The sequence below is a fragment of the Dermacentor albipictus genome, chromosome 1 (assembly GCF_038994185.2).
Source record: "Dermacentor albipictus isolate Rhodes 1998 colony chromosome 1, USDA_Dalb.pri_finalv2, whole genome shotgun sequence".
NCBI lineage: Eukaryota > Metazoa > Arthropoda > Arachnida > Ixodida > Ixodidae > Dermacentor > Dermacentor albipictus.
In genome coordinates this window covers 421,458,507-421,529,739 of record NC_091821.1, presented here as the reverse complement: position 1 = coordinate 421,529,739, position 71,233 = coordinate 421,458,507, and the positions used below count along the sequence as shown (strand labels likewise).

The following is a 71,233-nucleotide window of genomic DNA, read 5'->3' as shown; positions in this document are numbered from 1 at the left end:
CAATGAAGCCAAGAAAAGCACCGAGGAAGTTAATTGTGGTTGAAATTGGAATGTAGTAAATAACAAAGAAAAGGGAAATGGAAGTGGATGAAAATATAAAGTATATATAAAGTATATAAAAGAAATATAAAGTATATAAATATAACCCAGAACCTCCACATTACGCCTGCGCAATTGCACTACCAATTGTGCTACGACGACCGCTATCAATCCGTCCACTAACTTAGGTATTTATGTTTACTAGGTCTAGCCCTGGGAGTGTTGTCTAGTGCTACTCAAAGTCATGGTGGGCGGATGTGGAACTTTCTTCTCTCTCTTTTTTTTTTTTTTTTTGCTCAATGGCATCACTTGAAACATGAACTTGGCAGAGCAGGCACGTGGCTAACAAACCCTCGTATGCTACCCAATGTCAGCAAGGCTGCCAAATTCGATATATTGTGAGTGAAACACTTGCCTGATTTCAATCTTCAGATCATCAGCTCTTCATATCATCACCCATTGTATATCTTCCTCATCTGTATACATCATCAGCTGCACAGTTCGATCTTCGTGGTGACAGCACGAGCTTGACTGGAATAAAGCAGAATATATATATGTATATAATTAAAGTAGGTGTAAAGTAGAGTTATCTTGGGACATTGCGAAGCAGAACTGCATGATAACGGCGGTATGACACTTGCAAACACCTGCTTAATCATTCTTTTTTTTTTTCTGAAAGATTTTATGCACACGCATTTAACTTCATATGCGGATCAGCCATAGCGTTCCCCGCATTTCTGGTAAACTTCAGCTCGGTGGCATTTGTAGCTATGCCAGGTCGGTCACTAAATTCTACACCACTCGTAAAACACACTTATAATTCACTCTGGAGCGCTTGCATACGTAATTTATTGCAAGGGCTGTAATTAACCCACCCACTTTCAACTTTGCCTGCACATCAAACATTACCTGACCATTCCTTTCACCAAACATAAGTAAGGTGCCTCGTTTAGTTCACCGAGCACATAAGGCGAACCGCGTAAAAAGCATGAAAGTACCGAAAATATGAGGGTTCAATAATTATTTGTAACGCTCTTTATTAACCTTCAAATTTCTTGATACGTTGCAGCTTCGGTGCTTCAGATTTCTATTAAATATAAAATGTCTGCTGCCCAGTGTTCCCTCGGCACACTGGAACACATAGCGCAAGATAGTCATACTATGTATCTGAGCCCTTGCTAAAGGATTCCTTTGCTAAAGCTGTAGATGAGCCACATGCATTTAACTTCGCACACAGGTTGACAATAGCGTCCTCCAATAGCACGCTTTAAAGTAAGCACTTCGAATCTTTGCCTACACTTTACCTATAACGTGGCCGTTATTTTCGCCAAATATTCTCAGGTAACCGAGGAAACCGCTTTGACAAGGTATGTACGAACCTCGTATGCACATGAAATACGAAAAAAAATGAGGGTTCAGTAATTATTTGCTGCTTCTATTTAGGACAGGAATGTAAATGTTTCGTCACCATGTTACACTTAACTTTCCCCCTTTTATCACTGTATGGGAAGTTGCGGAAACATTGCGGATAACGGCAGTATACGACGCTCTGGAACCCTTGGATAAGTAACTTTCTGCAAGTGCTGGAATTGTCCTACACAGAGAGAACATTTATCATTAGTCAGTTGCAACATGCTTTCTACTTCAATGAAACAAACAACGTGCCTCACATAGTTCACCGTGGAGATTGGTAAAAAAAACGCAACTACATGTCGCGTGTAACGCATAAAAATTGGGGGAAGACATATTCAATAATTATTTTCAAAGCACATAATTAGTCTGCACATTTTCAACTTTCGGTTCACGTTACCTGGAAAGTGAGCCTCATTTCCTTTAATTCAGAAATGTTCGCAGTTTTTTTTGGTCCCCCAGGGAAGCGGGGAAATTTTGTAAGCAAATGGGCCGAAAACGAGGGTATAGTAAGTTCTATTTAGTACCTAGCGGGACACACACACACTTCAAAATATATCGCGCATATCAACCCTCACAATCCCCGCATTTCCTAAATAAACAAACTTTTTGTGTGATCTAGTTTTTTTTTTCTAAAACCGTGAAAACTGACATGAAACGTCTTCCTTTTCTTTTTCTTTTTTTCCTTTGTTTTTGAACGGTTTCAGTTGCATTGGCATTGCTGCTGTAACATACTGGCAAGCGAGTCTAGATTTCGTTTCCCAGGAGAAGTACGTCATGATGCAGAGGATGGTCACGTGAGAGGAGCAGAACATCGTGACGTTCGCTTCAGCTCGCTTTGTCGTGTGGTGTACCGCTTCACTGTGCCGTTCAGCGAGCAGCATCCACAATGTGCACTTCCTCCTCCTACTGTATGAAGTACCAGGTGATGAAGTAACCTCCTGCGCTTCTAACAAAAATGGAGAATCATGCTCTGCACCCCCCTCCCGTTTCTAACAGAAGAACCCTGCAGCGCCGATCCTGTCGGTCCAGCTGCCAAACTCCCACTAAGCTGCGAAACGTCGCTGATCTCAGTCGTAGGTCAGGGTCCCGCATTCGGTGCGTTCAACCTGCATACTCTTTGTGGCAATTGTGTGCGATGCGGGGGAAGCGCAGTGCATATACTCAGCATCTTTACCCGAAACTGTATATGCTCACCGTCCTAACAACAGGGTTTTCACCGGTGTTTCGAGCCACACTACCCAAGTCTCCGAATTTACAGGAAAATCGCGGGGCCCCGCAAATGCAGAGGAAGGTAAAAATAGTAAGGTTAGACGCGTCGGAACAAAAGAAGCGTGCGATCTGCCTGCCCGTATATCCGTTGCCTTCACCTCTAGTCTTTCAGGCTTCCACGGCGAAAGCGCACCCTTTCATCAGTATACACAAAAACTGGCCGCTCAAGTTACGCTATTCCACGTAAAACTACCGAACAAGAGCGAGGGAAATGAAGCTCAAACATTCCGGCTGGTGTCGTCGTGTCCCTAATCCAAAGCCAATGGGCCGCAGCCCGGAAGTGCGCGCGTAACCCTATCGTCGTGCAACCCCTTCCTTTTCAAATACCCGGCGTGCGTGCTTATTTGCTCACGCATAACCGCGGGTTTCTCGCGCGCGCGTACGTGAACGGCGGTTGTCGGAACTGTCCTTTCTGCTTCGTTTGTTTGTTTTGGAGAAGCGAGGAAAAAGGGTGCATTGGGGTGGACACGGGGTGGAGGGCTACCGACAGGCTAAGCGCCCTGCCGCACAGGGTAAACGGGATGTGCTCGCATGGCCCACCTTGCAATTGGCGCAGGGACGCTCCCTGTATAGGTCCCATTATAAAGAACTATGCTCCAAAAAAGAAACAAAAATGAAATTGGGGGAATGACGCTGTATGCCCACGGGCACGGTTGTGGTTTCAAGGTCACCTCCTTTATCGATCAGCATGTTGTTCGAGAACGCCTACGAGGTTTTCTCTTCTACAGTTTCTCGGTGGTACTATACGCGTCGGCTCCAATGCGAAGCTGAAAAATAGGCTGGACCTTGATCGGGAATATTCTGCGTAAGACGTTACGCAAAGTAGGTGTGGGTGTACTTACTCTTCCTATATGGGCAACGTGGCTCATATATCCGGGTGAATCCCAAGGCTTACGAAAATAATCAGTCAAGCCTGCTGTGAGTGATTGCAACAATGGATACAAGTGTCCTTTAGTCATAAGTAACTTGCAATCGTTATGACGTGAATTTATTTCGAAGAAGGGAGTGTCAATTTTATTTTATTGCGTTAGCAGTTACACAGACGCTCAATGCGCATGCGCAGCTCGCCCGCGGAGGGCATGGAGGATCACAAGAGTCGAGGAGTGCGTTTGGCTGTGAAAACGAACGAAGTGGACGCACGTACGGTAGCGGCTTGGTCACGTATAGCTTGGTGGCGGAGCTAGGACAAACGTCACTGTAACGGCCTTCTGCCTTTCGCTACTGGCACGAACTTCGTGCACACGCATGTATAAGCACACTAGCGTTCCCGCTGAGTTGCTGTATGTATGCACGGTGGGAGCGGAACGGGCAGCAAAGGTCAAGCTAACGTTGTCGAATAGTTCGAACTGGGCGCTGTCTAACATCCACGGTTTTCCCGTCGGTATCGTCTCGTGCACCATCGACGTGTGGCTCCTGCAACGCTTCTCGTCGCGTGAGCATTTTGAGACGCCTGGTATATTTGCCAGGGCGCTGTTCCTTCTGCGCAGCAGCGGTTGCCTTTCGTGCTGCGTCGCGCCAACGCGTCGCATGCGCATATGGTTAGAACATCGTTCGAGAAGTTCAGCGCAACCGTGCTATCGCTATCAATGCTTCGCCTTTTCGGCGAAACTGCCACTTTTTTTTTTAAATCGTAAGCGCTGTGCCTCCATATTGGCAGAGTGAAGATTTATCGAATTTTCCGCGTTTCTTCTGCCTTGTCGTAGCCTGCTCCTCTATGGTAATCGGGCTCTCTCATGAGAACTACGTATATGCTATATTTTTCCGGCTAATCAAAAGCTTTCTGCTCACATTTAAAATATCACCCTCCCTATTTTTTTTACTCTCCCACCTAGCAAAAGTAAAGTTCATGCACGACACACTTCGTGCGCGGAGGTTTCGGGTAACGATTCCAGATAGCCAACGTCCTGCGACTTATATCAATTATTTAAATCGAGACGGCTTTCGAGGGTAGCTCTGGTTCGTTCCGTCCACTTTCGACTGCAAGTTGTCGCACACTTATGAAGCTACACAGTTGCACAGAGTTTACCGTTAGCCAGCCAGGGGAACTGGAAGGATTGGTGAATTATACATGCTCAGAAAAGTCATTAGGGTGCGTCTAATTCGTCGTCTCGGTTTCCTTTCTTTCTTTCTTTGTTTTTTTTTTGTTTTCTTCGTTATCGCAGCGGGGAGTTCACCATCCCGAAAAGAAAGACGACAGACAAGAAACGGAATGAAAGTAGCTTTTAGAGTGGCAACAGCGGGCGCCCAGCCGGAGCCTAATATACTGTATACACCAAGCCAGGGGTAGAGTTCGTGTACGAGAGTCGTGGCCTCGCTCCCACGCGTCACGCTGAACATCGCACTATGTGCCTAGGTTTCCCTTTCCTTTTCGCGGTGACTCTAACGACTCTACAGCGCAGCAACATGTGGAACAAAGAGTTGCGTGATCAGTTCGATTTTCGGTTGCCCTTTGCTATGCGGACTGCCGACCAAACGTCGAACGCGGTGGCGGACCGCTCCGACAACTTGCTTGCTTGTTTGTCCCATAGTATAATTGCTTATCCCCCTATGGGAGACCGGTCGTGAATCGGGCGGGGTACACCCTCACCAGGGTAGATTAAGAAAAAATAAATACCGAAAATTAGTTGAAAGGAGAATAATAAAAAAAAACTAGAAAAGTTCGCTAGAGTTCGCTTAGAAAACTTTACATTGAGTGGAAAATTTTAGCATGCAGTTCTTGTCTGGCTCAAGAAATTTTAAATGTCATCGTAAACGCTCCTGTGGCTAAAGCCCAGAGAGGGTAGCACCAAAGGGCATGGACCACCCGAAGATTTGATTTCGCTCTAAGCTGTCGGAAGGGGTTTGTCCATTCGTGTAGTCTTCATTTCCTTTCTGTGTGGCGCCAATCCCTTTCGTGGTATGAGTCACATTTCGAGGCGGACAACAACACGATGATGCGCACGCTGTGAGACTGCTGTTGTCGCGAACTCGAAGGAAATGAGTTCAAAGGAAAGAAACCGCTGAACAATGAATATTTATAATGCGATTAGTGTTCTTAGCCTACGTCGCACACTCTGTCGTGCTGCTGCTTCTGTCTGCTGTGTAGCCCCTGAAACGTCCTACTCGCTCGCGAAAAATAAAAATAAACATAAATGTTTGATAAAAGTGAAAACACGCGCTCTTCTAGCTTAAAATAAAAAAAAAGTTGTTTTACACCTGAATAAAGACGCCAATGCAATCGCACCGAATTTCATTCGAAGTAAGATATGCTGAACCCCAATTCAATAAAGTGTTAGCAGGACAGAGCTGGCTATGGTTTGGAAGCTGCGTTTATCGAAGCTTTCTTTGTGGCGTCCAAAGGTGCGAACGCTGTTGTTTGTGGTGGTGCTGTGGCGTTTGAGTGTATTAATGCGATTAGCATTCTTAGCTACTGCGGACTCGACGGGTGACCGCGAGAGGCAGTCGGCGTCGGTGTGCCTCTTCCCTGATCTGTAAATTATGGTCACGTCGAACTTCTGAAGCCTGAGACTCCAGCGCACCAGACGGCCAGATGGATCTTTCAGGTTAGTCAGCTAACAAAGAGAATCATGATCGCTGACAACCTAGAATGAACGGCCGTACAAATACGGGCGAAATTTGATAACCGCCTACACCACGGCGAGGCGTTCCTTCTTGGTAGTCGAGTAGTTTTCCTTCGTACGAGAGAGAGAGTTCGGCTAACGTAGGCGATTACTTTTTCGGAGCCGTCTTGCCACCGCACCAGTTTGACAGCCAGTCCAACATTGCTTGCATCCGTGTGGGGTGCTATGGGAGCATCCTGGTCGAAGTGCGCAAGAACAGGAGGCGTTTGCAGGCGTTGGCGTAGTTCGGTAAATGTTACTTGCTCATTTTTTCCGCCACATAAAGGGAACATCGCCGTGTGTCAGGCGTGTTAACGGCGCAGCAATACATGAAGAGTTCGCAATAAAGCGACGGTAATAGGCGCACAGCCCCAAGAAGCGCCTCACTGCCTTCTTGTAGGAAGGTGTGGGGAACTGGCCCACAGCGTCTATTTTGGCTGGTTAGTTAGTTAGTTAAATGGGGTTTAATGGTGCAAAAGCGGCTAAGGCTATGCTGCGCCATATTTTGGCTGGGTCAGGTCGTACACCCTCGTGACTGACGACGTGGCCGAGGAAGCACAGTTCACTGAAACCAAAATGACATTTTTCGGGCTCTAACGTCAGGCTTTAACGTTTCGGGCTTTAACGTTTCTGGTGAGGATGCCGATGCGAAGAGGAATAAAGATGGGTAAGTAAAACTGGTAGCGGGGCTTTGTATTAATTGGCTGCCTCCGGCCAAGTTCAACAATGATCGCAAAGTGGGCCGGCTGACAGCCTAGGCTGCGGACTTTATCTAGTCATCCAGACAACAAAAAATGAGTTATGGACTTTACCGTCCAGAAACTGCACATCGGGTTATGAGGGACGCCGTCATGGAGGGCTCCGGATTATTTTTGACCACCTTGGGTTTCTTAACCTGACACCAAAAGCACAACGTACTAGCGTTTTTCTGCTTTTCGTACCTAGTCGCCTGCCGCCACCGCGGCCGGGTTGCGAACCCGTGACCTCGTGCTGTGTTCAGCAGCACAGCGCCACAAACACTGAGCCAAGATGGCGGGTATCCAGCCATCCAGAGAGTGTCTGCCAGTGCGTTTTCTGAGCTTCCTTCTCGTGACTTCGAGGCCGCGACATTCCCCACAGCAGGTGGCAGCGTCTTCCTTTTCTTTTCTCCTCTTTGATTTTTTCGTACCCTTTTCCCCATTTCCTGGTACAGGGTAACCACTCTGTAAAGTGCTCTGGTTAACCTCCCTGTATTTCCTTTGCTTTTATCTCTCTCTGTCTCTCTCTGGTTAGAGACTCGGATAAGCTTTCTGGACTAGGTTCGACAGTGAATGGTGGCGAAGGAGGGCGCTTCGATACCGTTAAGGTGGAATTTTCTCAGCGCCGCTTAGCTCTTATGTTCTGGGTGGACCTCCTTCCAAGAGCACTGCCCTCGCCCGAGCTTTGCGGACCAGAATGCCATGGCTACAAGAGAGCCATTTAAGAAGAGGTTGGGTGCTATCTGGTACACTTGCATAACGATCCTAATAACCTATATTCTGCTTTGGTCTGCATCTCGCCTTAGCAGCAGACGTAGTGGTCTTAGCTCTTAAGGCGCTGCTGCGCCTCTGAGGCGTGCAGTGCCTTCAAGAAGTATCTACCTTGGCCTGCATCCGGCGTTCTGTATTCAGAGCGCATGCGTTCTCGCGCGATGGGGAAGTCATCCGGCTGAGTATACGAGCAGCAGTGTGTGCTAGCCCGTTTGCCTATCCTTGAACTATCATCGTTGTCGACACTGCCCGCGTGTGCCGAACACCGGTAACGCGCGCACCTGCATCCCCTACGAGGGCCGAAATCTCATCAGAATTGCTTGATCTCTTTCTTCAAGCTACTAGAACGCAAGTCCGGAACTCGACTTCAAGACCTTCGGCGAGTCGGCAAACGTTGTTACATAGTCTTACCGTTACAATATGCCGTCACTGTTCGCCTCTTTCATTCTCCGTCAGGCAAACAAGATGGCGTGGAGCACTGCAGTTCTATACTTGACGCATCCTCAAGTTGGCGAAATACCGCAACCTCGCGCATGTTGCCACTCGAGAAGGCCATATACACTGCGTCATGTCGCGACACAGGGTATCATGCGGCGTCCGTGCAACACAGCATCTTCTGTCTCCCCCGCTCTTTTGGCGAAAGCCAACCTGTCAGCAGGGTGGTTGTCCCCTCGATGGTGGCAGATCACCGGTTTGGTGTCCCGCAGCTGCACGTCGTCCCACGGTGTGGTTCTTTGGCAGGTACGTGTTGTATACCTGGTATATAAGTCCTGTTACAACAATAACATGATATGCCTGCTATGGCCTCTACCTTAAGTATCAACCACTCAATCAGTCAGACAAGCAATACAATCTGTCAAATAGATCAGTCAATCAAGTGTGTAGAAGCCAATAACTATCCTAATATGAACTGTGAATATAAAATACATTACAAATAACATATTTAGCTTACCAACTTTACCAACTGGTGCAGAACTACAGAATCCACCCCTTTGTATCTATTTCCGTGTTTTCCCTAACCAGAGAAACCATAACCTCAAAACACCTTCAAGCTCGGTTACTTTTTTTTTTTACGATGTCTTCTTACTCGTAGAATGATAGCGACGGAAAAAACAAAAAAAGCTTGTTTAAATAAAAGGGCTAACTGCAAGACTCGCCCACCTGGCTTACTCTTCAGATGGAGCGAACGCCAAATACAGGCGAGCTCAGGCTGATCAAACGCGTCTTTTCAACTCCATAGGGTCACACAAAAAAGACAACGTGACGAGTTTCTCGGGCTCCCATATAGAGCGAGCAATCGCGTCACCACGCTCGGAAATTATTCAAACGGCCCGTTAGGAGCCAGCGGTGATCTTTCTGTTTGACAGCGTCGGTGGAGAAAAAGACGAAAGGGGGCGAAATTCAAGAGAGAGAGAGAGAGACTTTGCGCGCTCAAACGACAAGCTGACAAGTAGCGCAGCTGCGGATAAAGCTTGAGTTAAAGGTTGGACTGCCGCTATGCTGCTGATGCTATTGGGTCATTAAAGAGGAAAGGGGCAGAAAGGACGGTCCGTTAGAAGAAATTAAAACTCTGGAAAGGGCGCTCTAAATAATTTGACAAAAATGCGATTGGCAGCACCGAGCAGCGAGAACAAAGACGAATCTGAGGAGATGGCCGGAAGCTGTTAGAGAGCAAATAAAAAAAACATAAGAGGGAAAAGAAGAAGAAGAAGCGATCAGACTAGAAGACGCACAGAAAAACGTGAGAGCACGGCAAGGGGACTGCAAAGACCGAGGAAAGCGAGACTCGGAAGCGAGGTTGCGGGGCTAGGAAAATAAAGCCTTCCTCGCTTCGCTTCTTGGCACTGCTGGCGAGTGCGATGGATGGAGGCAACCTTCGATGAAAGGAGCAGTTTTTGGCTGCAGCGGTGGCAGTTCGAGCGGAGGGAGAGTGGGACACTTGATGCCTGATGTGTCTGCGCAGCCATTTGGGTGTCGCGTTGCGAACGGCCCGCCGCACTCACTCGCACTCGTGGGACAAAGCCGCTCGCCGCCAGAAAAGCGCGCGCTATCCTTCGGCGGGATAGGAATAATGAATGAAGGCGCGGGCGGGCGTACAGTGTCGATACTGTCCGAGCGGGGTGTCGACAAAATGGCTTTCTCTCGCCTTTATTTTTATTTTTTCGTAGTTTAGTCTTCTCCTTCGTCCGTTCCTGAGGCATGCAGTGACTATCTGCACCTTATGCTGTCGCACCCCGAGTGCTTTCAGCTAGTCGCCCATCGCTTATCCGCTGTCGCCGCGCGACGGAAGTGTGCCCCCGAGCGTCACCTGCATTCCGTATTCCGTCTTGTCTGCGCACTTATGCTCCTTCGCGTTCGCTCACTCTTGCCCAACGTTGGTTCTTGTCGCGGTGGCGATCTGTGACTACGCCGTTCTGCTAGCTAGGAGAGGTAGAGAGTTTGATTCCTGCACGTGATGCGGCCTAATAACATACGTATATTTTAAAGAAGCCCACGTTATCTAAATTCCACGGCTATTCCGCGGCGTCTCTCCTAACCCCAGGTCTACCTCCACAAGACCGGCGCTACCCCTAGGCACTCGAGCGCCCCTTTATAAGGCTCCCATCATCGTCGTCGTCGCCACGACCAGTTTCGCCGTCGGTGGCGTTGTCATCATCATTGTTATTATCTCAATTTCTTCACTGGGGACATGTTCCATGGCGATCAGCACAGGGGATTCAATGACAGACACTGCAAAGAAGAAGAAGACAAAGAAGACTCTTTGATGGCAGTGGAAGGTGGCTCAGAATATTTAAATTGGTGATCTTGAGCACTATAGCGCGTGTTAGAGCGTTCTCTTTCTTTTCTTTACATTTCCATAGCAACATAAGTTCAACCAGTCAGTCCTGCTCTGTTAAAACTAATTCAATGATGATCACAGTCACCTATTTGACAACAAATCGGGACAGCATGCGACTGATCTGCCTTGCCCTGTGCTCAAATCCTTCTCGAATTAAACAATTTCCTGATATGTACGCGTCATTTGCCGTACCGCACACGGAAATAGTGTTTAACAAAGCGTGGGACTGTCACTTCGAAGACTACACGCAAATACCGGACCCTGCAGTGCCCACCCGGCCTTTTAGTTAATGGTTGATACTCCCATAGAAACTCCCTTACCCTCAGACTAACTTCATCGACGCCAAAAACAATATCAGCGTCTAACTTACCATTTAAAATCAGGAGCCGCAGCCATTGTTTCTGAAGAAGCGGCTGTCTTGACATTACCGAATACGTTACAGGTAAGAAAAAGAAAGCAAGAAAAAAGAAGACAGCTCTGTCATCGAGTGCGATAGCAATGTTTAGCGGTGCGCTCAAGTGGCCGGCGTTGCAACGATACTGGGGGCGACATGTTGGCGCGACGCTGGAACCGAGGAAACCGTTGCTGCACAGAAGGAACAGCACCCTAGCAGCTACCAGGCGTCTCGCAACGATGTCGGAGTGACCAGCGCCGCCAGCAGCGTTGTAGACGACACGCATGGATGGTGCACGAGAGAAACTACTGTACGCTCAGACCACTGCATGTGTTATCGTGTGGCATGCACGTAGCCGCAAAACAGGAACGCCAGATTTTGTGCGCTCAACGCTCATGCCAGCAGCGGAATGCAAAACGCTGCTCTCGTTTTTACAGCGAAGCGCACTTCGCGTCTGTGAAGACCTTCTGACCCTCCACTGTCGTGCTGAGCGTGAGCTGTCCACCGAGACAGCACAACGGCGGTGGCGGCGCCGACTGCACGAATGCGTCTGAAGTGTATGTATAATTGCGACGCGCATTACGCTTACTTATTCATGACATACGGCTGGTTTTGTCCTGTAAAGCGTGCTTCGCCACAGCAATGAATATTGTGCGGAGAAGTGTTTTTTGTACCGAAGGATGGGCCCGAAAATTACGCAAACAGATGAACGTATAGTTCCAAGAAGGACAAGAAAATGTAGGAAGATTGAAATAAATAAATAAATAAATAAATAAATAAATAAATAAATAAATAAATAAATAAATAAATAAATAAATAAATAAATGTCGGAGATTGAAGAATAACGATGCATAACAAATAAAGGACGCTGGACGTAGTGAGTCAGTAAGGCCAGGGCCGCTATTTTGTAGCGATGCCTTATGCCTTATTCTATGCTATTCTTATCATCCACCACACACGGCCGTCCGATCCCGTTGATAATGTGGGCAGACCGTCGCTCTGACCACTGGCCAAGCGCGAAAAGAGTGAAAAAGCATAGAATCGGAAAAAGGCATCGCTACAAAATACCGGCCCAGAGCAACTTCGTAAGCATAAATCCTTTCTTTCTTTCTTTCTTTCTTTCTTTCTTTCTTTCTTTCTTTCTTTCTTTCTTTCTTTCTTTCTTTCTTTCTTTCTTTCTTTCTTTCTTTCTTTCTTTCTTTCTTTCTTTCTTTCTTTCTTGCTTTCAAAGTGTGATATACCACACTTTGAATTGGTGTTTACACGGAGATGTAAACACGGACTCGAAGAGGGTGTTTGCAAACATTTGTTGGAGAAGGAATAGGACGGGCTACGTAATTGGAAATACCACTTCTAAGATGGAGAGATAAGATAATTTATTATGGATAATGAAAATATATCAGTGGATGAACGTCAAATTTAGCGGTTACTGGCCTGAATGCTTGACTTTGCTTTCGAAGAGAGCAAACAGCATTTTCTAAGTTAAACATGTGCCTGTTAGAAGTGAATTACATTCTTCTTTTGGCGTTAGATCTTCAGATCTCTGTGCCTAGGGTCTCGCGTGAGCAGGTCGCGCTTTCAGTTATTGTGCGCAGACTGTTTAACATCCCGCGCTTATTTTTATTTTAACGCTTGCTCACGTTTTAGCCCTCCCCTACGCAAATGACGACACGTGTTCTCCACGTTCGCAATCCCTGCTCTCGATCACCGCTCGCCTTTCGCCTTTCAAATCGAAACCCACCCCCTCCGCGATCCTCGTCACGGCCTGAGCGCGCAGCGCGTAATATTAATGAGAACGGGGGAAGAGTCCCGAGTGCTCCTCCTATCGGCGAAGAGGTGAGCCTGACTTCTGACCAATGGAGAGCCGCGACCGGCGACGCAGTCGCCATGGCAACCTCGCCGCGGTTGGCCGGACGGCGCCGTCGCGGGATGCCGCCTGATATCTGCTTCTTGCATCTCGGTCGGCCTCACCCCGTCATCCCGCTGACCATGGGTGAGTACCACGCCGATCACTTGACCGCGCTCGCCCCAGTGGACACCGGCATTACCCGCTTAGTTATTTTTCAGCTTCGAAACTATGTAGCAGACACCCTCGCCAGTTTAATCGACAGCTGCTAAAATAACGGGACTTCCCGCCTTTGACATCTCTGTGACCTAAGTGACTCTTGTTTGTCAACTGCTTCCATATTTTGCCTACGGTTCGTTAGGAAAGTGTCGCAAATGTGGACTCAGTTACGCTTTATTTGGAGTCTTTGTGCGTCTTTTATTTTTACCGGCTGCAATGCTAAAGAACTACTTTCCTTTTTTTTCTTTTTTTGCAGAATGTCGTGCAGCCCTGTATGAAGATGTAAGCGAATAATTAAAGTGCCTGCCGAGAGGCTAAAACCTAAGTTTAGAAATAATTTATAACCATAGAGTTTACGGTATTCACAAGTATTTTTAAATATTTAGATGTCCTTAAACCCCATAAGGATCACGAAGCTTACGCTAGTGCTCGGGTTGCATATTGCCACATGTCATCACATATGACCCTTTTAGGCTTAAATGTACTGGTGTGTTCTAGGCCGGGTGCTGGTAAAAAATTGTACTGCGAGCTGCCCTTTTGCACTTTGCCCGCGACAAAATAATAATGGGAAAGCTTTGACACACCTAACCTCCGCGTTGGGGTCACGTCGCTATTTCCTTTCCTTGCAAATTATGTAATTCAAAACAGTTAAAACTCAAAGAAAGGAAAAAAAATATAGATTTTTGACAGAGCATTGCATCCCGATTTGTGGGACCAGTTGGTGCATGTTATTTTTTGAATGACAAAGAAACTTCGACTCTTCTCATTCACGGACATAACGAAATTAGTTTTTTTCTTTCGTTATTTACAGCCTAAAGGGGTGATGATACTACCGCCAACCCAAATCATGATCCATGACCATTTTTTGTCCTCCTCCTCTCAGCTGGAAAAACATCGTGAAGTAGCTTAGCAGGGACGTGCTCAACACATTGTCATAAATGAACAAGAACGTTAGCTATTGTAAAGAGAGTTGCTGAATTCACGGATCGCAGCTTATGTGAAAGGCAAGTGTTGAGGCTTGAACCACAGAATTATCGGTACCTGGCGTTAACCAGAATAAAATGGCATTATCTTGCTTTACGGCGTCTGTTATTAGCAACGCTATAGTCCTAAATGCATGTGGCAATGTAAGACCTCATCTTCAGTTCCCGATTTAGGCGAGCCTAAGTCATCTCGAGTAAAGGCCGATCCTCATAATTTAGTGACAATCCTCGCAACTTGGTGACATCAAAACACTGTCAAGTCATCACAATCGTCCTGATCCACACGCGTAAGCGATCCTCTGCTAAAGATGTACTTTTGAAAAAACAACTCCATCATCAACAACGAGAAGATTAATTTAATCTTGTACAATTTCGATGTGATCTGTCGTTCCTGCACAAGCTAAACCTCGTACGCGAAATTATTGAAAAGGAAGTAAGATGTTCGCCCTCCTGTACGCTCTACGCATTTAGGTTCTGAGGTCGTCTTTTAACATTTTGGCAGTTTAGTTGTTTTTCCAGAACAATTTTTTTTATTTACACGTTTCATGTCGCTTGCATCTAGAAATAGATTAGTTTGCACAGCAGAGCCGCTGGGCTAGTTCGGAGGCTGCAACACTTCACTGCTAGACAGGAGGTCGCGGGTTGGATTCCTAGCCGCAACGACCATATTCTGACGGCGAGAGATACGCAAAGAGACAGTACGGCATTTAAATTTCGGCGCACACGAAAAAAAAGTGATGAAAAAGAATTCTTAGAACTATGCCCTTACACTTTGACGTCATTAGTTAATCGTATATTTTTTATTCGAATGCGTTTGCTTCACTGCTACAATGGGAAAGGCAGGAGGGGAGGCTGATGGGTCAGTGTTGTTTCATCAACCGGAATTTTGTGGTAGAACAATACTGAAGCCACAGTTGACGTGATACACGAGCATCCGTGCTCTGACACATTTGGTTCGTGCAATAGCTTGTTACATGCAATGGAGAGGCAACCGTTAAAAAAAAGAAAAAGAAAAGCATATGCTACGTCTCCATTGGCCCTAAAGCGGACGAACGCGTCCTTCTAAACCTGAATAGGTCGTGTTCTCTTGTAATACCGAACGTTCTATTATTTTCTTGTCAATGCGAGAGAAACGACAGCTGCTTGTCAGTTGGTTTCTCTTTCAATGAGGCTTACAGACCACGCCTTTGGAAAGAAAGAAAATGACTCAATCTAGGTCCCGCCGGCGGAGCAGTTTTCTGTGTGGTGAAAGCACCAGATAATACGCATGCTTTAATTATAAATACCGTGCGCGCGTGCACTCCTCCTCCTGTGAAAGCATCTGGCATCTCGGGCTCTCCGACTATGCTCCTATGTCAGGCGCGTTCGCGAAGCCAAACGAACGTATTGTCGGTTGCAACAGTTTCCAAGCCAAAGCTCTCAAGGCTCACTGACGGTGCTTTATCTTTTGAGCGTAGAGCCGTGTAGAAGCACATACGAATCCACACTGTTACATCAGCCCATATCTAGTGAACACAACGCTTGCGCGTGGAGTTGGTGCTCCCTCGAGGGCGTTGACTTGGAAACATTTGCTCTAGTACAGTGCAAGTACACCTAATCCGAGGCCTACTATAAACGCTAACATGCGGCTAAGTGTGAATTGGATGTTTATGCTTTCGTGAGAATTAACTTTTGAAGTGCGGTCCCTGGTCATACAGTCGTAGGCGCATGCTTCTGCTTTTATTGCGTTTAGCATTACTGGGAACTAACCGCGTTTTCTAGTGACTGTCTAACCGTTTTCATGGGTCGATCCCGCATGTGATGCAGTCTAAAACCAGCAAGAACAGCTCGGTGGTACGGTTTATAAGAAAAGCGTTCTCACATTCTTCCCTCGTGAAAGTTACCGTTTTGAGACGCTGTCGTTGAGACTCTGGGGCTCTGGTCGAAGACGCTGACGCTTTCGTTGGAGACACCGCGTCACAGAGACAATCGCAGACGCTGCGCGGGTTTCCGAGCTGATCCTTGAGGAAGTAGCGCTTGAAGTACCCGTTTTCTTCCGCGCGTACGGGTAATGCATGGCTCTAAGGGAAGCGCCACCCCATAACACGTAGTGCAGAATAGTGCCGCAAATAACCACCTCCAATTGCATGATAAACGCATTCTTGGATATCAAACAGGACTGACTCTTTATAGTTTTATTTTCTCTCCTCCTCCTTATCTCTCTCCGTCTCCTTAGGGCGCACGCTTCCAGTCCCCGTGCCGTGCAAAGTGTGCGGCGACCGCTCGTACGGCAAGCACTACGGCGTCTACTGCTGCGATGGATGCAGCTGCTTCTTCAAGCGCAGCATACGCCGCGGCATCGTTTACACCTGCATAGGTGGGCATAACGGCCAGCGCTCCTCTGAGCTTGACGCGAGTGTAGATGCTGGGGCTTGTTGGTACGGTGGAGTTAACAGGCTTTCAAGACTAATAGAGAACACCTATAGTACAAAGCGAAATGAAAACGCACGCACACACATACTTCAACAAATGACCTTATTGCGGAATGTTCATAGTTTGTTTTGGTTAGTGTTGTTTTGCTTTGCAGAGAGTTAACATCGAAGTTAGCGATTCTGCGTAGCCGCTCGTTTCATTCGTGCCCTCTAGTGTAATCGAACGTCTTCTTAAAGTGACTTGTATCTGCTCACTAAAAGAAGGCAGAAAACTGTAATGGGAAAAAATGCAGAGGGGTCGGCCGAAGCAACTTTGGCTCTTGCCTGCTGGCCAGAGCGGGTGAGAAGGGGGAAAAGAAAAGGTAAAGGGAGTTTGTCCCCGGTTTAGTGCAGAAAGGCAAGTTCTCTTCAACGTGCTCAATAAAACAACTGGAATGTCGGTACACTATAAGAACAGATGCGTATGGCTCAGCACTCGCAAAGAACGTCTGCGTGTAGGACATTACGAATGCAGTGATTCAGTTGTCACTGAAGTATACAGGTCCACATGATATACGTACTTTGAAAGTTATGCTTGCTACCATGCAGGCGCAAAAAAAGTTCTTTCTCTCCTTTCTCATTTTGTAAGCTTAACCCCCCCCCCCCCCTCCCCGCGTGCAGAGCACTTAATTGCTTATATATATAAGGAAGCTCTCTGCATTCGTGCAACAGATTTCTTTCTTTCTTTCTTTCTTTCTTTCTTTCTTTCTTTCTTTCTTTCTTTCTTTCTTTCTTTCTTTCTTTCTTTCTTTCTTTCTTTCTTTCTTTCTTTCTTTCTTTCTTTCTTTCTTTCTTTCTTTCTTTCTATCTATCTATCTATCTATCTATCTATCTATCTATCTATCTATCTATCTATCTATCTATCTATCTATCTATCTATCTATCTATCTATCTATCTATCTATCTATCTATCTATCTATCTATCTATCTATCTATCTATCTATCTATCTATCTATTTTAACTATTACAGCATCAGAAGCTAAAGCGGTGTAAAAATGTACTGTTGTGTTTTCACAAATTGTTCGCGAGGGCAGCGTCGCAATTAGAACAAAACTGGAAAACACTGACAGCACTGGCATGTTGAGACTTCAAAGGGAGTAGGCCTACGCTAAAAATAAGGAGCAATGATTATTCCACATGTTCCATTCACGTTTCACAAAGTAACTACGTCGTTACGCGTACTGCTTCTTCTGAAGGACAAATAATATCGCCAAAAATTACTGCCACATCAGGGTGAAACTGATTGTGCAAATCGAATCATGGTTCCCATTCGGACTTAGAAGGCTTTATTACAGATTCCTGTGTGTTGGTTCGCGTTTGTCTTTGTGTCATTCGCAGCACACGTTTTTAAAGTTTTTAAACCATTGACTACAAGTAAGATGCTGCCGCACCAACTTGCCCCATTCATCTCCGTTCATTATTAGCCGCGCGCTCACAGCCGAATTTCTTTTTCCGCCTGTTCACTCAACAACCTTTTTTTTTTTTTTCTGAGAGGCTGTGTAGGGTGACCAATTAAACATGTTAGGTGGTAAAAAAATTGTGCAACTTTTCTTCTTACTATTGAGTCCCTCACAGCCTCGTAGCAGTTTCACATAACACGATGAGTACTTGATGAAAGCCAAGGTTCGCCACAAAATGTAATGATAAACAAAAGCGCAGCCTACACGAAGTACTACTTATGCAAGATCGGAAAAGCTAATAGCACAATTTATTTCTATGAATAATCTGATAAAGATATAGAGAACCTTCTCTTACACTGTAACAGATACTCAGCCTGTCGTTAAAAGTTGTGAAGAAGATTGCATATTCTTTATAGACGATCGTTGTCGCTGGAGAAAGTCGTGGGTGCATTGCCAACAGAAAGATCCTAAATTCAGGCAGAACGTGCATTTGTAGAATTTCTTGAGGAAACGAGAATTGCGAGAAATTATTAGAGACTTAAAGTAGTTCGGAGGATGCAGGACTTCTTAGGAGTATAATATTCATTAAATCAGACATGTGCATTGACGTTTGCGATACTTGGGACAACAGAGATCCCAGAGATGTGGCCTTGTATGTTCATTGGTCATTGTCCGTTCTTATATTAGGGTTTACGCCATATTTTCGTTATGTTCTGTTTCTTTTCTTTCTTTTTTTAGTTTCTTCACGCGGACTATACTCAATTGGTGTGCTAGCTTGTGAACTTGTGAACTAGTAGTTTTTGTGTCACGAGTTGTGAACTACACGCGGGAACTCCTGTCTGAGTTAATATTGAGTGCTCATGTTTGTATGGAATGCCAAAATAGAGGAGCAGCCGGCGCCTCTATGAGGCGCCAACATTTTTTTTACACGCATTTAATAATAGTGAGAAAACATAGAAAGGCACAAGAAGCTTTCTTCGAGTTGACAGAAAACAATTGTCACGAACTAATCAAACGCAATACCTGCAGTTACTTAACGCAAGATGTCAACTGTTCATTAAACCATTGACTACAAGTTTTTATTTATTTACTTATTTATCACCGCGCTTCTAAAGGACTGCCACCCAGAGGCAGACATCTTGGTACAGGAGAACGTGCGGATAACCGAACGTGCGTTCGGTTGCCCAACGGTTATCCAACGGTTATCCAAAGGTGCGCATTCGGGCCCTTGCCCAACACTCCGCTAGCGAACTGTCCTCCGGGAGGAGCCCGCGCCTTGCAAATTCCGCCGAACCCTGTGGCAACAAGCGGGGAGTCTGGGTCGCTTGCGGAGGCAGATTTCCATGCGGAATCACATCGCACCTATATAGGGTGCGAACGCCCTCACGTTGGGGAGAAACAAGCTTTTCTCAACGCTGAGGTCCTGTAAAGGCCGAACGGGAACGAACGCGCTTGTGCCTGTGTAAACGGTAGGTGCCCCGTAGCAGCTCTGGTATGTTTTCCACAGCCGCGAAGGATGCTTTGCATCAAGGTGGTCTGTGGTTGGACAAGAAGCGCCTGGAGACCACACGCCTAGACGTCTCGAAGCCCCTTTCGGTACGCGAATCCCCACCAGTAGCCGAGCACCATGCCGGTGAACATCTCTACCCGCTAGAAAAATCGACGAGTTTGACGCGACATTGGGATTCGAACCCAGTACCTCCGCATACAAGGCGGATGCTTTACCACTATTCCACCACATTATTTCGGTTTAATTAAACTGAGTTTGTTTAAGGTAACTCACGATTCGTTAAACACCACCAATTGGGCAACTGCCGCACTTTATTTTGTTTTGAATCGAAATAAATCGAAATGCATAGTGCAGAAATGGCGGCCACATGGCAACGCTGGATATAATGTGTTAATATACAGTCTGTTGTCAAATAACATATGAGAACGAACAGTGGTTCCTCAACTATATTCCCATAACGCACAGTCCCTGGCACACTTCAACAGGGAAAGATGGCTCACGGACTGTATGGAAAGTGCAGTCATGTGTGAAGACAGTGTTAAAACAAGTCCACAAAGTAACTGCACTTTCTGAGTTTTCTCTGCGCCTCATTCCCCTAGTCCTGACATTTACACATCCCCTCCAGACTTAACGAACGAATGAGCATTAAATGTATCTATATATAAATAAAGTAATTCGTCTTATACTCAACCTGACAGTAATTTTGTTTCATTCTACAGCCGGCAACGGTAGCTGCATTATCGACAAGGCCCGAAGGAACTGGTGTCCCTACTGCAGGCTTCAGAAGTGCTTCGCCGTTAGCATGAACAAGAACGGTAAGATATATCAAGTTTCTCGTTTAGTGAATGCTTGTGAACTCCGCGTGGACGAAGTGACCCTGTAATATGTATCGGCGACGTAGCTGTTCCTCAGGTTCTCCTACATCATCTCTTCATTGTAAGCGTGTAGCGTCAGCACCTTCCTCTAGACTTGAGTTTCACGTAATGTGGCATCGCAGAGTAGTTAAATCTGGCATCTGCCAATCAGAGGCGTGATCGTGCTAGTTCACCACGTAACCCTCCACACCGGAGCATCGCCTGCAGCTCGTAATCTAGCGCTATCTCGAGTGCGAAAGCACGTCTAGTATATCTTCTAGCCCCAGCGCTACAGTATTGCAGAGGCAGTACAGGCAGCTTCCTGAGCTGCGCGTCACGTGACTAGGCGGCCTGGGACAACTCATGCCTTTAATACGGTAGCATCGGTTTAGCCTAGGTTACGTCGCGCCACATGATGTACTGGTCCGGAACAATGTGTTGGCTGTTATAAGGTATTTGTGTTGGAAAGCGTTGGCCCCAGTGTGAGGCGCGCTACAAATTCGAGATGCGTCAAGTCAAAGGCAGTACCTGCCATGATGTCTCAGCGGCCATAGCCTTCTGCTGCTGAGCACGAGGTCGTGGGTTCGCTCCCCGCGCGTGGCGATCAGATTCCGATGCGGGCGAAATGCATTGAAAGGTTGCAATGTAAAGAATCCCAGCAGAGGGCGGAAAATGCGTTCTAGGCCTTTGATCTTGTAGCGTTATATCACTGTTGTTATCCACGGTGTTTCAACGAAGCTCACACGAGAACTTCGAATTTGGAGCGCTAGGTTATTAACAGAAGCAACACAATTTGTAAGAGTTGTACGAGAGTACTGTTCGTGTTCAAACGCGCGCAGACAAAAAAAAAGAAAAAGAAAAGTTCTGACAGGCAAACCAGCGTTCAAGAACCTATATAGGGACAGGACGGAGGAAGTAGGCGGAACTGCGAACTAATAGCATTATTTGGGGACTTCACCCAGTTTGCGGTATTGTGTCTGTATCTAACCTCTTTCACGAGAACTAGGGTCACTGGATAGTCCATGGTCTAATGGTCAGAGCACCGCGCTGCTGTGCTGAGGGGACCGGGTTTCAAAGCAATCGTCGGGCCAATTAAGGTCATTTGGTATGTGCTGTGCTGGCTCTTCACTGAACCTCTTTGAAGCCAGCTTGGGCTGCTGGGTAGGTGCCACTGCATGGGCACGTGGTATGCAGCACACAATTAGCACTTTTCACGCCAACTTGACTCACTGGCTACATGCTACTCAATATAATGTGCCGCTCTTCAATGAACCTCTGTTACGGCAACTTGAGTCATCGGGTATGTGCGACGGGGTATGTAGCGCTCATCAAATACAAAAAAAAGAAAGAAAGAAATCCTTATAAATTTCTCCGACACTGAGTGGAATCTAACCCCCGTCATGGATATGTTCAAACAAGCTGGTCTGAATACACATTTGGGCCGCGGTCTTCGCGCCACCCCAGCTACATGGCGAGGAGTGTTCATATAGGGAAGTGCGAAAGAGAAGCCCAGCTACAGTGTACGCCTCGCAGATAATGCGTATCGGTGGCAGAAATGCGGTGTGTCGGTGCATTCCCAGTTGAAAATGACAACAGAGGTTGTGTTCAGTACTACAGAAATTTCTGTTGTACAACAGGATTTTTCTGTAGTAACTACAGATTCCTGATGGAGCGACAGACTTTTCTGATGTACAACAGACATTTGTTGTTGCTACTACAGAAGTACAGTCTGTCGTATGTCTGTTGTTACAACAGAAAGCTGAAGCTCTACAACAGATTTTTGTAGTACTACAGAAATTTCTGTTGTACATCAGGATTTTTCTGTAGTAACTACAGATTCCTGATGGAGCGACAGACTTTTCTGATGTACAACAGACATTTGTTGTTGCTACTACAGAAGTACAGTTTGTCGTATGTCTGTTGTTACAACAGAAAGCTGAAGCTCTACAACAGATTTTTGTAGTACTACAGAAAAAATTGTCATCACTACAGGCACCCTGTTGTCCCAACAGAAATGTTCCTGAAGTAACCCGAAAAACTTCTGTAGTGCTGCAGAGAGCTGTTGAAATACTACAGAAACCTATTGTGGCAACAGGCCCCCAATTGTCACAACAGAACTGTTCCTGAAGTAATGCGACCAACTTCTGTTGTACTACAGAAAAATGTTGTTGTACGACAGAAGCCTATCATTGCAACAGGCCCCCAGTTGTCATAACAGAAGTGTTCCTGAAGTAATGGACAAACTTCTGTAGTACTACAGAGAACTGTTCCACAACGGAAACCTATCGCCGCAACATGTACCCAATGATGACAACAGAAGTGCACTGAAATTGTGTGATGCGACAAGCTTCTGTAGTGCCCGGTTGAAAAAGACAAAAGGAATTCCTGTCGCAACTACAGAAATTCTGTTGTACGACAGAAGTTGTTGACATTTCTTAATTGGGAGACATTTCTGACATTACGACAGAAATTCTGATTTCGCAACAGAAGCATTCTGTCGCGACAACAAGAGTTCTGAAGTCGGAACAACAGCTTTATATCCTGACAGCGACTCCGACGTTACGACACCAATTCTGACGTCGCAGCAGAAACATTCGGTCGCGACGGCCAAGAGTTCCGAAGTGGCAACAGAAGCGCTTTCCGTCGCGGTCCTTTAAAATTGTATGTTTTCGCATCGGTGGTGTACACTGTACTTTTCTCTTGCGCGGTATTCAATCGCGCTTCTCTGAAGCCGGCAATGCTGATGGCACCGACACCGGTAATAAAGTCGACGTAGCGAATAGTTATAATTGTGCCGTGACGACGCGGCACCAGCAACGCCCTACCGGCCTCCTCAAAATCGGCCGCTGATCAAAATCATACCATCTGCGGGAATGGCCGCGTATCCATTTTTTTTTTTTTGGTAAGATGTGGCACACAGGCCTGTGGACTTACATGTGCTGTTACACTGACACATTAGTTAATTTCCCAGGAATATTTCACAAGCTTATGCGAAGCGGTAAAGAAGATTTCGGTTGTTCCACAAAGTTGCGTGAAAAGCTGTCTCGCTCGGGTCTCATTAATCTGGTACAGCGCTGCCGTGAGAAGCCAGTATGCTGTCAGAAAGAACTCTCATCCACGAATGTTTATGTAGCTATTTTGCATTGAACACACGAATTATATGCGCGCTCAAAAGTGTAAAGAATGAGAGACGACTGTCGAAACTAGCAGTAATAACCCTAAAAGTCAACGCGTTGTCTATTTCTGAATTTCTTATTTAATATGGATATCGTACATCGAAATCGATGTTCTAGCACTGCACGATGTACCTGTCGATGGTACGAACACTCTTGCTCTTCTAGAGATGCGGCACTTGACGCGGTAGAGTGATAGCAAATCTTGGCTCTCAAAATGCAAATGTAAACAGCAGCGCATCAGCACGTCGTACTGTTCACATGGCCAAAACGTACACTCGAAAAGCATGTCAGTGGTGGCGCAGAAAGAAGAAGACGGCGTTCCGAACGGTCGCTTTTCTCATGTTCTCCGCTTCAAAGGATTTATCGGCCCCTGGCCGAGGTGCTACTCAGGCTTCAGCCAGCAGCAATGACTACCGTGTTGTGTTACCCCGTCTTCCTACCGGTAAGCTGGTTGTGGACTCCGTTTTCCTGCATGCTGACTTAAGTGGTCGACCGTACCGAGCCCAAGACTTCAGAGACGCCCTTCGGACCGTTATTGACCTGAAGGAAATAAGTTCCATCGGACAATTTCAGATGTCGCACGTGTGGATGGTGACGTGCAAATCAGGGATGACAAAATCAAAGCTAGTCGCATGCGGGGAATTATCCGTAAAAGGTAGACGCTGTGTCGTCATTGATCCTGAGCCCACGGAAGTTAAAATGAAGCTTTTGTGGCTTCCTGAGCGTTTGGAAGACGACTACATTCGAGATGCGCTCCAGGCTTACGGGAAAGTCAAGTCTATTTCAGCAGAAAGCTGGAGAGTATCGGAGATGGAACAAATGCGTACGCTAAATCGGGACGTGGTGTTGACTCTTGCCGATGGAGTGAGCGTGGGGGACGTTCCACATCTACTACCTGTTTGTGGAGTGCAGAGTCTCGTATTAATTCCAGGCCGGCCCCCACTTTGTCTGCGCTGTAACAAGGTGGGGCACATTCGTCGAAACTGCAGAACCCCACGTTGTGAAACCTGCCGGCGCTTTGGTCACACAGCTGAAGAGTGTGTCGTAACATACGCCGATAAGTTACGACACAGAACAAAGCCTCCGGATGAAAGCTTGCAAGAACACATAATGGACATTACGGAGGTTCTTGACGCGACGGGAGACGTTCCCTCTTCCGCGGAGACCCGCTGTGCCACTAAGGCCCCTCTGCCTGTTGAAGACAGTCACAATGCCATCGCCCGTGAATGCCAACTGCCCACTGCCAACTGCCAACAATGCCAACTGCCCGTGAATAAAGAAAGTAGCGAAGAGAAAGATGACCAACCGAAGCAACAACTACCATACCATACCAACCCAAAGGAGCACCCGCTACCACGGAGCCAGCTGCTGCCCAGCAAGCGAATGAGGGAGCCGGAAATGACTCATCTGATGCACCCAAGCAACTCGACACGTGCACTGAGCCGGCAGAGGACAGCCGAAGTAACGCGGATACTTCAGTTCCGAAGCGCCGTGCGACCAACAGATCGGAATCAAGCACAGACAGCGAGACGACCAGTACCACAAGAAAAGCACGTCGCCGCAAAACATCGAAACACTCAGGAAAGTGCCGACGATCACGGTCCAGAAGGCCTGGTGGGGTTTCGGAGGGAGCCTCACCGTTGCCCTCTAGGACCGATCACATAGATCATTAGGTCCAAATACTTGGTAGTCACCATGGCCCTGTCCCAGCAACTTCAATTCGCAACCTTGAACGTACGAGGCCTTAGGTCTTTGCAGAAACAGGCGCAGCTTCGCCGGCTTTTGTCTAGGAAGCGCCTCGACTTCGTCGCCGTGCAGGAGACGAAGATTGAGAGTGACGACGAGACAGAAAGGGCTTTGCGACCTTTTCTGTCTGAGTATAATGTTTGCGTTTCACACGCTCTTGGTTTATCCGCGGGCTGTTTCCTGTTTCTGAAAAAGAGCCTACTTTATTCAGCTTTTAGTTATCATGTCGACACTGAAGGTCGATATATATGTTGTGATTTTGTGTTGCAGGGTGTGCCATGGCGCATAGTCAACGTCTATGCATTTAATGACGCTGCAAAACGAGCTCTTTTATTTGATACTGTGTCTAGTCTATTGGACTGTGATCGCTGCATTGTTTTAATGGGAGATTTCAATTGTGTATGCGATCCGAACGATCGAAGCGGCCATAACACTCAGCGGGACAGGAGTGGTGAAGTTTTGTCTAACATAATAGAAAATGCAGGGCTCGTTGATATAGGAGTGTCGGGACAGGGAGCTCGCTCTTATACAAGAATTCAAGGTCATTCCTACGCCCGCCTTGATCGGATTTATGTTTCTTCATCACTCCTCTCTCGAGGACTATCCTGCATTACTATCCCCGTTTCATTCTCTGATCATTGTATGGTTATTGCAAACATTGGTGAAAAATTTGTAACTAATTTCCGACCACAGTGGGCACTCTGGAAGCTTAACTCTGAGCTCCTAAATGATCAGGAATTTATTAATCGCGTGCGCATGGCTCTAACCAATTCTCTGTCTAGTGACTTGCCATTATTTGCTGCTTGGGAACTCTTTAAACAAGAGGTTCGTACAGTGGCTATAGAAATTGGATCGGTGAAATCATTCTATAGAAAGTATGAAGAAAAAACGCTTCTTAAGAGCCTATGTAGCCTTTATGAGATTGAATGCGAAATGCCAGGCACTTACATTGTTGACATAGAAAACATTAAATGTGAGTTACAAAAGTATGACGCACTGCGTTACAGAGGTGCGCGAATTCGATCTCGAAACATGCGCGCTCTGCAATCTGAGCAACCAACACGTCAAGCTTTACTTGACGAGCGACGTCACGGTATTTCCAGAGTAATTCCGGAAATATACTCCGAGGGTAGTCTTTTAACAAATACTAATGACATCATTTCTCAGTTCGAAATTTTCTACACTATGTTGTTTAGTGCCCCTCCGAATGATCACGATGCAAAAGTTTTAGAGAGTTTTGTATCTCTTGTAAAACCATTACAGGATGATGACTGTGCAGTCATCAGTGGTAGCCTTACGATTCAAGAAATTGAGCTAGCTATTGATCAGCTGCCTCTGTCGAAAACACCCGGCCCCGATGGACTTTCAAGTGAATTTTACAAAGCTTTCAAATCAATTATCAGCCCCATATTATTGGATATTTTTATTACAAGTTTAGAAGTTGGCGCCCTTCCGCAGTCTTTTTGCAAAACCCACACAGTTTTAATTCCCAAAAGTTCAGATAAAGAGAAACTGCGTTCTGTTGAAGGCTATCGACCAATCACATTGTCAAACGTGGATTACAAAATTTTTGCGAAAGTTCTATCTAATAGATTGCAATTTGCGATGTCAATTCTAATTGGTTCCCATCAGACGTGTGGAATCAGGGGCCGATCAATTCAAACCAACATACATATCGCCCGTACCCTTCTTCAATACTGTTATGGTTCCACTGAGCAGCTTGCAATGCTCCAGGTAGACCTTGCTAAAGCTTTTGATCGTGTGAGCCACTCCTATTTATTTTCTCTTTTGGAGCATGTCAATGTTGGCTCCATTGTGCTTAAAGGCGTTAGGCTTTGCTACACCTGTTGTACTACTCGTTTAATTATTAATGGCCAACTCTCCGAACCCATTTCTATTTGCTCATCAGTAAAACAAGGATGCCCGATGTCCCCACTACTATTCGCCCTTTACCTGGAACCGCTATGCTTAAGCGTAATTCAGTCGAGTAACATCCATGGCTTCAATATACTGGGTAATGAAGTTAAAGTCTTAGCTTACGCAGACGATCTAGCGTTCTTCTGCACGGATAAGTCCAGTGTTGAAAAAGTAGTATCGAAAATAGAAGAATTTGGCAGTGTATCAGGAGCGCGAATGAACTCCTCAAAAAGTTTAGGCTTATGGTTTGGCTCATGGTGCTATACACCAGAACAGTTTGCAGGCGTTAAGTGGACTGATGTCCCGCCAAAGTATCTTGGCGTGCCGCTAGACGCATATAAATTAAGCGCACACTATTGGAAAGAACGGGTTTCGGTACTGCAAAGTTACGCCCAGACATTCGTTCCACAACGACTTTCTATTTTTGGGAAAGCCGAAGCCTGCAATAAGTTCTTGGCAACAAAAATTTTCTATGTATTGCAAGTTATCCATTGTGCTAGGCTATACATCCAACGCTTTCACCGTATCTTTGCGACCTTCGTATGGTCTTCAACTTTTGAGCCCATGAGGCGAGACAACATTTTTAGGCCTGTTAGCGAAGGTGGGCTGGGCTTAGTACACCTTTATGTGCGGCAGATAGTGTCTCGTTTCTTCTTTTTTCGCGATACTTCCCATCCTGTAATTCGTTCATACATGCAAGTCACACTTGTTAATGCGTTACCTGATTTAGTTGTTTCTTCAAGTTTTTCTTCGCGCTTATGCTTGTGGGGGTTCATGCAAGAAGTTTACTTGGCGGTTCGTTTCCTGACAGTTCGGTTTTCCACTGAATACTTGTATTCTGTGTCGCGCAAAACGTTGTACAAAGACTTACTATCCATGCTATTCCCGCCTCCACTTTACCGATCAATATACATTAAATTGCCAGGCCACGATGTGCTAAAGCGAGTTCGCAAAATGTATTTATCCCCTTGCTGCAAAACATTCTTTTATAAAGTTCATAGTGAAACCATACCGGTTAAAGCATGGCTACAAAAAAAGGGTATCTTTGTCTCTTCTGTTAACTGTCGCCTTTGTGATGTACCAGAGACAATTGAACATTGTTTTATTAGCTGCACCGACGCCATCCTTTTTTGGGATGTCCTCCAACGGACTTTAAAGAAAGACTTTGAGATTAACGCTCATACTGTGCGATACCTGCTGCCAACCTCTGATAATAGTGCACCTTTCGATATGTTTTTTGTCATGGGAATGCACAGTTTGTGGAAAACGCGAATGATGGACCGCAACGCCGAAACGGTTGTACCTACAAGGGCAAATTTCATCCAAATGACGCTACACCTAAAGCAGGTTTATGATGGACTCGGTGTGCAGCCGGACTGGTACCCTATTTTGGTGAGGTGCTTATCCTTGCCACCCTTCTAAAGTGACACGAACGTTTCTACTCACAGTATGAACGCTGCCTCTTCTGTGTGACTTTCATTGTGCCCTCCATTCTCTGACTATGCAGAACTGGTGAACGTCTAGTTGAATGCAACTATAATAAATACCATGAAAGAAAGAAAAAAAAAAAGTCAGTGGTGGCGCAGTGGTAAGATGCCGGACTCGGAATCGTGAGGTCGCATGTTCGAATCCTAGGCAAAGACGTTTTCTTTTTTTATTTTTTTTACTTTTATGTTTTTCTTTTTTGTACTAACAAATCTACATAACCTTACGGACGTCTCTGTCAATTTTTAATTAAATATTTATCAAGAACTACAGAACTTTCTACTACAGGACGTCACACTACAGACAACAGAACTACAGGCAACAGAACTACAGGCAACAGAACTACAGGCAACAGAACTACAGGCAACAGAACTACAGGCAACAGAACTACAGACAACAGAACTACAGAAACAACGTCCCAAAATACGACAGACTGTTAAAATTTCCTGTTGTGTTTTTCAACTGGGTTGCTTCAATTCTAATCGCATTAATGTCGACTGTCATCCTGAGACACTTTCTGCCGGAATATTTTTTTGACGAGATAAGTCACGGAACGCCCGTCTAGCCTATGCGATACGACAGAATCGTACTTCGAATACACGAAATGTAGGCTGCAAGTAGGTAATGACCGGAACGGAAAAGATGAGAAAGTGCCCATAACTACAACGTTCCAGAAAATTCGACATGTACGTTATTTTCAATATAAACGGACACTGACGGCTTTTGATAATGTGCGTCCATACCAATTACCCTCAGGAAACGTTCCCTCGCAAGTGAGAAAGTGGTCACCTTTTATATCTGTCTAAAGGTGATGCTTTTGAGTGAATGACCTATTGTAGATATTATGATAAGAAAATCGACGTTTCAACTAAATTAAATCTGGTCAATAGAAAAGAGAGCATTGACCAAATCAATAATTTTAAAAGCTGACACTTCCTTTACAAAGCCAGCCTTTGCTTAGATTTACCAGCATTTAGGCATCCGTTATCTCGTTGTCAACTCTTCAAAGATGCATCGAGTAAGCGTCCGGATAGAAGCAACGATGTGTCGCCGCACAGTTCGTGTTGATAACAACAGAGGTAGCGATTGTCGAATTCACTTGCCAGAACTCAGTGGCCTTTCTAAAGTTCGAGAGCAACGTAAAGCTGTCCCGCCAGCCTCCATACCACTCACAGAATTTTTCATCTGAATTGACATCCGCTGAAAAATCAGTCGCGTCTCCATATGGGAGTGCTCCGTGCTTAACAGAACAGTGTTGTCAGATGCCGAGAATTGCTTCCCATGGAGTCTTCATGAATGCCTACTGGCCTTCTATTCCTTGTTTCCTTTTTGTGCCGTTGTTTTCGATTCCATACCATTCCATATGATAATCAACCAACAAGCCCACATTGCCACCCTCGTTGACTTTTATATCAATCAATCAATCAATCAATCAATCAATCAATCAATCAATCAATCAATCAATCAATCAAAATGTTTAGCATAGTACCCAGGATCAGCTACAGAGTTCTCACAGTGGTGCACTTAATACGCTAGACAAAATGTACAGAGAAGAAAAATTTGGTGGACAAAACAATGTGACATAAATAAACAAATCGGGAAACAGGAAAGGAGGAGGCGGGCTTAAAAGAGATTTAATCATACAACATGATTACATGCGGAAAATTAGACTAGACATGATCAAGAAGCTTTTAGAAATGCCGTGGACAACCTTATAGAAGAACAAAAGGTCTGATTTAATAGGTCTTGATTTTAGATGTGTGATTTGAGGTATATCCTAGAGTGCTGCACTATGGTCGCCACATTGGCAGAAGCGGTGCTTGAAAGTGGTATCAGTTTATTCCGGATGCATTTAATGAGGTCAGAATTAGATTTGCACGTTCTGGCCCAAACCACAGAGGCATAGAATGGTTTGGGTGCGAGCTAGTTGCTACGGATCATTCATATTTAAAACAGCGCCAAAGAGAGAGAGAAAGAAGTTTAATGACACGAAATTCCGAGAGGTCGGCCTGAGGTATATTCCTCTAGCTAGCTACTCGGCATTGGGGGAAGGGGAAGTGGGAAAGAAAGAGGGAAGAAAGAGGTGCATGATGGGTGACGATGACGATAGAAGGAAGATGTAGAAAATATGGCAAGCAATTGGGCATGCTCAAAGTCTGCAGTCCAGGCCTGTAATTTTTAAAAAGTTCAGTAATGCCTTGATGGCCTGAAAACTCGACTGAGCGTCTGGCCAAGAGCCTAAAATAATATCCTCCGACAACGGTGCACTGTCGAGACGCGTAAGGTCCTTGACCAACCTATCACGCTCTTCCACGAACTTAGGGCAGTCACAAAGCACATGACCTATAGTTTCAGTCACATTGCACACCTCACAGTGTGGGGACTCGGTGCGTCGCATGAGGTGCACGTATCCGCGCGTAAACGCTACCCCCAGCCTTAGTCTGTGCAGAAGACTGGCATCGCTTCGTTGAATTTTCGGTGGTAGCCTAAAATTCATGGTGGGGTCCAATCTCTGGAGTCGTCTGTGGCGATTATCTGGATTGTCCCAGTGCTTTGCTGTCAATTTGCGGATGACACTGGAGAGGAGACAGTTGGCGTCCGCTCTTGAAAAGGGAATTGAAAGCAGGGACTCTCGTTCTTCGAGTGCTTTCTTCGCTTCGGCGTCGGCCAGTTCGTTGCCCTGTATACCACAGTGACTAGGGATCCACTGAAATGTGATGTGGTGGCCGTTTTCTTGCGCTAAAGTGTAGAGCTCGGCAGTTTGAAGAGCCAACACTCTATAAGCGCTTTCTTTCAACGCCACTCTAAGTAGTTGAAGAGCCGATTTTGCGTCACTGAAAACTGTCCATATTTGAGGAGGCTGTCGCACAATATATTTAACGGCCTCTCTTATTGCCGCTAATTCCGTAGATGTTGAAGTCGTCTTGTTATGCAGACGAAACCGTCGAATGACTTGATGCGCAGGCACGACGAAAGCCGCACCAGACGCATACGACGAGACCGAGCCGTCTGTATACACGCTCACCGCGGAGTCATATTCTTTCGACATATATTCAAGTGAGAAATGTCTGAGGCCGACGGTAGGTATTCGCGATTTTTTAGAGATTCCGGGAATAGATAGACGTACCGGTATTTTGGACATTACCCATGGGGGCATATGTGGAAGGTCAGCCGGGGCAAAGTATGCTGGTATGGCAGATGCTTGGCATTTAACGGCTCTTGAAAAAGTGGAGTCCGGCCGTGTATCGGGTAGTTTCGATAAGGGATGACGTCCGTGACGGCAAAGCAGTCGCAGGAATACTCGAAGAGGTTCGCATCGTAGATAGACAGGTAAAGGGGTGACGCGAGCCTCCTCAATTGTTCCATAGGTTGAGGTGCAACGTGGAACACCGAGACATGTTTTCAGCATCTGCGCCTGGGCACTTTCCAGCGTACGCAAACATGACGGGCTCATACTTGATAAAACTGGCAGGCTATACCGAATGTATCCGACGTAGAGAGCCTGGTACAGCCGGAGTAGCGAATGCTCAGATGGACCCCATTTCATACCGGCCAGAAAGCGAAAAACTTGAGCAAGCCCAGTTAATTTTTTCTTCAACATTGCCACATGTTTCGACCATGAAACACCGCGGTCAATGACAACGCCGAGGTATTTGTGGTGGGTGACATATGGGATGGCATTTCCATTGATCATAATTGGATACGAACACATAAGCTTCCGTGTGAACGCTATCGCAGCGCACTTGTCTGGGGCCAGTTGCAGTCCTTGGCACTGCAGGTACTGAGACGTTAAAGAAACAGCTCGCTGCAATCTGGCACGAATTTGTGGTCGCGTGACTGCGGATGCCCATATGCATATGTCGTCTGCGTAGGTACTGATGCGTACTGTATCAGGAATTATTTCCGCAAGGCCAATAAGGGCAACATTGAAAAGGGTCGGGCTGAGAACTCCTCCTTGAGGCACTCCACAGACCACAGCGTGTCTTGTCGTTTCGCCAGCATTCGTGGACATGAAGACTGTACGACCATCTAGGTAATTTGCAATCCACATGTAGAGACGGCCGCCGATGCCTAGATTACTGAGGGCATCAAGAATGGCTTCGTGCAGTACATTGTCATAAGCTCCTTTTATGTCTTCCTGGCCCTCCTAAAGCCAGGAAAATCGCCTTACGAAATGTCATCTTACCGGCCAGTAGCTTTAGCTAGCTGTGTCGGTAAGGTGATGGAACGGATGGTACTCACTAGACTAGAATGGTTCATGGAAAAGAATGAGCTTTATCCTGAAATGATGACCGGATTTAGACGTGGCCGGTCTGCAATAGATGGGGTCATTGATCTCGTGTCCACGATCGAACAGGAAAAAAAGCGCCACCGACTTGTAGGAGCAGTTTTCTTAGCGCCAAAGTAACACGGACAAGGGAGGACACAGGACGAGCGCTCATCCTGTGTCCTCCCTTGTCCGTGTTTTTTTTTTTTGGTGCTGTTTTATATATGAATGATCACAGAGACATACTCGAGCAGTGGAAGGCACACATTAAGATAGAATTTTAGAAAGGAAGCAGGTGAGTGGAAGTCATACGATATACGATAAACATATAAGAGCGCAAAGGGCACGCTGTTTCGCATATTTAGTGTGTGAAGAGAAGCTTAGCGTTTTGTCAAGGTATACACCAATATTTTTCATTTCATCGACCTTGGGCATTGTAACATTCCAAAGGGTGGATGTAACTTGCACATGGTGTGTTTTCTGCGTATAAATTATTACCACTTTTGCAAGCATTTAAAGGTAACTTAAATTTCTTGCGCCAGTTTGAGAGTGAAAAAAAAAGTCTTTTTGGAGGTCAATGCAGTCGTGAACGCTGTTGACAGTCTTAAATAGCGTTAAGTTGTGAACATATAGAAGAAATGAGTGTTGAATTGCAGATGAAATTGTCATTAATGAATAACAGGAAGAGAAGACGACCAAGAACAGGTCCTTGAGGAACTCCACTTGTGACCTCATAGCTGAAAGAACTCTGTCCATTAATGCCAACAAATCGGGTAATTCGATACTGGGGCAGTGATGGAAGAAGGTATGTCCGCTTGCGTGAGCTTCGTAATAGGGAGCTCATGGCAAGCTAGATCAAATGCTTTACTTAGGTCAAATTGTCCGTTATTATGTACCACAGTGGAAGCATGGGTAATAAATGTGACCAAGTTCGTTGTTGTAGAGTGCCCTGCCACAAGGTGATGCTGTTCGTCTATTAAAATGTTCTTAGCCCTAACAGAAAGCAGGGAATGCAATACAAACACTTTTGACGCATTGCAGAGCATAGATATAGGCAGGCAGTTAGCAAATTCACTTCTAGCACACGCTTTTTGTACGGGCACTACCCGTCCTACCTTTCGAGCGCTAGGAAACGTACTAGACTTTAGGGAACTGTTGAAGATGCTTGCGAGAACAGCGACAAGTACGCTTCCGAACGTCTTAAGCAGTGCGGGAGCGATACCATCAGCGCCACAAGAAATGGAAGATTTGAGGCGCTTCAAAACAAGGTCTTGTTACGACTTTGCACCGCTGCACCACTATTACCACTTTGTGGTGGTCCCGTAGCGCTCGTCACCCGTTTCGTGACAGAGCGTTGTTAGCGAAGACTCCGAGTCAGTCGTCGGTGAGAATAACGAAAGGGACTTTATACACTATATACAGGTCATTATACAGGACAGGATCGGATCGGCACTGGGGCCGAGAGCTCACAACAAACGCGACTGTTCTCGCCCGGCGACGTCCGGCGAAAACGCGTGACACATCTCACTCCAGTCGAGAGCGGCACTCTGCTCCCGGTGGGTCGGTGGATCCGGTTTTCGAGGCGGCCGCGTCCAGCCTTATAATCCCCGAGGAACCATTGTAACTCATACGGCCCAATACAAAGCCAGCACTCGACCGTCGTCCGAGAGGTCCAACCAGCGACCGCGCTGGCCACCCGGTTCAAAGTTCGCGCGCGCGGTGACCTCCAGGCAAAAGGAGGTGCGGCGCCGGGCTGTCTGGCACTTGGTGACACGTTCGAACATGTTGCCTGCCGATGCTTCTCCGCAGGACACTGCTGCCTGACGGCTCAGCATCTTGACCTGTCAAGGGAGAATTTGGGCGCTCGCAGGATAAATTCTGCATCTTGCAGATTCGGAATCCGGGCTTGTGGTAATGGCACAACAGTCTTCATTGAGTGATAGCGTACACACCGTATCAGAGTGAGAAGGTAGGTTAATTGAGGTACACGCATCTTTTATACCAAATTAGCAGAAATGTTCAGCAAGGGCATCATCAGTGTTTGAAACATCCCAATTTTCATCAACAAGACATACATTTACGGCGCTCTTTCTAATGGAGGGAGGGCGCACGCAGCTCCAGATGTATTTCGAATTACATGTCATGCTCGCTTCAACACGCTCAACGTGGTTGTAGTGATCATTGTCATCATCAAATTTGAAAAGACTTCGACGGCGCCTAAATTCAACTTTCCACTTATCTAAGCCTGTATTACCCGCTTTTCTGTGTGCACGGTCTTTCAGTTTTGTTGTCGTTTTTAGTTCATTATAAAACCAATGAGGGAATTTTGACTTTTTGAACGGTTTTGTTGGTAGGAATATGTGCACGCCATCTTCAATGACTTTCGTAAACAAGTTAACCTGTTCAACAGCATCAGCATTCGCATATATGATCGACAAGTCGACGTTCTTAAGATAATGGTACAAGCTAACGTAGCCTCCAAGGAAAAATTTGAAGCTGGGCTTCGTGTTGCTGTCGGAACGGATGCTGCGTTTCTGTGTTAGCAGAGTTAAACAAACAATTAAAAGTAGGATAAAATTTGTCTGGCGCAACCCAATGAACGTTGCCACGCATGCATGGCGGAATAAAGTATCAAGATTCGTAAAAAATAGACCTAGAACGTTACCCTGTACGTTCTGGATCTTAAAAGTTTAGCTGCTGCGTGTAATTAAAGAAGATGAAGGAGTGGAATTTTTGAGAAAAGTAAAAGAAATTAAGATTATTATTCTATGAAATTCCTGGTGCGCTAAAGTCGCCAATAATTAACACTCCGTGGTTCTTATGCGAAATTATAACAGCTTCAGTTGATGCCAGAATAAGACCATGTGCTGCAGGAGCTGCGTCAGGTGCTACCTAGAATGTATCAAGCAAAAGTCGTTCACTCCCTGAACAACCCGCCATGGTTGCTCAGTGGCTATGGTGTTGGGCTGCTGAGAACTAGATCACGGGATCAAATCCCGGCCACGGTGGCCGCATTTCGATAGGGGCGAAATGCGACAACACCCGTGGGACACTTTCTGTCGCGCTATCGACAGCGATGAGGACGCCACCACCTTTCTGCTTCCAGAAGGAGTAATGTCGATCCCTATGAAGTGCGCAGGAAAATAAATTATGGGAGTTTCACGTGCCAAAACCACTTTCTGATTTTGAGTCACGCCGTAGTGGAGGACTCCGGAAATTTCGACCACCTGGGGTTCTTTAACGTGCACGTAAATCTAAGTACACGGGTGTTCTAAATCTAAGTACACAGTTAGAGGCCATGGTCAATATGCGATGGAAGAGATTAAGGCTGTTTGAAATGAATGCGTACATAACTCTTTGAAAGTTACACTCTACAAATTAAACTCGCTTTTATGCAATTCATCCAATAGTCCGGGTAAATTTTATTGCAATGCTTGTTGACCTTATGTTGTTTTGTATGCAGGCACTTTTTCAAGGCTCCTTATTCCTTCTATGATATGGGGCTATGTTTTCTGCCAAATGAGATAGTTGCTGAAACTAAAAAAGTTATTTTTACACTCTCGCTTATAATATAATCAACACCTTGTACGTGACTCGTATAATACTGCATATGCGAAACAAATGAGGAGTGTGAGCGTAATAAGAATCGCTATCTATAGCTATAGAAAGGGTTTCTGTATTGTACGTGCAATTTCTGCGAGTCGACTTGTGTCGATCCTCATACAATATGGCAAAAGTTAAGCCTAGATAGAAACAAAATGTCACAAACAATTTTCATAATGCGACGCGGTAGAACGTTACGGTTACACGCACACACACGCACGCACACGCACACCAACGTTACTGTTGTTATTGTTGACTAAATTCCACACTAAATTTAAGCGTAACCATTGTTACAGTCGCGTTTGGACTACACTGCGTAGAACAGTGACTTTTCAATAAGCTTTAATATGTGCGAACATTATTTTATGGGGTAGTTCACCTGCGTGCGTCGTGAAGGGAATCGTGCTTCGGTATTGAAGACTAGGTTGCATGAAAAAAAAAAGAGACAGAGAGAGATGGAAAATAAAAAGTAGTAGTAGTTGACGAAACACTGACGTCGTAGTTGCAGCACGCCTACTGACACCCTGGCGCACATCAACATCATCAGTCTAAACGTTGCAAATAAAAATCAACTGCCCAGTGAAAGAGCGGGTGATAAAAGAGTGCTAGAGAGAGTCTTGAAGAGGAGGACTTGTTGCGCGTCAAGTGGGCACCCGCGATCCATTAAGCCCGTCAAAGCGGCCTTCAACTCATCGCAAACGCTTCGCGCCCAGCTCCTCTTCGTTTTGCTTCACTTTCGCACGCACACACACACGCACGCACGCACGCACGCACACGCCGTATCCCCAGCGCGCGCTTTTCCATTGTTGGGCCGAGCGACCATCGCGACAGTTTTAGCCGAGGATCGCAGAGTGCGAGTGAAGGAAGAGCAGCCGATGCGCAGAATCACAAAGCAGCCACGCGCTGGCGGATGAGCGGGCTTTCAAGGTTGCCGCGCTCGTAGAGCTTCATTGCCAAGGAAACGGAGACAGCCGCGTGGCACGCGCACTCAAAACGGCAAAAAAGAAAAAAAAGAAAGAAGCCGGTAAAAGTACTACATTGAAACGTGGCGATGTCCGCTGCGCCCTCTGTCTGGCTCCCCGCAACCCTGATCGCGCATCCCTCTCTCTTGCGCGTCCCGGACAAAGCAAAGCGCCTCGCGATTGGTCGACAAAGCAGCGCGGCACCCGCTCTCTTTTGATTGGCTGTCAGGAGGGCGTGCGCCCTGCCGCGTGCCTTCGATTGACGGCCGCTTGCTGCCTCGGGCCGCCGTCGGGAGGCCTGCCGCCCCGTTCCACCCGGGGTTCGCACCTCGCGTCAGCGCTTGCTTTGTTCGTACTCTCGGCAAATATCTTTTATTTCAACGATCGCTCAAGAGCAGGCCGAGAGACGAAGACAAAAAAAAAAAAAATCTCGGGCTCGCTTTCGCGTTGCGCAGGGTTGCTCTGGTGAATTATAAAAGGTGCTTTTCAGCGGGCCACTACTTTGCTCGGTGCCCCACTGCTGTAGCCTTCTCCAAAACCAGAAGAAGAAAGGAAGAACGGGAAAAGCAGTTGGAGCAACTTACATTTCTTTAATTATTAAATGATGTACAACCGTCCGCATTTTTTTTCGTTAAGCCGACAATGTGTTCTACTTTAGCGGACAATTATTATGCGCGACATACATACATACATACATACATACATACATACATACATACATACATACATACATACATACATACATACATACATACATACATACATACATACATACATACATACATACATACATACATACATACATACATACATACATACATACATACATACATACATACATACATACATACATACATGCTCAGTGTCGCGTTAATACATTATACAGATATTCGTTATCCATGCCCTTGCCGCCTTCCTTTTATCTCGAATACATTGGCCAGGCGGGTCGCGATGTATTACAACCAGTTCGCAAAATGTCAACTCCTCCCTGTTGCGAAACGTTCTTTTATCACCTCCATTGAATAACCAACAGCAATACCCCTACCTGTCACATCTCTATATGTACTGAACACCGCCACCACGCTCTCCTCATTTCTCTTCCCCCCACCACTCCTCCTTTTATTTTATTTTTATAACTTTTGCTTATCTAACTATGCGCACCACCTTATTCTCCTCCTCTCTCTCAGTGAAGGCGGGGGGGGGGGTGGAGTGAGCCGCGTTTAACTGAACACTGCAAAGTATAAAGCATGTTGCTACCCTGACGAAGACAAGTGCCGCTGTCGAAACGTTGGTTCCAGCGACGCTCCTTATCCGACCACTGTTTATCACTTCAAGCCTCCCTCATCTTCCCGTGAAGGTCTGTCTTGTCGGGAATTCTTGCAGGTGAAATTCGTACACTTCGTCGCCGTTTTTAAATTCGACTTATCGGATAATTCGACCAAGTCTAGTGGTCCCGGAAGGGTCGAATAGCTGTGTTGCAATAATCTCGCAGGAGCGTCGACCGGCGCATCGGTGAGCGCCATTTAACGGAGCGCACCTGTGAAAGCAGCGAGGGTAGGCGTATGCCCGGAGAACGTCCTATTATCCGAGCGTCGTCTGATAGGCATTTCCGATGAACGCATCATATAGCCTTTGTTGTTTTATCAGCTCATAGATCGTTCGCAACCGCTTATGGTAACCATCGTGCGCGCAGCAGTGCGTTTGCGCTTTCCTTAAGAAAATTAAATTGTGGAATTTGATGTGCCAAAACCACAATCTGATTGTGAGGCACGCCGTACCGGGACACTCCGGAAATTTAGATCATCTGGGGTTCTTTAACCTGCGCCTAAATCTAAGTACACGGGTGTTTCCGCCCCCATCGAAGTTCCGCCGCCGTGGCCGGGATTCGATCCAGAGACCTCGTGCTCAGCAGCCCAACACCATAGCCACGAAGCCACCGCGGCGGGTTCTTGCGCGTTTCTGTTTACATTGGAAGCGGTTAAACTGCATGGGTTATGTGAAGCTAAACGTAATATCATTTTTTTTATTGCTATGCAGAATTTCAAAAAATAACGCATGTGACAGCACTATTCTAATTCTTGAACTGGATAACTCGAAGAGGCGGACATAAGCTGCATCACAAATCAAAATGCGTAATCAGCTAATTAGCAAAGTTAGACTAATTGGGTCTCTAACTTATCAATTTATCTCGCACAATGAAATTTGCGAATTGTCGCCGACGAGTTTGCGAGCTGTATACACATGGAATGAATCATCAGGATGACACCAGTTTCGACATATTCATTCCCAATATGTGCGACTAAATACAGTGGCGTTAAGAGGAAGCTGTAGCTCGGGCCCAACTCCGACTCGGCCTATTCAAATGCATGTAAAACGCAAAAATGTTTTTGTGAGATAGCCCCTGGACCGATTTTAATGAAATTTGTTGCATGTGAAAGGGAAAGTTAACTTCTAGTGACTGTTGGAAGCGGGATTTCGATTTAGGCCTTGAATTTTCTTAACAAGATTTTCATATATTTGGCCTTTTGAAAAAAAAATAGAAGCACGAAGTTTACAAATTCATAGCTCTGCATAAAGAAGTGATATCGCGGTTCTGTAAACGCCATCCATTAGATCATTCAAAGCGGACAAATTCGTTATGTCATGTTACATCTTACGTGATTTTATTACGTTGGTTACAAGGGTTCTTCAAAAGTTGTATTTCCTTATTACTAATTTTTTTTTATATTCTAGTGTAACACATCAATTTTGTCCGCTTTATATGTACTATTAGATACAATTCACAGAACTGTATTATCATTTTTCGTTGTTGAGTTACAGAGTTGTAAACTTGATAGCTTCGTTTTCTGAAAATTATCAATTTTTGGCAATTTTATAAAAAATTGACGATCTAGCTCAAAAATTCGAAACCAACAGTCACTAGATATTAAGTTTTTCTTTTAAATGCAGCAAACCTCGTCAAATTTGGTGCAGTGGTTGCCCAGAAAAACGAATTCTCCTTTTACATGTATTTAGATAGGAGCACCCAAGCTAAAGCTTCCTCTTAAATCCACTTACTTTTGCGCACCATTGCATCAAACAGCCTTTTCCTTAAAAAGTATAAGCAGGACAGCAGTGAATTTCTGCCGCAAGTTCGACGGTACATATCTCGAAACCGATGCCATACGTAGAATTATTTCCAAATCGATATGCCTTGCAAAATCATCGGCTGCTATCCTTAAATTGCAATAAGAGCCACGAAGCAGTTATTAAAAAATCTAATGAGCGAAATTCTGTTAATTTGTCAATTGCACATTTTATTTTTATCGTGGAAGTAAAGATGGCGTCTTTGAGTAATCTTTTTCGTTCATGGAGCAGGGTCGTGCTATCTGCCACGTGTGATTTCTAAATGTTCTATTCAGTCTAAAAAGAACCCCATATAGCCTGAAACACGAGGCTCGTACAAGAGTGTGCGCTGTGCGCATGCGCCTGCTGTCGCTCTTTTATCCCGCAGCTGCGCCTCCCGAAATGGTGTCGGTTGACGCTCCCGTGAGTTTACTAACATCTTGAAGAGCTGTGCGCACAAAAAAATTATGGGGTTTTACGTGCCAATACCACTTTTTGATTATGAGGCACGCCGTAGTGGAGGACTCCGGAAATTTCGACCACTTGGGGTTCTTTAACGTGCACCTAAGTCTATGTACACGGGTGTTTTCGCCCCCATCGAAATGCGGCCGCCGTGGCCGGGATTCGATCCCGCGACCTCGTGCTCAGCAGCCCCACACCATAGCCACGCTGTGCGCACAGTGAACTCGCACTCCTTCCTCCGCGTGCGCGTAAACAGGAAGCTGCGTTTTGTTTCGTTTTTCTTCGTTGGTGGTACAGGAGCTTATAACCTAATCTTGGCCTTTACTTTTGTTTAACTGCCACTAAAGGTTCTCAAGTATCGAGCCAGCTTTCAGAAAACGAAATTAAACATAATTAAATTACGGGGTCTTTGCGTGCCAAAACGATGATTTGATTATGAGGCACGCCGTGGTGAGGAACTCCGGATTTATTTTGACCACCTGGGGTTCTTTAACGTGCTCCTAAATATAAGTATACACGGGTGTTTTTTGCATTTTGCCCCCATCGAAATGCGGTCGCCGTGGAGAGAAAAGGAAGACTTCGCGGCTCGCTCTGAGGGCACCGCTGTGGGTACGTGCCGTAGCTAGAAGCACATCATCATCTTTGTCGTCATCATCATCATCATCTAAGGACACGCGCCCCGGCCGCCACTACAGTTTTCACAGCGCCTTCGAACCAGCCCGCCATGAAGGGTTTCGGCTCTACGGCCCCTACAGGCAGCTCGCCACCCCAAAAACGCCGCAAAAGCAACGTGATCGCTGCACCAGGAAACTCGTTCACGCCATCCCAGCCACCATTAATGCCCTTTTCAGCGATGGCTCCGGTACCTGCTTACCTCCCGACTCCACTAGCTTCTTTCGGCTACAACCAAGCACAGGCGCCAGGGTATCCAGGATATGCTTACGGCGGGTACACTTCTCCAGTGTATTCAACGGCCCCATTTCAACCTGGAAACTCGGCCATTTATCCTGCAACGCCTGGGATTTCGCCAAGCTTCGGCGTCGGCCCGGTAGGCCTAACGCAGCCGATGCCAGATACTATGGCTCCCGTTGCAGGCCAGCCGCCGGCCCCGCCTGTTCCTCGGCAGCCCGTCGTAAGACGCAAGAGACGACGTCGACACGCACCCAGAAGGAGGACCTCTTCGGCGGAGCAGCTCCTGATTCAAGCGGGCGACCAGCGCCGCAGTCGCCGCCTCAACCGCCACGCCGGGGTCGTTTCGCCCGCCGTAGGAGCGCGTTCCACGAATTTCGCGCGTCCCCAGCTTTTCGTGCCACTTGCCAGCGAAGAGCGCGTGCAGGTGATCGACGACACCGAAACTTCAGGTCCTTCGGATGCCCGCGCTTCGTACGGGCTCGTTGCGCTGCTCGCAGCCGTCCTCCTCATGCTCGTCGCAGGAATCACGATCAGGCTGTTGAGGAGCTCGTCCAATGAGTTCCTCCCCGCCGTCGCCGACGGCGGCCCTGGCGTTTCCGGCGGTCACGGGCGGCACCCCTACTACACTCCAGCGCGGAAGCACCACCTAACGAGCAAACAGGCTGGCGTGGCCTCACCGCCGCCGACAGCGCCGCCAGATCTACAAAGCGGCTGCCAGCAGGCTTCGTGCCCGTGGCAGGCCCGCTACCTCAAGGAAAAGCTAAACGGCTTAGTGGCACCGTGCGATGATTTCTACTCGCACGTGTGCAGCCTTCGGTGGTTCTCCCACGGCGTCGAGTCGCAGCCGTACGCGTACGCCGCGACGGCGTCCATCATGCTGGACTTCTGGGAGTACCTGCGCCGGCAGCCGACTAACGGGACGACGTTCGTGAGCGCGGCGTCGATGATACTGCGGCGCTGCGTGCCCGGCTCGACGAGGGACACGGACTGGAACGTGTTTCGGCGGATACTGAGCGACTTGCTTTTGGACAGCTGGCCGTACGACGCAGGCAAGCGCGTGACGGGCGTCGAAGCGATCGCCGCGAGAGCCGAGAGGATGGCGGGTCTGTCGACTCTCGTCAGCACGACGGTCAGGGAACGCGCGTCGAGCAACACCGCCATGCTCCACGTCGACGCGCCGCCCATCTTGCTCAGGCGGTTCAAGGACGTGTTTCCCGAACAAAACATCGAGGCGTATGGCGATTTCATCCTCAAAGTCTTGACTCTGTGGAAACGCGGCGGCAAAGGTGCCGAGTCCAGCGCCGCAGACATCATTGACCTGGAGGAAAAGATGAACGTCGCCGCCTCTCACGCACTTCGTCGGGTGCCTGTGCTCCACGTTGTCCAATACGTCGCCAAGGTCGAATCGCTCCCGCATTGGAACTGGCAATCTTATTTTGAGCAGTTTCTATCTAAAGATGCCTTCCGGCATTCCAAGGACAAGATCGTGCTGCTTGACCCAGTCTACTTTGACCGCCTATCGGTCATTTTGCCGCAAGCTCGGTCGCACACGCTGCTAAATTACATTGGTTACAAGCTGCTCGTATACCTGTCGCCTGCGCTTCCGCTGAACAAGGCTGGCTTCATGGTGCCTCTCAGCCACCAACATCATTTGGCAGTGGGTCTTCCCGAGAGGTTGGAGGCCTGCTTGAATCTCCTGGAAGGGCTTTATCCACTCGGCACCAAGTCGTTGGTATGGTTCCTGGTACTGAGCAAGGCGCCTGATATATATTCCGGCGTCGCGGCCGAAAACCTGCGACGCATGGAGGAGCTTGCTCGGCAAGAGATGAAGAAGGCCGCTTTGAAGGCCCCGTGGATGTCCGAGGCAGAAGCCGCAGTGGCCATCGCCAAGATAGAGCGCATGGAAGTCGTCTTGGTCCCCAAGGATCAGGACGCCGCCCTTCACAGGCTTCCTACGAGCGTGAACATCTTCGAGAAGTCGAGCCTCATCGAGAGCTACTACACCATGCTCGTCTCCATCAGAGACGCGTACTGGAAGACGGGAGACCTCAGCCGCTTCCACCAGCCGATCACCCCGACGGAGAGCGCCTTCCGGCCCGGCTACGTCTACGAGCCGGACCGCAACGAGGTTTCCGTGTCTCCGGCGACCGTCGCCTTCGTGCTCGGCATGTCGCCCCGTTTCGACGTCGCGTCGGCCCAGTTCTACCTGGGCGAGCTGCTGCGAGGCATGTTCGCAGCCATCAGCGAACGCGGCTCGCACGTCGACGGGCAAGGCGAAATCCGGAACTGGTGGACGTCGGTGACGCAGCTGCGCTTCCAGGAGCGCTCGAAGTGCCTGCAAGACTTGTTCTTCGACTCCCTGAGCCGACACTACGCGCGCGACGATCTGTTTCCCGACAGGCAGCTGTTCCAAGACGAAAACGTTGAAGACGACGCGACGCTGCAGCCGCTGTACAACGTTTACTTGCGTCTGGTCGACAGGCCCGACAGTGACGCCTCGATTCCCGGCCAGGCCAAGAGCCTCACGGTCGGTCAGCTCTTCTTCATCAATTGGGCTTCGACGCTTTGCGAGCCGCAGCAGACCGACGCGCAGTCTCGAGAGCGGCTCCTCTTCAAGACGAACGTTCCGGCGAGACTCCGCGTCAACGTCGCCCTGTCGCAATTCGCGCCGTTCAAGGCCGCCTTCAACTGTTCGGGGCATTCGGAGATGAACCCGGAGAAACAGTGCTCGTTCTGGTGACGTGACGCTGGCGTTAATACTCGCGCTGATTACTGTGACCCTTCCAGGTAGCGAGTGACGTGATAAACCAGCTCTACGGCTAGCGTTGCGTTGTTATAACTGTTCACATTTATTTTATTTGTGAAAACATGTTGCACTCCGCAGTATTTATTTCTGATTTAACTGATTTCACTCATTCGTGTTTTGCCGTATTTTAATCGGATGCCATCACATAAAATAGGACAACGCCCAAAAATGCACAAAGTTCAGCGTTGTATAGCTCCACAACAACACAGCTTCTCATATCGTGAAGCACGCTTTACAGAGCAAGCGGTCGCACCGACCACGCGTGAGTTGTGATAGGAGCGTAGACGCTAGCTAATGCGTAATAAAGACTCTCGAGTTCAATTCGTACGCACAACATTTCGTCCTTTTGAGGAGGAAGTGTACTGTGATTAAATTACATGGCAAATTTGGCTTGCAATTTTCTTGTCAGCTTTTCTCCTACTTCACCACCGAAGATTTAAAACTGCGGTATTTGCTCGTCATCTACAGCCATCTTACGGGCTTTCGCGCAATTATCGATTCTGCAGACCTAGGAATTATCCGACTCGCGATGCTATATGGTGTCTAAGCCATTCTGACAGGCGTTCACTGGCCGCAGTTAAGAGCACTTGCTGGCGCGGTCAACAGCTGATGAACGGCGGTGGCCATCAGGGTTAGTACTGTGAAATAAAGCCTGTATAATATCCTGAGATGATGCAGGCTAGAAATACGTGATTCGCTACATCGCAGCCTAAACGTATGTTCCCGACTTTTAAACCTACGCACCGTAGTACTCGCGCACGAGCATATTTTTTTTACCGATGCCGAGTTTCACAATGATATTTGTGTCGGTCGCTGAAGTAACGAAGAGAACAATACAACATTCTTCCAACAAATTATGCTACGAGAGTGTTCCACAGCTGAAATGGTGGGTACTGAACTGGCTGACGCTAAAAGAAGTGGCCAGTTTTCCTGTATTTAGAAATTCTAACCTCATTATGCATATACGTAGCACATCCATATGCCTGCCCGGTGGCTTCCAAGGAGCAAGCGCAGCACATTGTAAGTGCGCATAGTTCTTAGTTACGAAGGAAAGAAATTAATTGCGAATCGACATACTTACGGTCTTCACTACGTGTGTAATTATACTGGGTGGAACTAAAACAGAACGAAAAAGGAAAAGGGTAAGGTTGCTTTAGAAATAGTGCTCGATGTAGATTATGCAATTGCAGAACAAATTATGTGCACTCCAGACCACATCAAAAGTGCACATCAAAAGCAAGATTCCTCTGATCAGGCGAACACTGAAACAATTTTTGATGACAATTGCTGTATTTAAAACACAATTTGAAATTCTAGTGACTGGGAGGAGGAGGAGGAATAAACATTATTTTAGGACAGCAGATTTGAGACCTAGGCCTCTCTACCTAGATGACGGCGCCGAGCCCTTGGGCCCTCGCGGCATCTTCTGCCTGCTGTATTGCCTTAAGTTGGTCTTCCGGTGCAAAGCTGAGCAACGCGGTCTCCCAGTGCTCTCTGGTCTTGTGTATTTTATTCTGCGTGACTGGGAGCAATATTTCTTTCTTTTTTATAAGGCGCGTGCTCCTCATATTTTGTTACAAAAACTGAACGAGGACTCAAAAGTTAAGGCCTCAATTTCAGAGCGCTAAGGCCGCGCCAAAGATATACATCACAATTATCTAAATCTTATCAATCATGAAATTTGAAATTGCCAAAATATTGACGTGTTATATTGGTGTGTGCGTGTGTGCGTGTACGTGTGTGTGTGCGTGCGTGTGTGCGTGCGTGCGTGTGTGTGTGTGTATGTGTGTGTGTGCGTGTGTGTGTGTGTGTGTGCGTGTGTGTGTGTGTGTGTGTGTGTGTGTGTGTGTGTGTGTGTGTGTGTGTGTGTGTGTGTGTGTGTGTGTGTGTGTGTGTGTGTGTGTGTGTGTGTGTGTGTGTGTGTGTGTGTGTGTGTGTGTGTGTGGTTATGCTTAGGACCTACAACATCGTCTCTTTTTTTGTTATTTGTGTAATTTTTATGTGCAAGTTAAGGGACTTTAAGGGTGAAAACACGAAAAGCGTACCTAAATGCTCTTGAAACTCCCAAGTACAATTAACAGAAATTCAATAATTCATATGTCGTACCACACCTAATGTTCCCACACTTATATTTTCTTTCTATGCCCACACATTCCCCTCGCCGTACTAAACGTCACGTTCCAACTTCATTGCGCTAGCTCCAACGGTTCTTTCAACGACACTTACTAGATTTTGAGCGGGCGCCTCGGAGGAGCCGCTCTCAGCCATTTACTGTCGCAACAGCAGCTTCACCGCAATACTTCACTATGAAGCCCTATAGGCGAATGGGCCACCGGCTAGTTGGTCGCTATGGTTTGTGCACGCATTGGCTAAACGAAATTGACGGGACAAGCACCGACCTATGCACGGCCCCGCTCGTACGCTGACATTGTACCCGCGTTCCAGCACGGCCGTCTTCTGTGCAAGTTAAACATATCAAATTTCGTCTCCCCCTCGCCCCCCCCCCCCCCACCCTCTCTACCCATCGAAATGCAGCCGTCCAAGAGGAACGCGGGCCGCGCAAGAACAAAAACAAGAGCAGGAGCAACGCCGAAGGCGGCGGTACCGGTGCGCCCACGTCCGGACGCCCTGCGCGTCCTCCGGGCTCCAGCCGAGGTCTTTCGGCCAGGATCCACCAGCTCCTGTCCGGTAGCGGAGGCGGCCCTCAGCTTCCGCCCATCGCCCTGCAGACCGGACCTGCGACAGCGCTGTCCGCACCCTGCGTGGCTCCGGGGACGGCTTCGGTTGCCGTGCCAACGACGAGCTCGCTGCTGCTAAGGTATGTGGGGAGGCACACCGAACTCTGAAACACTGGTTTCGCAAACTGTTGGCCGCGGACACACGTGCCAATCGAGTGTGCGTGGTTTGGATTGCAGCATGCGGGCACGTACAGGGTGACCCAGCTAACTTTAGCCACAGTTTAAAAAGATGCCGATGCACTCTGAGACGACGCGACCAAATGCACGTTGCTGATTACTGTATGGAGTAAGTCGCACTATTTTACAGCGAAATTGTATACTTCTACAGGCCAAGGAAATTTTAGTGTCGTAAGAAAAAAACTCCCCGTACGTGGGCCGACCCCGGATATAGTGCAATGCCGGGCCGACCCGCGGCGGAGGTGAAGCGGGCGTTAAGAACTCCCCATACGTGGATCAACCCAGGTATCATCATCATCATCATTATCAGTCTGGTTACGCCCACTGCAGGGCAAAGGCCTCTACCATACTTCTCCAACTACCCCGGTCATGTGCTAATTGTGGTCATGCTGTCCCTGCCAACTTCTTAATCTCATCCGCCCACCTAACTTTCTGCCGCCCCCTGCTCCGCTTCCCTTCTCTTGGAATCCAGTCCGTAACCTTTAATGACCATCGGTTATCTTCCCTCCTCATTACATGTCTTGTCCATGCCCACTTTTTTTTCTTGATTTGAACTAAGGTGTCATTAACTCGCGTTTGTTCCCTCACCCAATCTGCTCTTTTCTTATCCTTTAACGTTTCACCCATCATTCTTCTTTCCATAGCTCGTTGCGTCGTCCTCAATTTAAGTAGAACCCTCTTCGTAAGCCTCCAGGTTTCTGCCCCGTAGCTGAGTACTGGTAAGACACAGCTGTTATACACTTTTCTTTTGAGGGATAATGGCAACCTGCTGTTCATGATCTGAGAATGCCTGGCAAACGCACCCCAGCCCATTCTTATTCTTCTGGTTATTTCAGTCTCATGATTCGGATCCGCGGTCACTACCTGCCCTAGGTAGATGTATTCCCTTGCCACTTCCAGTGCCTCGCTACCTATCGTAAACTGCTGCTCTCTTCCGAGACTGTTAAACATTACTTTAGTTTTTTGTAGATTGATGTTTAGACCCACCCTTCGGCTGTGCCTCAGCAGGTCAGTGAGCATGCATTGCACTTGGTCCCCTGAGTTACTAAGCAAGGCAATATCATCAGCGAATCACAGGTTACTAAGGTATTCTGCATTAACTCTTATCCCCAATTCTTCCCAATCCAAGTCTCTGAATACCTCCTGTAAACACGCTGTGAATAGCATATTGGAGAGATCGTGCCACATCCCATTGGAGAGATCGACCCACGTATGGGGAGTGCTTAACGCCACTTCACCTCCGACGTGGGTCGGGCCGGCATTTCACTATCTCCGGGATCGGCGTCACGTATGGGAAGTTTTTTGCTTACGACACGAAAATTTCCTTGGACGGTAGAGGTATACAGCTTCGCTGTAAAAATAGTGTGCCTTACCATATGCAACAGTCAGCAACATGCATTTGGTCGCGTCGTCTTGGAGTGCATCGGCATATTTTTAAACTCTGGCTAAAGTTAGCTGGGACACCTTGTATCTATAGCCTTGCAAGGTGTCGGCGCTTGACCCCGCCAGAGCGACTCCTTACGCTTCGAAATCTTCAAAAGGAACGCGCTTTTTTTTTTCATTTGTGTTCCAGCAGGCCCCCGCTGTACATTCCAGCCGCGCCCATGGCGTCTGCCGTCGAGACAGCCCCCTCGTCGTCGTCGTCGTCGCTCTTCGCATCGGCACGACTGCTGGCCGGTCTGGACTTCGGCTGCAACGCAGGCGGAAGCGACGGCGGGGCCAGCGCTTTCCGCAGGGTGCTGCCGCAGCACAGGGATGCCATGGCACCACCGGATCTCCCACCAGACGGTACGGGAGTAATTCGGTTCACTGAAGTCGTGCAAGTTTACACCCTGGCGGCTGCCCGGCTGAACCGAGATTGTTTCTTATTAGACAGTTTTAGCAGAGCGTTTGCTTGCGCTCCGCTCCGCACACGTTTCACGCGCACCGGTGGCTGCATAGAATGCATTGATTTCGCTTATCTAACAAGCGCGTCTCCCAGAGACGCCACCGACGTGCTCTCAGCTTGGCGGTAAAACGATTACGAAAGCATCCACACGCCCCCTGACGCACCGCTGAATCAGGTTCCTAGCGGAACGTGGTCAGCGTCCCACGTTCCGCTGCCGCTATGTGTGCTGTGCGCACGCGCGTCAGTGTTCCCGGTAGCGTTTTTGCTGAGCGCCTGCGTGCCAATTGTTGTGATAGGCCGGTCTGAGCGGAGCGGACCGTAAACGCTCTGCTAAAACTCTCTATTAGCGTCCGTGATTCCGAAACCGGCGCACGCTTAACTGACCAATGCTGGTCAGTGCACGGTGACGTTTGAAATGGCGCATTAGGTAACGGCCCGTCTATCCTGGCGATCTAGGCTGGCAATTATTCCGTGTGAGGTACGTCATCGAACGTTCAACCGTCGCTTAGAAACACGAGGAGGAGATATTTCACTTCCTTGTAATTGTCTATGCAGGCTCTTCCAAATTTCCTGCTCTTCGGAGCTCGCGTACATTGTGAAAAACTATACCGGAGCAGAAGCTGCGCTTCGCGCACGTTGGATGGCGGTAGAACAATTTAGTAGAGTTTTACACCGATTTCTCTGTTTTGCAACATTTCTCCGATTTTTTTTTGTTCACTTAGTCTTCGTTAAAGACGCTTGACCACTCACTCACTCCCCTACCATTTCACTTACCACGTCTATATGAGGTCTTATGCCTGCGTATGCTATGAGCATATTAAGTATCACGCGCAGAGCTGTCGCTTGGGCGATCATGCTAGGGAACCATTGTACTAAAACATCCTGATGACGACAGCGACAATTTAAATGTTCCCCGAACAGGTTTAATCATGGCAGCGATACAAGCGCGTTGCATAAATCCCGCGGTGCGTAGATCACGTGGTTAAATTAATTAAATTATGGAGTTTTACGTGCCAAAACCACTTTCTGATTGTGAGGCACGCCGTAGTGGAGGACTCCGGAAATTTCGATCACTTGGGGTTCTTTAACGTGCACCTAAATCTAAGTGCACGGGTGTTCTTTCGCATTTCGCCCCCATCGAAATGCGGCCGCCGTGACCGGGATTCGATCCCGCGACCTCGTGCTCAGCAGCCCAACACCATAGCCACTGAGCAACCATGGCAGGTACCGATCACGTGGTGACGATAGTATCCGCAGTGAGTGCTCAGCCATAGCAATATTCGGAGCGCGTGGCTGCTGCCGTTTGTTTGTTTGTTTGTTTGTTTGTTTTTCTGCGTCGCCAGTGTGCGCTCGGCCATCGCAGTGGGACCAAATGCAATCACAATGCGCCATAAACGATCTCCATTTTGTCGTGTACCACGATGCATCGGCTCGGTGTCCCCGGCACCTACGCTCGGCGGAGAAAGCGCCGGCAGCCATGCGATCCGAGTATCGTGTTTCAATTCCTGAGCACCGTACATATATATACCATGAAAACCACAGTAAAGTCAAATTAATGGTGTCGCAGTTTCTTTCTCTATGGTGTCGCGCCTATGGTGTCGCACTTCTCGCCTGCAAATGGCCAGCAATAACGCGAATAAATGGGCGTTGCCGTGAAACGTAAAGCGCGCTACGTGTCATCCCTGATTGATACACGAAGTGTTGTGCGTGTCTGCACGTGTGCGTATGTGTGCGCGCGCGCTCTGCTGTTTATTTGATGAGAATAAGAGATGTGTGTGTGCGAAAACACAGTGAGCGAATCAATTTCCTTATTATTATTATTATTATTATTATTATTATTATTATTATTATTATTATTATTATTATTATTATTATTATTATTATTATTATTATTATTATTATTGCAGGGCGCAAAGCAGCGAACTGAGAATTAATACTTACAGCGATGCTAGATAGAGCACACTCATCGACACTCCTAATGTCTAGTGGATATTGAAAGAAAGCTCACAGTTGAAGTTCTGTAGCGTTACACTGACTACACGGATATCCGTAGCTTGCTTCATCCTCCTCCTCCGCACTGACAGGGCGCGTCCTTTGCCAGCTCCCTATAAGCAGCAACGAATCTTACTAACGTCAATAATACGTGCACATGCAGTACTTTGTAAGCCATATGAATCGTCATATCCTTATCATGAATTGGAAGTTTTAAAAAAAGAAAAAAAAAGTTAACGTGCACCGCCCGGGAATCGAACCCGGGTCGCAAGAATGGGAATCTTGCATGATACCACTACACCAGCGGCGCAGATGCTCAGTAACGGTTCCCAAATGGTACATATAGACGCTTCTATATTATTTTCCACATTCCATGAAAGTAATGGTTTTTATTAAGTATAAGACAATGTATGTTTTGTTGTACACGAATATAACGGTCTGCCTTTCGTTTTGTTACGCCAGCAAAAAAAGAAAAAAAAAGGTGCTGTGCCACATTTAACGAAGTGTATACGGTCGGCTCTGCCAGAAATGGCAACAGATTTTTACGCATGAGCAATATCGACGATCTTATGTGCATGATGAACGAAAATTGTTCATATTTTGTAACAACCGTCGCTTGTGACACGTACATTCAGGCCATGCAGGTGGTGCCACCATCTAGTGTCAGGGAACTATATCGATTTGATGATGTTGAAGCCTCCGAGATTCGGCGGCACTACACACGGTCGGGTCACCCGATCTCGGGGTTATGCCGATACCCGCTGATACCGAAGCTTATCGTGTCCATCGGGCGAAGCAAAGTGGACATTGTTCTACAACAGCCCGTCGGTACAGCTCCAAGTGCAGTAGGACGGATGAAAGGGAGAAATGAGTAACGACGGCAGGGATTTGTAAGAGGCCGCCCCCATTAGCAAGGTTTTCAGCTCTCACAAAAGCGCACAGCACTTGCTCTACTGTGCTTCTGCTATCAAAAACAGTTCACGATAGTAGAGATGTGAGGGCATGAAAAAAAAATTGGGGAAGAACTATTTTCTCGTTTTTTTTTTCTCAGGGCAATAAAAAGCGGAAAGAAGAAAAAAACAAGGATCGAGAGTTACCTAACAAAACTGAGGTAATTGATGTAAATCACGCGAAAATTAGGCTGGCGTCACTTAGCGAGTGTAAACGTTTAGGCAACACATTGTTTCATCAAGTTTGAGCAACATATTTGATGCTGGTGGCCTGCTGCTTCTGCACCTTTTGCTCCTCAGAGAACCAGCGGCATCAAAATCTCGCTCTAGAAGTGCGTCAATTCGAGTAGCGCGGCCAGACAGCCCTCCAAAGGAGGATGACCGCTATACTTACGTCGAAATTGAGAGCCAACGGAAACAAGGACCTCTCGTAGATCGTTTCCTTCTCAGAACGAGCCAGAAAACCGTGGGGCATAGATAAGTTCTCGAAACTTGCTAGATCAAGCCGTTTGTTCCCTTAGAACGCAACGGAGTCCTCCTTTAATGAAAAAATAGCTAACTACAGATCCATACAAAGGTTATCGAGATTTATGACGTCATGACGAGGGAAATGCGTCATTTATTTATCGCGGGGCACGTGGGATCCGACCTTTTACTGTCGAAAAACGACTGGAAGGACAGCCTCAGTAACACTCTTATTCACAGTTATCTAGAACAGCATCCATTTCCTAGTCTGCCCATGGATGTCTTGGTCGATGGCCAGAACGCGAGTTTCCGTTGTCCCAACTATGAGTGTTAAAGTACACGGAAGCAGAAAGATGGACATTCTGTGCATCATTTGTGAGTAGCCATACTCTGCACTTGCGTGTTTTTTTATATATAATTTTTTATCAAAGCAAGCGTCACCATCCTGCAGTAGTTCCATCTGTGTTTTCCTCATGGTGGTATAAAATGCGCTTCTCTATGCTCCAGTGTATATATGTAGAATTTATTCTGCTTTCTGGCTCGTTTGGCAAGGATCTACGCGCGGTCCTTGTTTCCCTTGGCTCTTAATGTTCACGCAGATTTTGCGGTCATCCTTCCTTAGATGGCTACTTTGCTGCGCTACTCGAATTGACGCACTTCTAGAGCAAGATATTAAAGACGTTGGTTCCGACATCTAATTTCATTCACTAGGTTTCACATCAGACGGACAATTTTGATACTTATAGATACAATAACAAAAAAAAAGTTAAACTGGCTCCATGAGCTCATTACATTTCACAAATGGCAAAACGTCTCCCTTTTACCGTGAGGTAGATGCTTATGGTAATGCAGAAAATACGCAAGACCGAAGGCTGGTGACGCTGCCTAGATGTTCCCTATAGTCATAGCGTAATGGGTCGATAGCCTTTGCATGGATTTATAGTTGATTTTTTTTCATTATAGTTTTTGTCACTAAAGAAAGACTCCACTGCGTTCTAAAGGAACAAACGGCTCGACCTAGCAGGCTTTGAGAACTTATCTGGATCCAAAACGACGCAATACGAGAACAACAACAACAACAACAACAACAAGAAAACAGAATTCGTGATGTCATACGCACCGGCACTGATATTTCGAGGAGCAATTCAGTAGAGAAATTTGGAAGCGCGGACTTTTGGGCCAGTTGGTGGAGCTTATGCCTGAAAACAATGAAGCGCGATACGCGGGACCCAATGGACAAATGTTACAGCTAATGCAGTTGCTGGTAGCACTTGTCCGGTCGCCCGTATCGTCTTCTTTTTGTCCGGCGTGTTGCGCTTCATCGTTGTCAAATTATCAGAGAAAGATCTGTCTTTATTTCTGCAACCATTTACCAAACTTTCCTCACAAAGTGAATAACGGTGAAAGAATAGCTGACTATTGTAAACTGTTTCAAGCTGGTTGTAGCGTAAGAACATCTACTTACAGCTGCCACTTTCTCGCTGTTCCGTGCATCTAAAGGCACGCACATGTTTGACGTTGTTCTTGTAATGGCGAACGCACGTCTGCTGGCCACACAGAATCCGTCATCCGAAAAGCTGATGTTCCAAAAGTGTACAAGGCAGTCTACGCCAGTCCTCCTCTAAGAGAGCAAAAGAGCAGCTTTTATGGATGGTAAACGAGGATTATGAAAGCTAACAAGAATCTCGGCCCAAGTAAAAAAAAATGGAGGTTATTTGTTATAGAATGTCAACCTCTTGCCCTAAGTTTCGGAAACATGCCTTTTCCTTTACCCATAACAACTGTTGGTTCTAGTTCCGTAAGCTAAGTAAGTATGGCACATTTTTCCAGTGTTTCCGAAATTTCCAGGAAAAAAAGCAATTTTTTCATATTTTCTTTCGCGATTTCGAAATGCCTTAATAGTAAATAATAAATGATTTCGAAAGTGTCTTAATAGCGATGAAGGTGCTCCGTGCCAAGCACCGACCAAGCTTAAGGCTTAGTCGGGCCCAGTGTTGCTTTCTCTCCCCTTTCCTCTCCCAAGGTCCAAAGAGAGAGAGAGAGAGCAGGCTGGAGGAGTGAACCTCAGGCCAACCTCATCCGCTTCTCTTTTGAAAATAAATATTAAAATAAAGGGCGCGATTATATCGTTAGTGCCCAATATTTACGGAGGCTAATTTGCAAAGCGGCACTGAGGAGCCTGGACTTTCACCAGCGAGAAAACTTCGCGTCACAGCGCTGCAGTCACCAACTTGTTTCTGTTAAGAGCCGAGCGTCTTAAAACGACGGCCGCGGTCGATATCTACCGCTGTAGTTATGATGATGTGAAAACCAAGAGCGGCGTCTATTTCCTGCCGTGAACACGTTGGCACGTGCGCAGCAGCCGTGCCGATGCCCTGCGCCCCGTCACCGGACCGGCAGCAGCAGCACCACCGGCCGAGCGGCGGCGAAGAGCTGCTGCTCCACGAGGTGGCAGCTCAGGTGCTGCTGGTGGCGCTACGCCGGGCGCGGGCCAACGAGTTGTTCCGCACGCTGCCCGCGGGGGACCAGGCCGCGATTCTGGACGAGGCGTGGCCCCAGCTCTTCCTGCTGCAGGCCGCCCATTGGCCGCTGGACGTGCTGTTGCTCATGGGTCACGTGGCCGCCTCCACCGCTCTTGGGGTGCGCATCCTTGTGTTTAGATACGCGTGGTGATTTACTGTGGTGAGAGTCCTAGCCCTGTCCGTAGACAAATGTGCAGTATGGATGGATGGATAGATAGATGATACGAGCATCCCCTTCGGAAAGGGGTGGTGCGTTGCACCACCAAGTACATTTCTGTCTAGAGCGCTCGGGCACTGCGCTGCAGAGCAAAAAAAAAAAAAAAATAGGAGATAAGTTCACAGCAGCTGCTATCGGTTTAAGCAGAGCGCTGCAGGAGTCTGGGTCAAGCTAGGTACCCAGCTGAAAACTTCGCGGCCCGCGAGTTCTTGTGGTGTACGGCGTTCGCAATATTTGTCTCTCTAACCGGTGAGCAACGCCACAGATATCAATTTTCTTGCATCGCAGCTCACCGATTCGGCGCTCTAGGCAGAAGTGTGGACAACTGTATCTACTGCGCAAGCTCGGAATAGTGGTGACGCAGACGGGAGCAGCAGTGCTGGTGGCAACATATTGCGACGTAGTGCACCACCATGCCCGAGAAACGTACTTTTCTTAATTACTCGAGTGTTCTGTCTGATCAAAGAAAAAAAAAAGAAGATTCATTATACCTCTCCTACGGTTGTGCGTCTGCACTGCAGTTCTGCACGCTTATAAATTTGGGTGAACTTCTCGTTACAAGGTGCCAACAGAGGTATTAATGATTGAACAAAGTGATAGAACGGTCGGTTTGTAACAATATGGCAGGCAACCAAATTATGGGCAGGAAGTGACAGGGAAAGAAGTTGATGGCTGGGGTGCTGAAACATGCGCGAGAACTAGACCCTTGCATTCGCTGATGGCTGCGCGTGTATGTACTTGAAGTCGGATAGTAGTGGTTATTGCTTGTAGAAGGACCTTAAGGATGGACAACAAGAAAAGGGGAAGGGGGTGAGGCCACAACCTGGTTACTTTTGAGCCACGCCTTATTTTTTTTCTTATTTTCTTTATTGCATATGGAACAAATATCTGCATCGTCCATTAATCTAAATTGCAATTTTTTTCAGCGCTCATAATGTAGAAAATATTCGCGATCATGCCTTGAGGGAGCCGGCAAAGATGCATAGTATGCCTGGACCAATGTCGTTTCGGCTATGTAGAGTGAGCCGCAATCCTAGTACACTCTAGCTATACAATTCGGCTTGAAACTCAGCATGGGTTACTGTCATTCTATGTCACCTTGCTTGCGCAGGTAGTATTGCTGTTGCTTCCCCAAGTTCCCCAAGACACTATTGTATCCATAAAAGATCAATCACAGAGCACGTATATGCGTGAATGTATTCGCACGCGCTTTCTTGTGTGTGTTTTTAAGGAAATGCGCACTTATGCATAATATATCAATTTGTTTACTTCAACAATTTGAGCTGTTTAGAGACGGATGAGCAGGTTTTGGTAATATGGCTCGACCACGTTAGGCGATTTGTAGTCGTAACACCTAAATGTATGCGCTCATCAAAATCATTCAAAGTACAGCTGTCAAGGGAATACATATGCTGAAGAGGAGGTTCCTTGTTTGCAATATGCGTGAGAAGGATTTATCACTGTTTGGATTCATAGACAAATATTCACACAACTCGAAAATGACATGCAGGTTAAATTGATGGCACTGCTGGTTGTTCGAGGTATGAATGGTTATTAAGATGCATGCAGTCATATGCAAAAGCTCTTATATTTACGACACATGTGTCAATCGGTGTAACGGTATTATACAGGGTGTTAAAAATTAGGCTTTATGCTTTTGTTAAATTTAGGCACTGGGAGGCACACGAAGACTACCTGTGCAAATGAGTTATGTGGCCAGGGGGACACAAAATGAGATTATAGTTATCGCCGTCAGCAGCCCAGTTAACTAGAACTGAATAATTAACGTTTTGTTGACTGCAGTAAGTGTGTATGTTTGTATTCAAAAGTTAGAGGCAGTCGTGTTTCTACCCACTATCACTTGCAAGAATTCTTCCAGCATGTCTGTGCACCGAGATATCCGACTCCAAATTTTAATTGTCATTCGCGTGATTACGCATGCAAGAGAGTGAGGATTGGCGCGAAGCTCCTCCCTGATGTGACGCGGCTGTTGCGTGCGGCGTTCAGTCTGACAACGGGGCGGATGCATTGGCAAATATGATAACTGTCGCCCTTCCTCTCTCGGCTGGCAAAATAAAACATCGAAAAACCCGGAACCGCTGTCGTAACACGCGACCGCGCAGCCTGTAACGATGGCGGCAGCTGCCATGCCAGAGATAATGGCGCGAGCGGAGAAGCCGGAGGGCAATGCGCGTGCGTAATGGTGACTAGACGAGCGGGCACGGTCCTTCCCTGGGCTACACAAATGAAGTGACTGCTGATTTGCAAGTACTGTAAGTTTTCGTGAAATCAAGAGCAACAACTGCACGGCACACGGCGCTGTCATATCTTGATTTCGCCAGCCGAGAGGGGAAGGAGAACAGTTATCACCTTTGCCCATGCCTCCGCCCTGTTGTCAGACTAAACGCCACCCGCAACAGCCGCGTCACATCAGGGAGGAGCTTTGCGCCAATCCTCACTCTCTTGCATGCGTAATCATGCGAATGACAATTAACATTTGAAGTCGGATATCTCGGTGCACAGACATGCTGGAAGAATTCTTGCAAGTGAAAGTGGGTAGAAACACGACTGCTTCTAACTTTTGAATACAAATATACGCACTCACTGCCTTCAATAAAAAGTTTATTATTCAACATTAATTAATCGTACAGCGATAATTATAATCTCACTTTGTGTTCCCTTGGCCACATAACTTATTTGCACAGGTGGTCTTCGCGTGCCTCCCCGTGCCTAATTTTAAGAAACCATAAAGCTTAATTTTGAACACCCGGTATATACAGACCAAAAAGAAAGGACAGGTCACAGAACGCGATACTGAGAGGCTCCCGATAACACGGGCAGTAGACAGGACATGCAGTCATCTACTTGGACACACTGATTGCGGTTGTAAAGATAAGGGCAAATTCAGTTAACGAAGTTATCAAGAAAGGTCCATGCTAAGTCTAGGCCTTTCCTAGACATATAGAAAAGGCCTGTACAGGCCTAGCTACATACGGGAGGAGCCTGTTCTATGCTAGGCTTGGTTTCCAAACACGGAGGTCGCATTCCGATGGAGCCAAAATGCAAAAACATTCTTACATCTAAATTTAGGCACTGGTTGAACTAGAATTGCACAACATTATTCTAAAGCCCTTTATGCGGTGTTTCTGATGGCCCATTTGTTTGTTTGGAATGTCGAGCTCCATCAGTGAATTAAATCAGTGAGAAATGTTTTTAAACAAAGTGCTCGCGGCCGCCATTCCTGTGAAGCCAACACAGGCACGCACTATTGTATTCTGCTCCGCAAACATTAGCGCGTGTACTAGAAATTATAATCAGCGTGAAGCAAACAAAAAGCAATTCACGAAGAGTGACGCGGCAAGAAAATCGGTGCGGGCGACGAGAAAAAAAGTATCGACATTACAACATTATAAATGGTCCCAATGCAGGCAACTTTTGGGGCCTGAGGTCCCGAGAGGGAAACGTCGCTGTACAACTATTCAATACTTCTATAGTTCTTGCTCTCTGTCGGGACAGTGAAACCATTCAAAGCATATTCGAAAAGTATACACGACCTATGTGTCACTGTTGTATAGACATCAACTGTAAGACTACGACGTTGAACACGACAGGACAGTTCTGTAGGTCTTCGCTTCAAAGGCATGGCGCTGTCGCGGGTAGATTCCTTGCTTTCTGTATAAGAATACTGAAACCGTTGACGACGGTATTGGAAAACTGTGATATCTGCATCAGTGGGGCCAGACGTCAAAGGCTAGGTTACGACGCTGAATGCTACAGAACAGCTGGAATATTTTGATTCGGAGGCATGGCGCTGTCGATTGTAGTGACCCATATCACGTCAGCAAAAAAGCGCACATAGTATGAACTGTAGCTGGTGATTCAGCATGGCGAAGAAACAGCACGAAGGTGTGACAGCAGCTTCGGGACAAAGCGCCGTTAGTAGACTCACGCAAACTAGGCGTGTGCGAATAGCAAAATTTTCAAATCAATTCTGATACTAATACTTGAGAAAAATGAAAAATGAATATCGAATTGAATGCCGAATATTTCCTACACAAAATGGAATATATAGTTTAAATTGAGCGCACTGGGCAAAAAAAAGAGAAAGAAAAGAAAAATGGTTAGGGTGGTTTTACGTTATTTGACCCAAGTAATGCCTTTACCAACTGTATGCGAGGCAAACCCAGAAGCTCGTAAATGAACAAAAGCTGAAATATCATCATATAGGGTGCATCAATGTCAATGACACTAATAAAATACACGAGCAGCACGCTACGTGCACGTCCTACAGAGTGTTGTGTTTCTTGAAGGAGTTACCAAGTCTTACACTGTATAGCAGTGCGCATCATCTTCAAGGATGCAAACATATGGTAGGATTGGCCAAATGAAGAAATTGCTGTGCTCAAGTCGAGACAACAAATTGTTCAACAACAATATGTTCAATAAGCTAATTCATAGGCTGCCTGGGGAAAAACGCGTTTATTTAGCGACTGGAAAATACCGTGCAGAAGCGATCCACAGTAGTATCATTGGGAGCGCTCTCCACCTGCATTGGTCCTTCTTCCTCGAGATTAAAACGACTGCTGGTGTCAGTTATATTATTTGAACAGAAACCAATATTCGACGACGTTGCATAGCGAATTCTCGAATCGCATAGGAATCGGGTATCGAGGACTGTTCGACGCGTGTTCGAAATCCGTAACGATAACCCTCCCCATGCATCTTTGACCTGCAGGCTGAGCTTCAAACCAGCGTCCGGCAAATCCAACAAGCCATAGCCCAGTGCAAATCGTTGGCCCTTGATCCCATCGAGAGGACGCTCCTGGAAACCATACTGCTCTGCAGGAAAGGTGAGCTGGAAGAGGCGCTTGCAACGGATCGGCCGATTTCAAGTGACAACTCTTTGTCGTGGGCACAGATGCCAGTTTACTTACATATAAGGGAACAACGAATAAGTTAAACTAAAGTGGTGGATCGCCCTTTCGGAGTTGACAAGGAAGCTTAGACTGACAGAAAATACGGCAAAACAAGGGATGGATGGCGAAACCGCTTCGGAATTCTTTCATTAGCCCTCCATGACGTCATATATTCTGTTGTCGTCTGGCAAAGAAGATACATTTGTTATATCATTCAAGCGCAATTTTAAAATATATATAATAAAAACAAAACCAGCCACTTCTGTTGACATTTCGCGCACGAAAAATTTTCTCGTATGAAGCTCTTATCGCCTCATAAGATTATCATAACGCATGTCTGTAGTCTCGTTTATGCTGTCGTGTATATCTGCGCTGCATTTCACCAATATGTTGCACCGACAAGACTAAACAGCCGCATTACTGAAGTCACATAAACGTCAGCGCCGCCGCAACTGGAGCGGGAGATTTGAAAAAGAGAAGGTCATCTCGGCTCTCACCACCGCCATGTTCCGCTGAAGGAATGCAGATCATAACTATAACTCATCCTTCAGCCAAGTACACTCCGGCGTCTCACAAGGGAGCGTGCTTGGCCCTTTGCTTAACCAAACTTGAAGCATGCTCCTTCTCACCTTCGATTACGGGCCTTCCGTACACTAATTAGACCTAAAATTGAATATGCTTCAGTTATTTATGACCCTCATCAAGCATATTTAATAAATACATTGAATCATTGCAGAACCGCGCTGTTCGTTTTATTTACTCTAATTACTCACGGCATACCAGAGCATTAAAGAAACGCGCGGGCCTGCAAGAACTATGTCACCGCCGAAAAGCTGTACGTTTATCACTTTTTTATTAGCTGTACCATCACTCAACATTTCATAATGACTTTTTTCGTTTGCCTTCTTCCGTCTTTGACCGACGCGACCATCTATTTAAGGTTCAGCGCTTGTCATGTCGTACACTTAATTACGCACATTCTTTAATACCAGGCACCATAACTGACTGGAATGCTCTGCCTACACGTGTTGCTACTGCCACTGATCCTGATAAGTTTTGCACTCTGTTGTCTGCCTTAACTACTGCTCAACATGGTGCATATATTATCTCATGTTTGAACTGTTTCTTCTTACTTTGTATTTCTTATAATGTAGATTTTGTTGTTTCATATCATTTTATGCTGTTTGGAAGATGTATAATTGACATAATTTTTTGACTACTGATTTGATCATGTTATTGCTTCTTTTCTTTGTGCTTATCGGAATTAACAGTATTTGGTACTTATATTCTAATGTATCATGATGTGTGCGAAAATGTGTTTTCAAGGAACTTGTGGTGTATTGTATTTTTTATCAATTGCCTGTACCCCTTCCCTCCTTCCCCCCCCCCCCCCCTCTATATAATACCCGCAGCCGTGAGGGCCTTTAGGGGTATTTTGTGTAAATAAATAAAAATAAATCATGTTTTGAAAAGGTGATATTTCAGTCCACACTGATTCACGTTACCCTATACATGGTTAGTTTTCTATTACTACTTCCAGCGCCACCCTATCATGACAACATAAAGCCGACTGGACTAGAGACTGCTTTCATAAATAAACATATTCTCAAGTCTAATATTTCTCAAGTTGGTGGGCCTCCCCGAACTTGCAGAAACCCGGTGGGCACAGCCACATATGTGCCCGCAGCTAGTGCTCGTTCTCTCCTCTATTTTTCCCGCAGCTCAGGGTTGCAAGCAGGGCGTGAGTACGGTTAACTTCCCTGCCTCTCCTCTCTTCTATCTCCTCTTCCACGAGGTCATTTGCTTACCTTAACAACATCAGTTTCATCTCGTTTTTATGCACCGAGGGAATGGTAGCGTTTCGATGAGGATGCAAAAGAAAAAGAAAAAAGAAATAAAATAAAAAGAAAGCTCGTGTACCGTATTATTAGGATGCAGTATGAGCCCCTAGTGGTGGAAATTTATACGTGGTTCTATTCCGGACAGACGAATTCCGCCGTGTTGGCTTTTTGGGCCAGTAAGGGAGAGTGCGCATACCTTCCCTCTGAGCCAATCAGAGTTGACAAGATGGCAAATCCGTCGATACCACGTGATTTGAACGATAACAATAGCACCCTCAGAGAGAGAGAGAGAGAGAGAGTGAACAAGGAAAGGCAGGTAGGTTAACCTGACGGACGTACGGTTGGCTATATAGCCTGCACGAGTGAGAGGGGATGACAGACAGAGTGATAAAGAGCCAAAGTAAGCAGAGTTGACGCGCGCAACAGCTCCCATGTAGTGGTGTCTCTTCCACGTAACTACACAAGGCTGCAGCGACTTCCACCAGCTGTGACTCTTCGATCACGAAAATCAAACTACCCTTCTCCTTTTTCTTCTCTCTCTCTCTACATGTGCCGCAGACTGTCAGCGCGAGCTGTGCGCCTCGGGCCAGGTGGAGTGCCTGCTGGAGCAGTCTCACCTGGCGCTGCAGCAGTACATGCGCCACGCGAGGCCCCACAGCCCGGCCCGGTTCGGACAGGCCCTGCTCGTGCTACCGGCGCTCCGGGCCGTGCCGCATGCCGCGCTCCACGAGCTCTTTCTGCTTCGACGGCAACGGCTCTTCGCCTGAGGGTGGACTCGGCATCTTGGTTTTCAGAATCAGCCTTTCTTTTTCTTTTTCGCGGTAGCGAAGCAACGAGTTTTGACTGAAAGAGCTGCTGCACGAAGACCCTTGCGTGAGCTTGTAATATAGGTGAACGCGCTGGCCAGACGTGGAAAAAAAAAGAATCAGGCGGCAAAATAAAGGCAATCCACGTGCTCGAACTGCTGAAAAGCGAAGCGCACACGTGCTTGAAATTGCGTGGGTGGCAACTGTCCCCGTATGTTGTGGCGCCGCCTGCACCGCACCCTTTAAACTGCGTCAGTCTGGCAAAGATGATCGCGCTTCGCTTGATGCCGTGAGCGCGATCGAGAAAATACTCGATTCTGCAAAGCCAGGTTCTCACGAATTCATGTGACATTGTTTTTTCACCAAAATCGCGGGAGCGCGAGTTCTCACGATGAGGGCTGGTAGTCAAATGGTTAGAGCATCAGCATATCAAGTTCACTGGACTATGTCGACCTTGGCTGTTCTACCTACGCTCGTGCGCTCTTTTCTATAAAGTTTACTCTCTCTCTCTCTCTCTCTTGGCTGTTACATTAAAGCAATCATCTCGTCCGAAGGGCCGTGGTGCTCAAGTCTTCTGTGTTGTTTTTGAGGGAGCTCTCGCGGTGGAAAACTCGTAATTGCATGCACGTGTGCCGAGTTCGTACTTCGTTCAAGTGGTGCTTGTGAATCTCGAAACTATAGTCAGGAGACCAGTTTTGTGTGCCACGGTGCGCCTCTCCATTTCAGAAGGTCGGGGGAGCACTGCAGGCTGGGCAGTCGCCAAATGTATAACCCAATCAAGGTACTCACTTTTATACCGAGTGTTCCAGTTAACCTGGACCAAGATTTTTTAAAAGAATAACAAGAGCTCTAGAGAAATCGTACGGACTGCATCGTAGCGGCTGTCGTGTGCACTTACAGCCAGTAGTTTTTCATCACGAAATATTCACTAATTAATTGCTTTTGAGCAGTGAACTTTTCAATTATTGCTTGATTCGCAAACATGTCAATTGTCACAAAGTTGTCAACAACATGTCAACAAAGTTGTAGGGCACCTTAAATAACCACCGAATCAAATATTTATTTCGTGGTGAATTGTGCCTGATTGTATTTTTTCCCCCAAGACAAAGCAAAAGCCTGGGAAATACGCAAAATAAGAAATAGATGCGTGCTCGCGCGCCGCTACTCAAGCGCCTCCAAGCAATCTTTGAAAGTTGTACGGCTGCATTCGTTTATCGCCGCATCGTATAAGGCTTCGTCATGTAGGATGGTTCGAGAGGTATCGCGACCTAACTAGCGTGGTGCGCTAATGTCATCAGCACCAACATTCATCCTATGATAGTTTCTGCAGAATGTTTTATAGTGACCATTAACAGCGAGCTGGAGGGGGGTGTTGCAAATGGGTGGCAAGCCCCAAGGGTAGCGTTGGCCTGGCGGCCTGGGGCACAGCTGGAAGCATCCGAAGGTCCTGGCAAAGGATGAGTCGACTTCTAACAGAACAACTTGTTTATTCTAGCATCGCAAAAGAGCGGCCGGTCACTTCGACTGAAGTGGAGAAACGGGAGGCCACGTTACTCGACTGAATAAATCGAAGCTTCTCCCTTGGCGTCCGGGGGCAGCTGCTTTTATACTCTCGGAGTCGAGGGCAAGAAGGAACGGCTCGGAAGAGGCGCACATGACGGCGGCGCACGGACACGTTGTGACAAGAAGTGACGTATCTGCCGGGCCGGCGCCGGTCAGACCTCCTCGCTTCACAGTTGGGGAGCTCCTCTCCCCGGCTGCCGCGCTTTGACAAGCGTGGGCAACAACATGCACACACACACGCACACACACGAAGACACGTGGCATTGAAACATGCCTGGACGCGCTTGTCAGGAGGCGTTGGGGCAGCGCTGAACTGGCCAAAATGTCCGCCGCTGTGAACGAAGCCCCGGCGTCCGTTACATCCGCGCCGGCTATACGGCACGTCGGAGGCGAAACGTAACAGGGGGAGCTGTTATATTTTCCTCACGAGACAAATAGTGAGAATATTTATTTCCCAAAATACCAATCTCAAGAAAGGTGACTTATATTAGGCTCACACGGTACTAAACAGAGTGAAGACGGAGACCATTGAATACCTTCTTCAAAGTAAGGCTATTTAGTTTTAGCAACAACAGTGACACAAGGTTCTTGCACGACTTTTCCCCTTCATCTGAACTTCTAACATATTTTGGAGATAAGAAGCCCAGAAAGTATTTTCCAAAATAAGCGTCGAACCTTATTTCAAGCATTTAGGCTGCAATCTGTTGTTATCCAGCCTGTTAGATGCACGTGTCAGCAAAAATTCCTCCCCAGATATGAACCACGACAAATAAAGATACAACGGGCATTGTGAAGGCTGCAGATTTTCTTCGTGCAGACATATCCACACCTCCAAATACTTGGTAAGATACACCCTGCTCTCTACTCCTATGGGCATAGCTGCCCTTTGTGGGGCGAGCAGCCTGCTCTAGCCCACGTATCGTGGACGTGTAAACTGAGGCCTCCAAATTCCGAGCTTTCTGGTAGGAACGCGGCCTCCTGCATGGGCCGCGATGGATGGATGGATGGTATGAGAGGCCCCTTTGGAACGGGGCGGTGGGTTGCGCCACCAAGCTCTTGCTGTCATACTGCTTAATGTCCTACCTAGGTTAAAGAAGACAAAAAGAAAGAAAAACACTATGAACTCCCACAACCAAATTTTCTGATCCCCTATTGCGAACTTTGTTTTTGTACGTCTCAGTTTTCTGTCATTTCCCTACTTCCAACAATCTTCTGGCAGGTCCCTAACAATAATACCAGACTCTCAAGTAGCATGCCGTAATTATACAAACGGCAGAATTGGGCGCAGAGCACGCCACATACTCTGTTCATGCGATCCGGGAAACAAAGTTCAGCATACCATATTCTGGGTACCAGGGCACACTGGCATAACAGGGAACCAAGAGGCGGATAGGATAGCTCGAGGGCATACCAACCGGGCGTCCGACACATCCAGCCTTGAGGAACCCGAGTCAGTACCCATGGGCTACTCAGATATCCTAAATTATTATAAAGGGGTCAGACTGAAGTACCCACCCCCGGATAAGGATCTAAGCAGAGAGGATGCTGTTGCATGGCGACAACTGCAGACGGGTACTTTCCCAAATCTAAACCTTCTGAATAAAATTTTCCTTACACAATATGAGGCTAAGTGCCCATGGTGCGGAGAGAAACCAGATCTAAACCACATATCATGGGCCTCTCAAAATATTGAGTCCCCAACTATCTATAAAATTAAAAACCCGAGTGCGGAACAGTGGGAGAGTATGCTTTCCAGCGTAAGCTTGAACGGCCAAAAGCGCCTAATAGAGCGAGCTCGCGGGTTGGCCATACTCAGTGGAGCCTTGGACTAGGGCACCAACCCTGTGATTGCAGACAGAAGAATCCATCAGAAGATGGAGGAGGCTGTCTGAAGCCGCGAAGATCTCTTTTCTAGAGCCCAATAAATGTTTTCCGATCCGATCCACTCGCCTCTTACTAATCTGAATTGCGGACATGTTTACTTTTCCCTTGCTCTCGCTGAACCCAAGGGATACAAGGAGGCCAGTGGTGCCTAAATAGACCACTGGGTTAGAGCGCAGGTGAGCGCCATCTGGAGGTGTTGCAAGTAATTGGGAGCGCCACTTTATGGCCCTTGAGATTTGCGCGCGCCGGCGCGGGCCAGTCTTGGAGACCATAACCACTCTATGAATGGCTGAAACGCTGGAAGGGCGGTTTGTGTTTTGAGTTTCTGCATAACAGAATTGTTTTCTCGTATATTCAAAGTACAATCCGACGCTATAATATCTGTAGGTTGTGCGTAAGTCCTATATCACAACTTTTCTTATGTATTTTACCTTAACAAATTCAATTATTTCAGTAACTTGCTCGCCCTACATGGAGGGCCTGCGTGACTGGGTGTGCGTGGTTCGAAGTAATTTTAGTCGAAACAACGATCGACGTGGGACGCCGACGCCGGATTTTCAGCGACACGGGGCCATTAACACTGCTGCCGTTAACACTGCCGCGTTAAAAAAAGACAGTGTCATTCGACTGTGTGAAGATGGATGACCAGCGAAGCTGTGTATGTGGGCCCCTTAATGGCTAACTGCACCTCCACCGCGGGTCTGCCCAGCATTTCACTATCTTCGCGATCGGCCCACGTATATGGGGAGTGCTTAAAGCTTGTTTCACCTCCGCGGTGGGTCGGCCCAGTATTTTACTATCTACGGGATCGGCCCACGTATGCGGAGTGCTTAACGCCTGCATGCTTCACCTCCGCCGCGGGTCGGCCCGGTATTGTATTATCTTCGGGATCGGCACACGTATGGGGTGTTTTCTGTCTACACACGGAACGATAATCGGGGAACTAGCCCTTAACAGCTTGGCTGTAAAATTGGTTACGTCTTCGTGGTCCTTAACTAATTACCTACTTACTAATTAATTAACGATGACGACGAACGCGGGAGTACTGGCACGAGCGCGTTCGCGCTGTAGCGCTGATGGGCGCCAAGGAGCCAGCTGGGGAAGAAGACACTGGAACCGATCGTGACAATGATAGTTTTGTCTTAACACACGCACACGATCCTGGAGACAGTTCCCTTTAACACCTTCGCTGTAAGAAAAAATACAAGGTGCAAGATACATTTCTAAGACCTACGGTGACCGGACGTCAGGCCTCTGGCCACCGAACGCCGCAGATCTTATAATAGTATCTTGTACCGCGATTTTAAAGCGAAGCTTTCTTTGCCTCTTCCTTCGACTTTCCCACTGCTACTGCTGCTGCTGTTGCTGCTGTCCGCCACACCGCATCGAGGGGTGGTTCAGAGCGTGTGTGTACATGACAGGAGCGATTCGGAGAGGAAAGGCGACGGGCGGAACTCGTTTTCACCCCACCACGTCGAATGTGCACAATACCCTCTGGAGCTCCTAGGCCGTCGACACATATTAGCCTCTTGGCAGCTGTAATTATTCTTGACTCGCCTCAGAAGCATTGCAGAAACTGCAGCAATTCTCTTTCTACTAAGATACGAGTCCAGAGGGCGCGTAGATAGAACTGTAGAGAGGGAGAAGAGGCAGTTCCCATACAAGGGAGGGTGGGGGGGGGGGGGGGAGGTGACGTGAGAAGGCAAGGAAACCCTGCAGCGGTTGCGGGGAAACTGGATAAGCTTATGTTCAAGGTAAGGTACAGTACGTTGCTGCTTTTTCCGAAAAATAAACACTATGCAAATATGATTACAACGAAGGTGCCAAATAAAACAACGGACGAAGGAAGGCGACACGGCGTGCCTCATAATCCGATTGCGGTTTTGGCGCGTACAGCCCCATAATCCAATTCAAGTTTCACAGTTCTGCCATGGTTGGATGTGCCTCAACCCTCTCAGAATTTGTGAAATATGGCGCACAACAACGAATCAAGCAAACTCCTCTCCCTGTGTGTTCTGTGTACTACGCAGACAAACAGCAGTGGTGCACGCAAGGTGACGTTTAACATCAACTCGCCACTCTCGTGATAGATTGAACATTGAAGAAATTAAGTTTTAGCCATAAACCTAACCACTAGTTATTGTCAATCAAATAATCCAGCACGGAAAGCTTCGCTTACATCGATTCCCACAGAGCGTGGGATCTGCATACTTTTTAGACCGCAGCTCTTAGGCGCCCGTTCCCGTGTCTCAAGAGTCGGCGTCCCTCGGCGTAGGCGAGCGAGCACACTCTTGCCACTGCTCGCGCGTTCGCCGTCGTCTTCTTCCACAGCTGGCTCCGATGCCGCTCATAATGCCAGCGTTCCCATAATGCCCCTGCGTCTGCGAATTCGCTGACGGCACCGGCCCACTGCCAGTCGGTGCGGTGATCTCGGTCTCAAATTCTCTGCCTCAATATATCGCGAAATGAAAACAAAACACGTGTCGAGCTGCGTTCAAATTTCGCATTGGGCAGTATCGTAATCGTCGCATTTTTTTTAGATCTTGTTTTTCTTTGAACAGCAAGGCTAATGTTAGCTGAGACACATGGTATAGAGGCGTCGCGGGAATGCTAAAGAAATGGCGACATGCGCATTTAAGACAACATTCCGTTTCATACATCGCGTGCAACATTGCGGATGGTGTAGAGAGACTTTCTGCAGGGCCCTGCCTAGGCAATAACAAATATTCCAGTGTCCTCGCCAGCAAGTAGGTGAGACTGTTCTTTATTTAGATTCACTATTAATTGAAAAAATAATTTCCTTAATAAGAAACAAACCGGGTATTTGTACGGCTGCTAATACGTTACGTTAGACCGATTTACTTTTCGTTGTTATTTCCTTTCATTTTGTTTTTTTTTGTGTGTGTGTTTTTTATCAGCCAGTCGGTGGCATCCTCACGAGCAAAAAGCCGTTGGCGCGCAGCGAAATACGGATGAAAGCGCGCGAATCGATAGACTTTGGTGATCGTTCTCTAGCTTCCGCAGCACTGCACGCATAGTACGGCACTGAGTATAAACACCAACAACTTAATTCAAGAAAAGGCAGTTTGCCGGCGCAAATGTCAATGTTCGGGAAGTCGCAGGGTCTCATATTTAAAAGTGTCATTGTTAATGTCTACTGCACCGAAGAGAGTTACTTCATTTATTCAACCGACATTCTTGCGCCTTGCCCGCGTGGTATGACAGAAACTGTGTTCATGAAGAAAAAGTTGTATTGATTCAGACGCCCCAACAATAAACCCCCCTGAACGTGCGTACTCCGCCGACACTGAAAATGCAACGGCGGCTGCGCAAACTAAGAGGTGATGGCTGAGAAATTTATCGCAGCTTCGTGTATACGTGCTCCATATGCGAGAAAAAAAAATGCTTGCCCTGCCGTGTTTTCGTATCCCAGTTATATGAATGCTCGAAATGCGTTAAATACCTTTTCTGTTCAGTCGTGTCTTTCGTTTGGTTTACTTGACATGTTATTTTCGTTCATCGGAGCCAATATAGACCATGCATCGTATATACTGCTTGCGGTAGAGCATTTCGAAAGCGTGAAGAAAAGGCTGCGCAGAAAGCATAACTCGAGCGAAGGACGTTGCGTAAGCCGTTAAACATCGAATCCGCTTCGTTTTATAAAAAAGTAATGCGCCGTATGAATAGCAGAGCTTTGCCAAGAAAAAACATCTTCCAAACACACTTAAAGAAGAAGAAACTAAAACAAGGAAACGAACGCAAAGGAACATTAGCACCATACCTCATATATGTATATATGTAACACGGGAACATGACATAATGTAGCTTTCCAATAGGGTCCCATAAAAAAAAAAGGTGGCACGATCTTTTATGACGCATGAATATGGTGGTATTGGATACAGGATTTACGGCGCTCGCGGGCTTCCTATCCTTTTTTGCATACAGATAAGCACGTAATGTGACAAAATCAACAATTTCCTTTATTTGACGCAAAATACCGCTACCTGCCATCGTGACACTTCCTTTCTTCCTTTCTTTCTTTCTTTCTTTCTTTCTTTCTTTCTTTCTTTCTTTCTTTCTTTCTTTCTTATGTTGCAAGGCATATTAAGAAAAGAAAATGAAGTGAAAGAAATAATAAAAAAAGAACATGCGGAATCTACGTTTTGCAAGAACTGTATAGCATTATCTCTGAAAGCTCGTCCATACTCAAATTAACTGTCGTAGCTGCCCCGGTACATATCTGGGCTACTAGTATGGCTTCAGTCTGGCCTCTATCAGCATTTTGGTCCTGACTTGTGGTGGTGATAAACTTTATTGAAAGGGGGAAGGGTAAAGAGGTACGTGGCTGAGGGTTAGGGCTCAAGTAAGGCCCTGGGCCTGCTTGGCCTTTTCCGCCCAATCCACCAGTTCAAGTTGTCGGTCGACGTCCCCGGAACTGAGCCAGGCTGTCCAGTCAGTCTCGCTGCTGACGGAGGGATGAGAGAACGGGAGCGAGGTGCATTCCCACATT

The 71,233-nt window shown here is 47.0% G+C and overlaps 1 protein-coding gene and 1 non-coding gene across 7 annotated transcripts; one reads left to right on the top strand and one right to left on the bottom strand.

The window, feature by feature from the left end:
• Window positions 1–11,133: 11,133 nt before the first annotated feature.
• LOC135897615 (photoreceptor-specific nuclear receptor-like) lies at window positions 11,134–63,787 on the top strand. Of its 6 annotated transcripts, none has more exons than XM_070536768.1 (9): window positions 11,134–11,618; window positions 13,383–13,408; window positions 16,325–16,465; window positions 20,189–20,284; window positions 47,300–47,582; window positions 49,253–49,467; window positions 55,334–55,614; window positions 60,449–60,563; window positions 63,029–63,787. In XM_070536768.1, exons 4-9 carry the CDS (start codon window positions 20,272–20,274, stop codon window positions 63,235–63,237), a joined length of 1,116 nt encoding a protein of 371 aa, XP_070392869.1. In that variant the 5' UTR covers window positions 11,134–11,618; window positions 13,383–13,408; window positions 16,325–16,465; window positions 20,189–20,271; the 3' UTR covers window positions 63,238–63,787. The 6 variants fall into 6 exon arrangements, with proteins under 6 accessions (XP_070392869.1, XP_065282370.2, XP_070392868.1 ...); XM_065426298.2 differs by lacking the exon at window positions 13,383–13,408 and adding an exon at window positions 12,709–13,054 and having other exon boundaries at window positions 49,256–49,467; XM_070536767.1 differs by lacking the exon at window positions 13,383–13,408 and adding an exon at window positions 12,709–13,054 and having other exon boundaries at window positions 55,337–55,614.
• TRNAG-CCC (transfer RNA glycine (anticodon CCC)) lies at window positions 51,799–51,869 on the bottom strand. Its single transcript has one exon. It is a non-coding gene; the product is annotated as a tRNA-Gly (tRNA).
• Window positions 63,788–71,233: the final 7,446 nt, after the last annotated feature.

Coding starts and splice junctions, on each gene's coding strand:
- LOC135897615 (XM_070536766.1), top strand. CDS start 12,724: ATGACGACACGTGTTCTCCACGTTCGCAATCCCTGCTCTCGATCACCG. Junction 20,285..47,299: donor CGTTAGCATGAACAAGAACG/GTAAGATATATC, acceptor ATCGAAATGCAG/CCGTCCAAGAGGAACGCGGG. Junction 55,615..60,448: donor CCGCCTCCACCGCTCTTGGG/GTGCGCATCCTT, acceptor TTTGACCTGCAG/GCTGAGCTTCAAACCAGCGT.